Here is a 59,412-nt window from a genome sequence, read left to right as displayed (position 1 = left end):
TCAGTAACTTCAGTCCATTTTCAAGAGAGGGAGATTACAAACCAGTGTAAAACTCAGCAGGCAGGGATTACTGTGGGGCAATTCAGAGGCTGCCTACCAACCAGCCGTACAAACACAAAATACTGTCTTGCTTTCTTCAGATTCACAGAAGTCCTTTTTCTTCAAAACTGAATTTTCATTTTGGGGCAATTATTATGTATATGATTTGATATTATTTAGTTGTAACTGGGGAAAAGGTCCTAATACTATGTATTTTTTAAAAAAAAAAACATTAAAATGGCTGTTTTGAATTTCAGGAAGAGGTAGAGATGCTAAAAATATTACAGAGATAAAGACAGAGTACGTATGTAGCTATCAAGATAGATATATAGATATTAAGATGGATAATATGTATGTTATCAGGAAACAGATTGCATACTTAAACGTGTCTGACTAAAAAATAAATTTTAAAAGGATCTATTTACAAAGATGTTGACAGAGTTACACAGTCTAACAAGGGACTAGTGACAGCAGAAAGCCATTTATGGGTCCAGGGCCAGGAGAGACAAGAGGAGGAAAAGACGGTACCTTTACTTGGAGAAAGCCGGAGCCTTGGAACACAGAGTGACCTTTAATACGTATATGAAGCACAACTGTGGATCCTATTTAAATGGAGAGTCTGGTTCAAGCAAGCCAGGTGTTCTGCATTTTAACAACTCCCAGGTGCTCCTGATGCTGCTGGTTCAAGGATCACACTTGAAATAGCAAAGGCCTAGTGACTCAACCAGACCTCTTTTAAAGAGGACTGGGGGAGAGTAAAGGATTGTCTTTTGAAATTTGAAAGACAAGATTATATTAGTATTTCAGCTTTATTTATTTAAAAACCAGTTGTGGAGAAATGCTGTAGAACTTTGCTCCTTAGAATAGCTAAAATCCAGGTTCTTGTCACATGACCAGAAAAATTTAGGCACACAGACACATTGAAGGGTGAATATAGCAGGACTTTATTGGAAAAGGAAAAAAAGAAAGAAAAAAACTCAGCAGAGTGAGATGGAGACCTGCTAATAGGTCCTCTACCTCATAGACTGATTCCCAGGTCACCACATAAACTGAAGAAAGCAGGTTTCTCCCCTGCATAAGGTTTGAATTCCCCGGGGCTCCACCCACTTCCGCTAGTGTGCTTGCTGGGCTCCAGTCCGCTGTGGGCATGCCCAGATAAGCCCTGGGAAGCTTCCCTCATTTGCACGAAAACATCTAATGTAAATACTTGTGGGGCAGGTCAGAGATTCTCCAGGGACCCCTTATTAACTGTCTCGGCATTTGGCTGTCTCATTCCCCGCTCTAAAGATGTACATCTATCTTCTGTTAGAATAAAGATGATAAGGACAAAAACCAATCTTAACTGCTCCCTAATGACAGGCGGTGGGAGGTGTTTGAGCCATAAGGCCGATTCTATTTTGAGAAAATGGCGGTCAGATCTTCTTTAGAGGCCTATCTAAGGGTCTCCAGCAAAAGGGACCATCATCCGAGGCTCCGGTTGCATGACCATTTGGAGTTTGACGGCCTGAAGGTGAGAAGAGACAAACAGAGTTATTAGAAAACGTATGAAAACACACAAGGGGGGGTTAAGGACAGTTCAAAAAATCCCAAGGCCGTTTACTGGTTTGCACAGGGAGAGGGAGGTCAAAAGCCTGACTGGTATAAAAAGGAAAAAAAAAAGACCTTTTACCCTTTTGCCACCATGTCAGCTTCTGGGTTCCCTTCCCCTGAGCCCAACCAGTCTAAGGTTTGGGAATTAACTCTTCCCAGTTTGGAGGATGCACCTGAGGGGAATGTATAAAAACAAATTTACCTAGCTGTGAAGAAAAGACGGAGGAGGAAAAAGGAAAAAAGAAAGCGTCATTTTCAGAGGAGTCCCAGAGGTTCAGTTTGCATTTGAAAGGGGTACAGACTGAAGATGAATGGCTACTCATCTAGAAAGGGGAGCAGGCATCCCTGATTTCTTTCTCTTCTTAGCAAATACCCAGGATACATGAGGGAGGAAAAGTGAGGTATTCTTCTTTCCTCTGTCCTTATATCCCTGAGTTCCGGTGACTATGATAGGGTGCCACCCATGGCTGTCAAAGCAGCTTTCAACCATGTTAACAGGGGTTGCCTAGGGGGTGGGAGTATCTGCTCTTAACTGCATATGCCCTATCTCCCCTGCTGTCAGTAGTCTTTGAATTCCTTAGAACTCATTTATGCCATGAATTCTCGCATGACCTTTATCCATGAAACGGGAAGCTTGGCTCAACTGGCAGGAATTAGTAATGCCCACCTGTGCTGTGCCTTTTAACTTTTGTTGTCATCTTCCTCTGGGTCCCTCAGATCCAGTTTCTTTCTTTCTTTCTTTCTTCTTTTTCTTTTTCTCTTTCTTGCTCTCTTTCTCTCTTTCTCTGTCTCCTTCTTTCTTTCTTTGATGGAGTCTCACTCTCTTGCCCAGGCTGGAGTGCAGTGATACAATCGTGGCTCACTGCAACCTCCACCTCCCAGGTTCTAGTGATTCTTCTGCCTCATCCTTCCCAGTAAATGGGACTACAGGCATGTGCCACCACGCCCAGCTAATTTTTGTATTTTTAGTATGATGGAGTTTCAGCATATCGGCCAGGCTGGTCTCGAACTCCTGACCTTGCGATCCACCCGCCTCAGCCTCCCAAAGTGCTGGAATTACAGGTGTAAGCCACCACACCTGGCCCAGATCCAGTTTTCTTCTTGGGGCTTTCACCCAAACTTAGAATTGAGCTTGGGACCAAAAATGTGTCTCAGTGGGGAGGGGTGTTGCATGAACTCCTTATCATAAGCCAAATGCTACGGTGAAGCTGTGAAATTGAGTCCTTCTCCAGCAAGGGAGAGAAAAGGATGTCTTGTGACACTCCCAGATAGCTGTCTAAGATTACTCCCAGATAACTCCCAGATACGCTTGCTAAGATTTGAGTGCATGGGGTTTGGCTTTGGTTAAATCCATTGGTCTTACTTTCCCAAAAAGGAGACTTCCGGGTGATGGGCACCCATTTCCATCACCTGGCAGGATTTGTAAGGCAATTGCTCAGAACTAGTACATTGATCCAGATTTTTACAATACCCATCCCTCCTGTTCCTTTTGAGCTGCAGCTGGTGATCACTGGTTGGTTTACAGGAATAAGCAGGGTTAGTTTAAAATGTAGGCAAAAACTAAAAAACAACTAATGAGTCAAGAATTTCACGGCAAATGTATGATAAATTTTGAAACCTAATTTCTCTCTAATCCTCATTTGTTAAAAACAAATCATAAGACTGCGTTGTTTGCAAAATAGACTTTAGTCTTGTACTTGATCTGTTTCTTTGCATAAAGTGCGGGAAGAATACTTATTTCTACATATGCCTTTATATTTTTCTTTATTTATTTATTTTGAGACAGAGTCTCACTCTGTTGCCTAGGCTGGGGTGCAGTGGCATGTTCGCAACCTCTGCCTCCTGGGTTCAAATGATTCTTCTGCCTCAGTCTCCCAAGTAGCTGGGCTTACAGGCATGTGCCACCATACCCAGCTATTGTTTGTATTTTTAATAGAGATGGGTTTTCACTATGCTGGCCAGGCTGGTCTCAAACTCCTGACCTAAAGTGATCCACCTGCCTCAGTCTTCCAAAGTGCCAGGATTACAGGTGTGAGCCACCACACCTGGCTTTACGTACACCTTTTAGATTGGCTTTGATGGGACTGTGTTCCACAAGGAATCCCAGATAAGACCTTTTCAAGGTGGGCCCAGCCATGGGTTTGTATCCTCAAATACCTATTGGTTAGGTAAACTCCTCTCTTCTTGAAGTCCCAAGACTATGTGGTTGCTGTTGGAAAGTTACATTCTTTACTCTCGACAGGTTTGGAACCCTGTACAGGGACTGTGTAGCCCAGAATATGAGCCCACTTTTCCCAAAGGGCTTTTATTAGCTCTGCAAGATGAGCTTGACTCCTTAAAAGGAAGCATACCCTTCCAGTCCAAGCCCTGGTAAAACAAACAGTTTCTCCAATTGTATCCTGTTGCAAAAGGATTCTTATTGCTCTGATGCAAATAACTATATTGCCGTAAGTTAAGAATACTCAGATAGTTTCCAAATTCTAGATGTATATGAGGGAGGGAAAATGAGGCATTCTTCTTGCTTTCTTCCGTTCTTGTATCCATGAGTCTTGGTGACCACCACAGGGTGCTACTCATGATGTCAAAGCGGCTTTCACTCGTGTCAATAGGGGGGTTTAGGCAGTAGGAGTATCCATTCTTATCCATGTATGCCCTATCTCCCCTGTCCAATCTTACTATGTATGCCCAATCTCTCCCCAGTCCGAGAGAAACAAACATATTCCAAATTTTTTTCACACCTTTCTCAATTATTAAAGTCTGTAAATAGCTCAAAATACGTTTCCTTGACTCTGAAAAATGAAACAAAGATTAGCAATATTTCAAGCAAAAGTCAAAAAGATTACTTCAGTTTTCTATTAGTCCATTTAGTTAGCTCTTGTTTTGCTTGAGATTCGTGAACATTTCAGATCTTCATGAGTCCTGTATGGTTTTCCTTTATTCCAATGTTATAGTCTCTAAAGTTATCAGAAAACTGTATTTGAGAGCACTTGTCAGGGTCCCATAGTTTATTATAAGCTCTTTCGAAAAAGATCAAAACAAGACAAACATTGTTTGTGAATAACAAAATGTACAGGGTGGTTACAGTCAGAGACAAGATTGACAAAGAAATGTGATTATCTCCAAGGTTTACAAAACTTAACATAACGACCTTACTTGTGATTAATAGCATATACTCAGACATTAGAATTTTAGAAATCTCACATAATTTTGGAAGCTATGTTAATATTATTCCCTAAAATATAACCTGAAAATTAAACATCATTTTGGCAATCCCATGTACCTAAACACTTTAACTCATCTGTTTGCCTCTCTTGTGGATGCTTCAGGGGTCCTCTGTAGCATCGAAAAGCCAGGCATCAGGAAACATAATTTTGAAACTGAAGTTTGATTTTGAGAAGCCTATTAAATGTTAGAAATTTAAAACATTTAATGTTATGAAATAGAATTCCAGATGACCACAAGCTATTTATTTTGTCAAAATGATGACTCAGAAATTTTTTTAAAAAGCAAAAACCTTTTTTAACGCTTTACAAATTTTGCTAAAGAGCAGTTTAGTGCCTTAAGAGTACCTTGTGCTTTTATTTCAACGCTCAATTAACAGAAAAACCAGAAAATACCCTTTTGAATTTAGTTAATATGTTCACACACAAAATTTCATTTGCAAGATGAATTTTTACAATCCTTCCACAACTTTTTGAACTTTTAGCTTTATCTTCTTTAATTCAAAACAATACTTTTACCTTAGGCAAAAATTTACTTTTTGATGACATCTGCATTTTACCAATAATCTTTTAGGCTGTTTTTCTCTCTCAAACATTGAAGTCATGTGAACTAAAAGATACCACAGCTTTTCTCTTCCCCTTAGAAAAATATTTGTTCCAAGAGCCTATTCTTCTTTAAGTCAATTAATTAATGCTCTCTTTTTTTATAGACATCACACCCACAACACATACATAACTACACGGACAGGCAGAAGAAAACTCAGCAGCCCTAAGATTTTTCATTCGCCAATCTCCTAATTGGATTATTGGTCTCTGAGTGGAGCCCTTTAAGAGACAGGGCTAGGAAAACATGCCATATGTGGGGAAATAAACAGATTTTTAGAGGAATCTATCCACTTTTAATTCCTGGGGTTCTCTTTCAAAAACAGATTTCTTCCCAAAACAGGGTCAGTGGCACCTTCTCTGTCTTTCCCAAGGAGTCCCATGCCCGCAGGAGTTTTCTTAGAGCCTCTCATGTGAGCACTGAGTGGCAAGGCAAAATTGAGAAAAATAATTCAGTTGACAGAAAAAAACCTTTTTCCAGCAAAACAAAATTCAAATAAAGAAAAGCATAAAGGCCTTCTAAATATACCTAAAACTTGAATATCCACTTTTAATTAAGCTGTGCACTCGTTAAGAAAATCCTTTTGACTCCCCCATTCCCCGACTTAAGCCACACCAAGCAGCCAGTATTTCTGGCTTTCAAACTTTAGTAAAGGCTTAGAGAAAGAAAAATCCAAGGCAGTTCGTGGAGCGGAAGACAATCAACAAGTAGCAAAGGTCACACAGAAATCAAACCAGAAAGGACTCATTCCCAAAGCCAAGAGTGAACCTGGCCACCATTGTAAAATTACAGAGGCTAAACAAAACATTGCCATGTGGTTACAGGTTATGCTCCCAAGGACACAAAACAAAATGGAAGCCTGCAACAAAGTTTGCTACTGATCATACCAGATTGGCTACAACTTAAGACCAAAGTCACAAATCCTTTCTCATAATTAAAACTTTACAGGGAATATAAACAGTGATCCTGATCATTCCTGGCCTAGTAAAACATCTAAAAGGAAAAAAAAATCTCCACTTAAAAGTTAACTACTAACAGGGTAGAGAAAAGGGCAAAAAGTTAAATGGGCAGGGCTGGAAAGATGCCTGGGGAAAGAATCTCTTATTCTTATGCAAATATGTTTCTCCAACTGGGAGAGAAACTTAAGATGGGCTTGGGGGAGCCACCAGTTTACCTGTCCACCCCCAAAAAAGAAGGAAAAGGCTGACATTCCTGACCCTGGGGAGCAATGTGGGAATGGGGAGGGAGGCATAATTTTCTCTACTCTCAGAAGTCCAAAGACAAAAGGGTTTAAAATCAAAAGGAAAACCGGGGGCGGTGGCTCACGCCTGTAATCCCAGCACTTTGGGAGGCCGAGGCGGGTGGATCACGAGGTCAAGAGATCGAGACCATCCTGGTCAACATGGTGAAACCCCGTCTCTACTAAAAATACAAAAAAAAAAAAAAAATTAGCTGGGCATGGTGGCGCGTGCCTGTAATCTCAGCTACTCAGGAGGCTGAGGCAGGAGAATTGCCTGAACCCAGGAGGCGAAGGTTGTGGTGAGCCGAGATCGCGCCATTGCACTCCAGCCTGTGTAACAAGAGCGAAACTCCGTCTCAAAAAAAGAAAAATAATAAATAATGAAAAATAAAATCAAAAAGAAAAAAAAATGTGGTTCTGTCTTACTCAACCTCCCTCAACCTCCACATTGGGCACCAAAAATGTTGCAGAAATTTGCTCCTTAGTTCAGCTAAAACCCAGGTTTTTGTCAAACGACCAGAAAAATATAGGCGCACAGACACATTGAAAGGATGTGTAGAGCAGGACTTTATTGGAAAAAGAGCAAAAAGAAAAAAAACCCAGCAAAGTGAGATGGAGTCCTGCTAACAGGCCATCACCTCACAGATTGATTCCCAGGTCATCACACAAGCTAAAGAGCGCACCTGCATAAGGCACAAATTCCCCATGGCTCTACCCACTTCTCCAGTGCGCATGTCAGGCTCCAATCTGCTGTGAACGTGCCCAGACAAGTCCTGGACAGATTCCCTCATCTGCACAAAAGCATTTTATGTAAACAATTGTCGGGTGGGTTGGAGATTCTCCAGGGACCCCTTTTTATCTGCTTAAGCATTCTGATGTCTCAGAAGTATATGGTAATTGTTCTCCACAGTGCCTACATTCCCATTATAATTTTACACACTTACCAGTTTTGTGAATTAACGCCTAAGAATATTTTTCACTTTATTTTATTTAGACAGCGTCTAACTCTGTCGCCCAAGCTGGAGTGCAGTGGTACGATCTTGGCTCACTGCAGCCTCCATCTCCCAGGTTCAAGAGATTATCCTGCTTCAGCCTCCCGAGTAGCTAGGATTACAGCCACACACCGCCAGACCTGGTCAATTTTTTTTTTTTTTTTTGGTATTTTTAGTAGAAATGGGGCTTCACCATGTTGGCCAGGCTGATCTCAAACTCCTGACCTTAAATGGCTTAGTTTAAGCCACCTCATCCTCCCAAAGTGTGGAATTACAGGAGTGAGCCACCCTGCTTGGCGTAAGAATATTTTATGAATTACCTTGTCCCGAGTTAAGAATTCAAGATGTCTTATACTTCAAGACAAATCAAAAAACATAATTTAGAAGTAGGTAATGAAAAATAAGTCAAAATAAAAATAAGAATGATTAATGTAGTATGAAGTGTCATAACATTTCAAATTATATAGCGGTCAGAATAGTGGTTACCTTTTGTGGGATTTTGATAGGAAAAGGACATGGAGGCAGCTTTCTAGCGTGCTGGGAATATTCTCTATTTTGATTTAGGTAGTAAATTCATGAACTTAAAAATCACATAGTATAACAAAAGTTCATCAATCTGTACACTTAAGATTTGTGTGCTTTACTGTATGGATGTAATATCTCAATTTAAAAGTAATTTTTAATAATCATTTGGCTCCAGCATATTCATCAAAAGAGGAAGAGAGATTTACCTCTGAGGTTTCTGATAGTCAATAAACAAAAAATGGACATCTATTTAGTTTCATAAATCACAATATAAAAAGGATAACAAAAAACATACTCTACCATAATTAACCATAACCTGTTTCTTCAAAATATTCTAGGTCTCGAAATATTCTAGGTCAATTGTACAGAAATATCTGCTTTTTATAGCTGCGTTCTGGTGAGTAGGGAGAGGGAAAGAGATGTTGGGTATAGATTTAGTTATATAAATAATACATAACATTAATTAACCAAACAATCTTATTTCTTATATATTTTATAAGCACATTCTAAAACCACATCCTAATTCTATTGCAGGAAATAAAGCATTATAGCCATCCTGGGAGCAAACAGGAAACACGCTCAACATTCCACAAAAATGTCTTTCCCCTTTTGAGAGCAATACCTTGAATCATGAGGTTTATGAATAGCTGTATAAGGCTCCCTGCAATTTTCTCTGGTATTACATACTGTGTTACACATTCATGAAACCTCACTTATTATTTGTAATCTAAGTAGGAAAGTAAAGTGTTGTTGAATAATAAGAAATGTCTTGGCTTCTGTAGAATCACCTATCCACACAGGCAGAATAAATGGCTCGAAAATTGAAAGGTATAATTGAAATAGGCTGGCCTGGAGAATTTGTAGAGCTATAAAAAATATTATGATCCTTGGGATAAATGTGAAGATTTGTGTGTGTTTGTCAGCATTAAAAACACAATCCTCAAAGCAACACTAATCTGACATCAAGAAAAACTGATACCAAAACTGTTTCTTGATCATTCATTTTCTCCTCAGAATTAAAATGATAAATTTGTTTTAAACTAAGCCATTTAACTAGTTTTAGTCAAGGTTTAGATCAGTGAGGGGCTGGTTTCCCACTGGGAAATATAGTGGAATAGAATAGGAAGAAGCAGATGAAAACCAGAAGTAAATTAGATTTCTTCTGACATTTCCCCCTTCCTTAAAATAATTTTGCTATTTTATGATATTTTGGACTGTTTTATTAATTTATAATACATTCATAAAGCAGGAGATCTTTCTCCTAAGTCTCTAAAATAATGTATAAAGTAACAGTGATAGTGTCGATGAAAAGAGTCAAACTCTAAAATATTAGATTTATTCTGAGCCAAATATGAGAGACCATGATCCATGACACAGCCCTCAGGAGGTGCTGAGAACATGTGCCCAAGGTGGTTGGGGCACAGCTTGGTTTTATATATTTTAGGGAGACATGAGACATCAATCAAATACATTTAAGAAATACATTGGTTTGGTTTAGAAAGACAGGACAACTCAAAGCAGGGAGCTTTCAGTCTATAGGTAAATTTAATATTTTCTGGTTGACAATTAGTTTGAGTTTATCTGAAGACCTGGGATCAATGGAAAGGAATGTTCAGGTTAAGATAAAAAATTGTCAGACCAAGTTTTATTGTGCAGAGGAATCTCTCAGCAGGCTTCAGAGAGAGAGCAGGTTGTAAAATGTTTCTTATAGGACTTGAAAGGGTGCCTGTCTCTTAGCTGATTACCTCCTGGATCTGGAAAGAAAGGAAGGAAAACAAAGGGGAATGGGGATTCTCTATAAGATGTGGATTTTTTCCCACAAGAGATTTTGCAGGGCAATTTCAAGGTATGGCAATGAAGCATATTTTGGCATTAAACATTTTTTCCTTGTCTCATAATGTTATGCCACAGTAAGACTGAAAAGTAAGTCATGATATACAGGGTCAAATAAAACCCATCTGATGGAAATTTATGGTTTGTAGGGCATGACTCCCTAGACCCCTTAGGTAGAAATTTGGGTAAGATAAAAAAAATCAGAGCTTAGTCCTCAATAATATTAATTACAATTTTAAAAAATAAAATAATTCACTATTTACAATTATTGCATTATAATTTTAATGATCGTTGAAAGCAAGTGGATCAGTTGCAGTTTCAAGTTAGTAAAAAGCCACTGCTTTTAATATAATAACAATTATTATCAATGCGAAAATTTTCCTTCTCCTTCCAAAAGACTGTTTTTATAAAGTCACTCAGAATAACTGCAATCACTGGGATGTGTTACCTCTGAGTACAATTTATGCCATAAAAGTGTAACTATGTAATAAGAAAAGGCATTGTAATACATTACTTCAGGCTAAATTTCAATGTCCTTCCTGTGGAATTACAAACTCCGCCTCCAGCTGTGACTGATCTTTGCCGAGACCAGCTGGGTCTTGGAGACCCCAACCCAGGCAGCATTGAAGGAATTAAGAAACAGACACAAACATAGAGTGCAAAAGTGGGATCAAAGTGGGATGTCAAGGGGCTGACAGTATTTCCCAGCTGAAAGCCCAGAGCAGACTCTGACCCACGTATTTATTCTTTGTGACCAAGTGATTATTTTTAATAAATAGGTGCTCAGTGTTTCCTTGTAGAATAAAGATAGACTAAGGCAGATAGTGCCTGTTCACTACTAAAACAGAAATACGCTAGAAAGCACTCTTTGCAAGTTAGCAATGGGGACAAGGTCATGTATCCTGTGTTTTGGTAACTAGTTTAACTAGTACATGACTGGTACATATTGCTTACTATTCTAGCAGTTTTCTGCCTTGGGATGGCTCAGTGTTCCTTGCCATCACTTCTCAGCAAACAACATATACTCCATCACACACACGTCAAGACCTTCTCCCAGCACATCTTTTTCTTCCATTGGCATTTAGTGTTATACACTAACCAAGATGAATTAGTCTGTGGTTGGTCATGTAACATAAATAATCTCAAGATTTTCTGTGAAAATTACAACTTAAGTAATATCTTCAGATTCATGGGTCCAATTTTAATAGAAATTATAGGAGCACTTGGGTTAATTTTTATTTTTTTTTCTTCTTTAATGAAATACATCATTTTGTGCCATCAATTATTGGTAAAATATATCTTTTTAAGAACTTAATGGATCTCAACAAGACTTTTCCTTTGACCTGCTATTACAGCTCTTTTTTTATCCTCTGAGAGAGCTTACGTGTTTCTTTTCTTTTGAAGATAATCCAAGATGTTTCTAAGTTATATTATCTGTAATGGAGTTTTTTTTTTCTTTAAAAGAGGATAATAAGTTGTCTTAAATGTATATAGGCTTATTTATTTATATGGAAATATTTTTTTCTTAATTCCTCATGTATAATCCCAAATAACTTTATTTGGAGTTTTGTACATGAATCAGATGGGGAATTCACTCTTCTAAAGTTAGGAACAAAAATTTTTAAACCTTAAGCAGAGGTCAATACTCACCATGTTTTTTAAAAATAAGTGTTGTGACCATAAGCACATAAACAAAATCTTTATTTCCAATAAATAATGTGACTGCCCTAATAGTCTCCTATGAGAGACATTCAGATAATCCTAGGCAATTTATAGAATATAATAGCTGGAAAATATCTAGACATATTATCTGCTTAGAAGAAGTAAATGACAGATTCCTGTTCTGAGTACAGCAGATTATCTATTGCCTTTGAGAAATAAGTGTCAGAAAATATTGTAGGAACTCAATATTGATTGGAAAAAAGTGTGTTTTACCCTATTACTTACTTTAAGTTTCCACTGGAAGTGTTTGCTACTTTATCACTACTGGTCTATCTGATTTTCCTTCCTCTAGTTTGTTACTATATTTACATTACCATGCCTCCATAATTATCACTAAAATGTCAATTTAATTTTTATTTTTTTGAGATGGAGTTTCACTCTTGTTGCCCAGGCTGGAGTGCAATGGTGCAATCTCCGCTCACCGCAACCTCCACCTCCTGGGTTCAAGCAATTCTCTGCCTCAGCCTCCTGAGTAGCTGGGACTACAGGCGTGCACCACCATGCCCAGCTAATTTTTGTATTTTTAGTAGAGACAGGGTTTCACCATGTTGACCAGGATGGTCTCGATCTCTTGACCGTGATCCACCCACCTCGGCCTCCCAAAGTGCTGGGATTATAGGTGTGAGCCACCGCACCTGGCCTGTCAATTTTATTTTTGTACAAAGATGATTAAAAGTCTTTCTTGCTTTCCCAACAGTCATTGACAGATGTTGAAGTCCAAAGTTCTAAAACTAAATTTCTAATCATCTGGTACTCTAACTTCCAGTCTTTTTTCTCACTACTTGCCTGTAGTGGTGATCTACAGCTGCATCTATGCTAATGTTCTTCTAATACTTTTACTATTTTTTATAAGAGTCGTTATCTTTAAAATACTTGAACTGTGCCTCTTATGTAAGTGATCTTTTTTTTTACTTTTCCATTCTATCTCATTCTTGTAATACTTGTAAGAACATATGCCAGATACTTATTTACCATCTAATCTCATATTACTAGAAATAGCTTAGCATTAACAAATATGAGTGTCTAACATATTGTCAGATTCCTAACTTTTATGTTGTCTTGATATTTCATTTAAATTCTTAAATTGTTATTTATTTTCATTATGCTGATTTTCCATAGAAAACTGCATCGCTAGATTTCATGAGGCTAAGCAATAAAACTTTTTTGGTGTTTATTCCACTTAATCCAAATGCAATGAAAAAGAAAGGCACAATTTTATATTCCAGTGGGAGAGTGGATAAAGGTATATACAACTAATGACATGACTCATTTTAATACAATTGTGATGAATTCTATAGTAAACAAAAGCACAATATGAGTATACTTTCAATAAGTATGTTTTTACTGAATTGCTACTATGTACCAGGTATTGTTCTAAGAGAGACATTCAGATAATCCTGGGCAATTTCTAAGGATTCTAACTGCTGGAGACATAGCATAAAATAAGACAAAATCTTCATCCTCATGGAGCTATCATTCTAATAAAAGAGACTTATAATAATTAATTAGAAAAATAAATATATAATATCCTTTTAGCAAGTGACAGATGGTATAAAGAAAACTAATCATGGTGAAAAGAGAGAAGGACTGGCTGAGGGAACATGGAGAGAGTTAACTATTTTTGATAAGGAATTCAGCAAAGGCCTCTCTCATTAGATAACATTGGGGTAGAGACCCAATTGATGAGGAGAGAGAACACACTTAGATTGGGGAAGAACATTCCAGGTGGAGGAAGCAGCAATATTTTACATAACAACATTTCCTTATGCATATTATGCATATTTTATTATGCATATTATGTGGGCAGTAAGCATCAACTGCTATGCAGATGTGCATTTCTTTAAGAGGATGACTCTACAAAATATTGTCAGGCAATAAGTGAAAACACTTATAAGCTCTTAAGAAATAGATTTCTGCAAATGAATAAAGGACCCTTGAAGAAAGCCCTTAAAATATTTTATTCACAGGTGAATCTGAAATATTAGATCTACTTCTCCTGCATGGTTGCATACCAAAAATTTCATTTCATTCAACAACCCAGCTTTGAAAACAGCACATGAAGGAGCTATGGTCAAGAAAAATAACTATTAATAACTGTTCTTAACTTGATTCAGCATCTTACAAATGGTGGGATTTATTTTTTATTTTTATTCTTAGTTTCGATTCAGGGGATGTGTGCATTTGCCTCCTTTCATAATTTAAAACAACTCAACAAATTAGGTGTAGAAAGAATGTACCCAAACATAAAATGGCCATGTATGACAAGACTGCAGATAACATCACATGTAATGGATAAAAGCCGAAAGCATTTCTCTAAGATCAGAACAAGACAAGAATGCCCATTATTGCCACTTTAATTGGATTTACAGTTTCATATGGCTGGGGAGACCTCACAATGCTGGTGGAAGGCAAGGAGAAGCAAGTCAGATCATTTTTATATGGATGGTGGCCAATGTTGAGAAGAGTATTTTCTAGGTTGTCTTCCAGGAATTTTATAGTTTGAAGTCACACATTTAAATATTCTATCCATTCTGACTTATTTTTTTAATATGGTGAAAGGTAGGGGTCCAGCTTCAGTCTTCTGCATATGGCTAGCCAGTTATCCCAGCACCATTTATTGAAGAGGGAGTCCTTTACCATTGCTTGTTTTGTCAGCCTTGTCAGATCAGATGGTTGTAGTTGTATGGCTTTATTTCTGAGTTTCCTATTCTGTTCCATTGGTCTATGTGTTTTTGTACACCAGGACCTAGCTGTTTTGGTTCCTGTGGCTTTATAGTATAGTTTGAAGTCAAGTAGTGTGATGCCTCCAGGTTTGTTCTTTTTGCTTAGGATTGCTTTGGCTATTCAAGCTCTTTTCTGCTTCCATTTGAACTTTAGAATCTTTTTTTTTTCTACTTCTGTGAAAAATCACATTGGTCATTTGATAGAAGTAGCATTGAATCTGTAAATGGCTTTGGGTGGTATGGCCATTTTAACAATACTGATTTTTCCTATTCATGAGCATGAAGTGTTTCTCCATGTCTTGCGCCATTTCTGATTTCTTTCAGCAGTGTTTTTTTTATTTCTCCTTGCAGAGATCTTTGCAGCAACATGTATGGACTTGGAGTCCATAATTCTAAACAAATTAACACAGGAATAGAAAGCCAAATGCCAAATGTTTTCACTTATAAATTGTAGTTAAGCATTGAGCACACATGGACATAAATATGGGAACAATAGATATTGTGGACTACGAGAGGATGGAAAGTGCGTGGGGGGGAATTAAAAAACTATGCCTAATACCAGGGTGATGGGATTTATACTCCAAACCTCAGTATTATGCAATATTTTCATGTAACAAATCTGTGCATGTACCACTATGTCTAAAATAAAAGTTGAAATTTAAAATAAAGGACTCTGCAAAATGCTTTGTACTTGTATGTGATCCAATTGTATTGCAGAAACTTTAAAGCTATCTTACTCAGTTTAGTTTGTCTTTTAAAATATACCTGTTTTCAATCCATGAGTAATGATTTAGATGTATTTTAAGCATATAACTTTTTTTTTAGTTTAGATCTACTTTCATTGATATAAAAATATTGGTAGTTTATAAGTAAATTATTTAAATCTTTCAGGCACACTGAAATTTTATATTAGAGATGTTTGCTACCTTTGCTGCAATTATTTTTAGGAGATTTTTAGAAAGACAGAGTATAAGTATTAAACATAAATTAAGTCTGAAAAAAAAAACTATTTAATTCCCCTAGGCCCAGAGACTATTGCAGAAGAGGTAGGCTCATGAGATTGTAAGGGCCAACTTTGAGGGATTAAAAAAAATTCTTTGAGTTAAAGGAATCATTCAATGTATATATTATTATTTTATTTTATATATTATTTTTGCCATTCCAAATCCTTTGTGAAATAAAGCAGAATACATAAAAATAAGACATGATAGTTAATGATAATAATTAACATATGTTGAATATTTATTATGGTTCTATGGACAGGGTACATGCCTAAGTTTTTCTAAGAATTTACTCAGAAACCAATGAAATTATGTCCATTTATTATCCCTGTTTTATAGATAAGGAAACTGATACTTATTTGCCTTAAATCAGGTATTTGTTAAATTGCAAAAACAGAATTTGCATCAAGATCTGTCTGACTCCACAACTGAATATTTGCCTACTAAAATATAGTCTGAAGATATAAAAAAGACACAATTTATAAATTGTCTATCTGTATTTTTTCTTTTCTTTTTTTTTTTTTTTTAGACAGAGGACATCGCTCTGCCACCCAGGCTGGAGTGAAGTGGTGTGATCTCGGCTCACTGCAACCTCCGCCTCCCAGGTTTAAGCGATTCTCTGCCTCAGACTCCCGAATAGCTGGGTAGCTGAGATTACAGGCGCCTGCCACCACACCTGGGTAATTTTTGTATTTTCAGTAGAGACGGGGTTTCGTCATCTTGGCCAAGCTAGTCTTGAATTCCTGACCTCGTGATCCACCAGCCTTGGCCTCCCAAAGTGCTGGGATTACAGGCGTGAGCCACCAAGCTCGGCCACGTCTATCTGTATTTTTAATAATATTTATTTAAAGTCTACACCAACAACAAATTTTATGATATTTTTATTAATATTTGTCTTAGTCATTAAAAATTAATATCATATTTTCTCTAAAAGTGAAAAAAGATATTTTCTTTTAGATGCAAATCTAAGCAGTTCAGTGATAGTCTGTTCCTTTGTGCTTAAATCCTAGACATTCTTCAAATCCAAGTGTGAGCGACAATTCCCCCTGGAAAGTTTTCCATAAATGTCAGCCTTTAATGATTTTCCTCTTTTATAAACATAAACTTAGAGTGATGCCACAAAGATTTATATTTAACTGTTCTCTGATAAAATTATTTTTATTCAGCATATATCCCCAAATAAGAACTAACCTTCTTAAAAGTAAAATCAATGTCTTCTTTTTATTTTGCACTATGTACAATGCTTAGAAAAATTTTGAATCCAATTAAGTAGCTGTTGATCAGTTTGCTTCATATCATAAGTTATTCAGATGAGTGATAAAAATTGATGGTCTTGAAGACGAAATTGAATGAACTACCTAAACATAGCATTATATTTTCACGTAACATTTTCCCAGATAGTCCTAGAGTAATTTTTGTGATATTTTAATTTTCTTATATATATTATTTTGAATAAATAAGTTTTCTCAATGCACAAAGAATATTTTAGAGCCTTTCAACATAAATTGGAAATTCATGAACTTCTGATATTCATGACCCAGATTTAGCCATTCTACTTGCCAAAGAAAGTAATTTTCACAAAAGCAGGTAAAGACTATTTTGGCTGGAACCAAATGAAAAAAAAATATTGATTTGAAGATTTTTAAAGAAAATTTTCAAAGCAGTGTGTGAACAGTATTAGAAACAGATACGAGACATTTTCCAAGTTTATATTAAAGAACAAGTACCATTTCCTAGATCACAGTGAGATGCTAAATAAAAGTTACATGCATTGTATATCATTTTCGTTTTGAAATAAATTAAATGAATAAAATTAGTGTAAAATAGCAAACCTGATTTTTAATTATAATATTTCAACTGTAAATAAGTACAAAGGAGTTGAGACAAAATTAAAGCCTCACGTTTAATAACCATTTTTGATGCTTTTATTATGTCGGAAGTATAGGTGTCAAGAAGCATATGATATTTCATAGTCAAGTCTTTAAGCAGGTTTCACTAAACCAAGCAATGAGAAATGACAGGCCTCACTGAATTTGATAGGCAGATTATCTTTTAAAAATTCCCAGTGTCCTCCTCAAATTATGATGTGCAGAAAATCATACTGAAGTTATTGGCAAGTGACTGAAGTATCAGTTATCCCAAATAAAATAAAATAAATATTATTCATGTATTAAATACTAAAGTCTTGGATAAATAATTATCATGAGGCTCTACTTCCCATTTATTATCAAATTAGGGATTTTAATATAAAAATATTTGAAACATATTAAGTGGAACATTATAATTCTTTAAAAATCACCAATGGGAAAATCAAAACTAATATCTCATTTCAAATAAAATAAGCTGAGCAACATTTTTTTAGAATTACAGAACAGAATCAAATGTGCAAAATTCATATGTTCTAACTTCAAATGTGAAAACACCTAATCTTTCTTCAGTATTTACACTGGCTGATGTAACATCTGAGTATGTATTAAGTGTTTGATTGTACACCTTTAACGTTGTTTTTTCGTATCTCAAAGGCATTTTGTTTTTCCTTGTTTGCTAGGAGAGAAATTGCAGGCAACAGTTCCTTTGGTCACACTGAAAATCTACACAGTCATTCACTAAACGGAAGCCAACTGATTACATATGAATTTGTCTTGCCAAGATGTAGAGTTAATCATTTTTTTTTGGAGACAAATGAAGAAACTTAGCATTCAGTAGCTGAGGGGGATGTCAGGTTTTTTGTAACTAGTATGCTATACTCATTTATCTTTCTTAATGTTTCAAAAGAATGGAACACAATAAAAGTCTGACTCCACAGCAAAGAAAGTCACAGAACCTATATAAATCTGGTGCAGGAGAGAATAACAGAAAATAATAGTCACAATCATAACACTAACATAAATAGCAACTAACACTTATTGAGCACTTACTATATGCCACACACTATGATTTCAATTTTTCATGCATTTCTTCATATACTTTTCACAGAACCCTATAAGATAGGCACTGTTTTTATTTTCACAGCGATAGATTACTTGCTTCAAGTCACACAATTGGCTGCTGAATGTGTACTAATGCCCAAATCATAAATCTTAAGTTCCTAATGACTAGCATTCATAATCAGAAAACAGCAGAGTGCCTGCAACACAGTAGGAAGTTAAAGATATTAAGCGAGTTGATTAAATGCTACCTTTTTTTTAAATGAATTAGCACATTGAAAAAAAATCTTAGTCTATTGACTGTTTTATTATTATATGCAGATTCTCTATAGAACTTAAATTTGCTAAATTTGGGGAACATAACAGAAAACAGAAAAGCCAGAATGTGTTTGTTTCTGGGTTCAGTTGTCCAAAAATATTTTAAAGACCATCCGTGTTAAGCCCTGTATTACACACTAGTGATATAACCAGTATAACTGAGAAAGAGTCCCTCCCTTCTCAGAGTTCATAGTGGAGCTCTTCTTCCACAGGTCTGTGTTAAACACTAGCTCCAGAATAAAGTGAAGTCTACAAAAACCCTTTCCAGGGAAACTATTATCAAAGCAGAATCTGTTTCTTTTGCCCCAAATCCCCTTCATTTCTTTTCATCCTGGTAATACCTACCCATCCATTCACCCTTAAAGAATTTGCTTAAATGTTAATTTGTGTAAATAGAATTGCGAATGATAATCACTTCCTTCTCAGTAACATCATTTCATAATTTATATCAGCTGTGTAATTGCACACACTATTGTGATTACTCAATTATCTCTTTGAAGGCAACAGTTGTATATACTGCTTCGCATAGTGCCTTAGGTTTAGTACGTACTTTTCTTAGGTTAGAAACAGATAATGTTTCTGAGATGAGGATTCCTGTGCAAGTGATTTTTTATTTATTTATTTTGCTGGTGATTTTTTAAAATTATACTTTAAGCTCTGGGGTACATATGCATATCATGCAGGATTGTTATATAGGTATATACATGCCATGGTGATTTGCTGCATCCATCCCCCCATCACCTACATTAGGTATTTCTCCTAATGTTATCCCTCCCCAATGTCTCCACCCCTTGCTAGCCCTCCCCTAGCCCTCCACCCCCCAACAGACCCCAGTGTATGATGTTCCCCTCCCTGTGTCCATGTGTTCTCATTGTTCAATGCTCATTCATGAGTGAAAACGTGCTGTTTGGTTTTCTGTTCTTGTGTCAGTTTGCTGAGAACAATGATTTCCAGCTTCATCCATGTCCCTGCAAAGGACATGAACTCATTCTTTTTTATGGCTGCATACTATTCCATGGTGTATATGTGCCACATTTTCTTTATCCAGTCTATCCTTGATGGGCATTTGGGTTGGTTCCAACTCTTTGCTATTGTAAACAGTGCCGCAATGAACATACGTGTGCATGTGTCTTTATAATAAAACGATTTATAATCCTTTGGGTATATACTCAGTAATGGGATTGCTGGGTCAAATGGTATTTCTATTTCTAGATCCTTGAGGGATCACCACACTGTCTTCCACAATGGTTGAACTAATTTACACTCCCACCAACAGTGTAAAAGTGTTTCCATTTCTCCACATCCTCTCCAGCATCTGTTGTCTCCAGATATTTTAATGACCGCCATTCTAACTGGCGTGAGATGATATCTCAATGCGGTTTTGATTTGCATTTCTCTAATGACCAGTGATGATGAGCATTTTTTCATGTTTGTTGTCCGCATAAATGTCTTCTTTTGAAAAGTGTCTGTTCATATCCTTTGCCCACTTTTTGATGGGGCTGTTTGTTTTTTCTTGTAAATTTGTTTAGTTCTTTGTAGATTCTGGATATTAGACCTTTGTCAGATAAAAGTGCTCCTGACCTAAGGGAAACTGGTAAGGGAGTCAAGAGGGCAACAGGATAGGCAAGGGGTGGAAGTCTAACAAAGATGTAATCTCAGGGAAATTCCTACAGATGGTGAGACTTAAGTCTCATTCTATAGGGGAATCCCGGAGTGAAAGCTAAGTCTGAGTTATCTTGTCCCAAGAAAAGAAAGCTGGGTTTTTATGCCCTGCCCATCAAACAGAAGATTTAAATCCCTAGGCTTTTCTAGCTATGTGTATGTGTAGTGTGTGTGTGTATATATGTATGTGTAGTGTGTGTGTGTGTACATGCATGAAAGAGTCATAGCCCAAGGGCAGTGTTGTCAAAAAGGTGCAAAGTTGTTGTTAGAAGCAAAAGAACATCAAAAAGGAGCTTAGGTACACATGTGCATAGTAAAAAGGAATCTGAGAGATCTGGGCACAGTCATGACAATATCTGCTACAGTTCGCAATATTCATTTTATGAGATAAAGAATCAATAATCCATTCATGACTCAGGCTAAGGCAGTATACCTGGGATAAGTCACATGAAGAATCAATGGGTTCAGAGTCAGGGTTCAGAGAAAAACAAAAACTAAACAATACCATTTAGACTATTGACATTATCTCTTAACTTGCTGCTTCATTATTTAATTTCCAATACACAATACATCACCAACTTTCTCCAGTGTTCACTGCTGGTTAGAACAGGTACTACGAAACAAGAGGTACATAAGTAGGAATGGAATTTGGTGCAAGCAGTTCCTGAAGTAGTCTAGAGAGCTGAGAGTCACAATCTGGGTCCATGACCAAACTTTCTCAGATTCTTATTTTTTCAGAAGAGGTAAAATTAATATTCTGAATATAAGTTGACTTTAGAACCATTTTTTTTTCTGTTTTCTATTGCATTGTCCAGTTCTCAGATTTCTGTTAGCCATAGAACTCCAAAGAGATATACACACAAATTGAAACCATCCATTTGAGCCTAACAGGTTTTACTCCCCAGGGGCTTGGCATAACCATGGGAAAAGTGTGTATAAAATGTTATATTCACAATTTAACACAAAGTCTCTTATGCCCCTCAACTTCTTCCTACAACAAATCAAACTCCAAATATTACGTCTCTTTCCCAACACACAGCAAACCTGCATAACAGTAGTTTACTAGCCAGGAGCTTGACTCTGAGTAAATAGTGACAGTTTAGAATATGACAGATCTGGCCCTGAATTTCGCCCTGCTATTTATTGGAAGGATTATCTTACACAAGTCATTTTACTTCAGCTTTAGTTTTCTTATGTATAAAATAAAAATAATCATATAATCTAACTTGCAATATTGTATGAGCATTAACTAAGACAATCTGTGAATCCCTACCTTCAGTACTTAACAAAAGGGAAATAGCCCACAGATGGCAGCACTTTACCAGAACTCAAAACCCTAACCATTTTTATTTTTTTAAGCAGAAGAAACATTATTTCTTCAAGCCATAATAATATTGGCATGAAGGTGTACACATTTTGCCACTGACAATGGTATTGATCAAACTTTCCAGTGCACCTAAGTGTGTCAGTTCAAGGGCTTAGAAAGTAGATGCCAAGATGGAATAAGGAATATAAGAGATTTACTGGGGTGTGACTAAGACTGCTTCCTTGGCCAAACTTTAGACAGCCTTCTCTGAGCCCTCTTTTCAGCTAGGCCCTGTCTTTGGCCTGCCTAGCCAGGTTTTAGCAAGAATCCTGCTAAGGCAGTGTAGTAATTATGCTGTGATATCCAATCATCCTGGCCTGACTTCAGCAAGAATCCTATTAAGTTGGTTTAGCAAAAATGCTTCTACCCTTGACGTTTCCTTTTTGTAACTTTTCATCCTCTGATGCCCCTCATTCTGCTCATTGACTATAGATCCCCAGTTGTCTTCTGTATTAGGAGTTGAGCCTGATCTCTCTCCCCTATTACAACAGTGTTGACATCTGTTGCAATAATCCTCAAAATAAAGTCTTCCTTACCTTTTTACAAATGTCAGAATATCTTTTTTTAACAGGTGACATCTACGTAAGATAAGGGGGAAGAGGGCAAGAGTGGGCCAAGAAAATCTTCCAACAGTGATGTTCTGACACCTCCTGTGAATGGAGAGGAGAAAAGTTAGGAGGAGGGGATAAGAAGAGCCTCAGAGAACAGTGCAGCTCAGAGAAAGTCTTGGCAATAGAATGGAGAGCATAGCATAAAGATTGTCCATAGGAGACACTGCATTGGGCAGAAATGGCCAGACCCAAATCCCCCTTCCATGTTCAGTCATTGGCTGGGGACTTCCTGGGTAGAATGTATCCTTGGCTCGAATGCCTATACTGAATCCCAAATCCTAAAGGCACTGCAGCTGGAGGCTGCTAGTTAACTGCACTCCCCAGAGTAGGTTCTCTCTCCAAGGGAGCTCTGAGCAGCTGCCACACTTAGTCACGTGCTCACGTTCTGTGTTTAGATGATAGTGTAATAGAATTGAAAGCAATGTGTTTTGAGTCTGTCCCTTACCAGTTGTGAGGCCATAAGAAAGTAGCTGAAACTCTTTGAGCTCAGAGGAAATGCATAGCAGTGAATGTTCCAGGATAATCTTGAGAGCTGTGATGGTTCATCATAGTCTCAAGATATGGATTCCGACAGTGGAGTTATTGCCAAAGTTTTATTTTCTTTTTTCTCCATTTTCTACAGCCTGACTCTTTCACCTGCCCCAAAAAACCTTGATATGCCTATTTAGAAAACAATTGCTTCTTTTCCTTCTTCCTCAATTTCCCCAAATTTAGTTTATACTAATATTAATGCCCAATAACTTGCATCAGTCAGGATGGGTTAGGCAATGCTGCAGTGACAAACATTCTAAATATCTCAGGGGCTCAGTCATTCCACATACCCAGCAGTTTGTGCTCTGCTATACACTGGAGGCAGGAAGAAAAAAAAAGATATGGTGAACCACACATTCACTCTTAAAATTTGTGTTACAAAATGGCACACATTCTTTGGCCAAGGAAAATCCTGTTATTAAACCTAATGTCAACAGAGCAAAATGCATAATCCTATTATAAGATTTTTCAATAATCAAATCTACTGCATAGTCCCCTAGTTTTTACAACTTCAAACTGCAATCTGAATGTCATTTTTTTCTTACAAAATATATTCTGATATCAGTACTTCAATTTGTACAGTCAACAGAAACTAAGAAATTAATTGCATGTGTCTCTCTTAAGAACTGCTTCTGAAACTCCTTACTTGAGCTCTAACATTTGTTTGCCTTCTTATGACTGCAGCACCTTAGCAAATATATTCTAAGAATACCACTGAACTTTGTATGAAATGCATTAATCATTCATGCAGTTTTGATTGGCTTCTCTTCTTTATACAGTATGTAGCAGGCAAACAAGGTCACTATTGTAAAATTTATTACTAAGTATCTTACCGACAATCGATTTTTCTCCTTCTAATATCTTGTTGTGATACATTAGCCTATGGGCTTTTTTGGTCATTATTTAGAAGAGAAAAAGTAGTACTTATCTGCCCTAATTCTTTAATAATCAGCCATTGTAAAAGGAAATTCAGAAGGGAAAAATTACAATAATGTATTATTTCCCTAATCATAAATTTGAAATAAGTCAATAAGGCCAATGAGTTAGCTCAGAACATTTGGTGGTCCCATGAATTATTGCCATTTGGTATTGGTACCTTTTTTAGGTAGAAATAGAGTAAAATTTGCAATCTATAAAAATGCAAGGTTATATCTCTTCCTGGACTGTCCTCTTCCCATTTTTCATTAGAATAATTTTGTAATTCCACAGTAATCTTGAGTAGGAAATATTTGCAGAAGTAATAGTTGGTTTTAAAAACTCCAAACATCAGTTTATAGACTATGATACACTTTTAAAATTAATGTGTTTTAGAAAAATTCTGTAAAAGTAAAAATGTTGTTATACAAATCATGTATGTAACTTTGTAAGAAGATACTTGAAAAATGTATATGATGATTCCCTTTTTTTCAATACTAGTTGTCATCTCTTGATACTTTTTAATTGGAAGCCTGGCTTTCCAGTTCTGACTCTTACTTTGTATCTTCTTACAACTATAACTACAGTTTCTACACTGTGTATCAAGGCACTGTATGATACTAACAACTACTGTGAAATTTCAAAACAGATTGACTTCTTGATTGGGTTCTCTGTTTGATCATTACTCATGTATGGAAATGCTACTAATTTTTGTATGCTGATTTTGTATGCTGAGATATTACTGAATTCATTTATCAAATCTAGAAGTCTTTTGGAGGAGTATTTAGGGATTTCTAGGTATAAGACTGTATTGTCAGCAAAGAGATAATTTCACTTCCTTTTTTCTAATTTGGATGTCTTTTATTTCTTTCTCTTGCCTGATTACTCTAACAGGTCCAGTACCTATGTTGACTGGGAGTGGTAAGAGTCTGCGTCCTTGACCTGTTCCAGATCTTGGGGGAATGCTTTCAGATTTCCCCATTCTGTATGATGTTGGCCATGAGCACAATGAAAGAAATAATCAATAGTATGAACAATCTGCATAATTGGAGAAAACGTTTGTAAATTATACATCCAACAAAAAACTAATATACAGACTCTAAATGGAACTCAACTCAACACAATACCCGTAAATAACATCATTAAAAAGCAAACAAAGGACATGAACAGGCATTTTGCAAAAGAAGACATATGAATGAGTAAGGTGCATATAAAAAAATGCTCAGTATCACTCATCATCAGAGAAATGCAAATCAAAGCCACAATGAGACACCATCTTACACCAGTCAGAATGGCTATTATTAAAAGGCAAAAAATAACAGATGTTGGTGAGGATGTGCAGAAATCAGAGCACTTATATACTGTTAGTGGGAATGTAATTAGTATAACCTCTATGGAAAACAGTATGGAGATTTCCCAAAAAAATAAAAATATATCTACCATTCAATTCAACAGTCTCACTACTGAGTATGTACCCAAAGGAAAAGAAATCATTATATCAAGAAGATTCCTGCAACCATATGTTTATTACAGCACTATTCACAATATCAGAAATGCAAAATCCACATAAGTATACACTGATGGATAAATGGATAATGAAAATGTGATGTGTATACACAAATAAATACTACGGAGCCATAAAAAAAGAATGAAATCATGTCTTTTGCAGCAACATGCATGGAACTGGAGGACATTATCTGATGTAACGTAACTCAAAAAGTCAAACACTGCATGTTCTCACTCATAAGTAGAAGCCAAAAAATGTGTATACATGGACATAGAGGCTGGAATAATAGACAATAGAGATTTGGGAGGGTGAGAAGTTGGGGGTGGTGGTGTATGGGATGAAAAATTACTTAATGGGTACTATGTTTACTATCTAGGTGATGACTATAGTAAAAGCCCAGACTTCACTAGTATACAATTTTTCCATGTAGCAAAATGTCACTTGTACTCCCTACATCTGTGGAAACTAAAAAAAAAAAAAAAATCAAAAGTAATGTACTAATATCCATCAGGTACAGTAAAAACTACTAGGAAAGGTAGTTTCCAGTTTCATCATTAGACCACATGAAATTCCTCTTTGATTACATTGTATATTTGTGAAACAGGGTTTTAGCAATTGCCAGGATACAAAGAAAGTACTACACAAAAATCAGTATAGTATAAGAAATGAGGGTGATCGTCTACAAACTGATTCCAAGGTTTGGGAGTGTGTACAGTGCTCAACAGGTACATACATCCTGTGGTTAGTTAAGAATAAAATAAAAGTTCTATTTTTCTTTTAATTTATATGTATTACACTTTTTCCCAAATGGCTACTAAATTATCAGTGTGAAAAATGCCTATTGTCAGGGCATAACTCAATAAACAGAACTATCATATATAAATTTTTGTCTGGGGTCCCCACATAAAATTTTACTGAAACACTAAGGTCAGTTTGCTGTGAGAACACTTAAGACCCTCTGAACTATATGTATTATCTCCAGTGAAATATTTGAACATAACAAGGAATGTTAGAGTGGCAAAATTGTTTTTAAATTACTCAAAATAATAGATGATATGAACTTATAAATGTATATAAAATAGTTTTGTGCAGGATACATTATGCTCTCCATGAATCCAAAATGGAAAATGTTTGTTGCATTTGAACCCCAACCAATAATTTAACTATACATACTTTTCTATGGTGGCTAATAAAAATATTCATACATGTTTATTAATTCTAATTTATTAATTCTTCCTTGATCTAGTTGTTTTAAATATGTTATTTTGATCAGTACAGTAGACATTGATGATTGCTTTCCCTGGATTCTACCCACTTACCATCATACACACAAACACACAAACACACACACTTGCACATCAGACATACACACACACACACACACACACACACACATATATATATACACACACACACAAGGCAACCAGGTTATCCCACCTCTCAGCTCCCGATTTGGGTCTACCCAAACCAGTCAACATAATTTCATTCCCTTTAGGCCAATGTGTGGTTAAGAATGAGCATGTGATGTGAATTAGTTGGCCTAATAAAAATGTTACTTAGCACTGTTTTATGGTTGGAAGAAGAGATGCTCTCACCTGCTCACTGAAGAAGAACTAGGAAGCCTGTGTCACAGGTTGTGTTGGCAGCCATCTTAAAAGAGCTTGGGGAGCCAGCCTCAGGAATAAGTCAACTCTATGAAAGGCAAAAAAGACTTACTCTATCAAAATAAAAAGTTAAGTTTTGGTGACACTTTTACTTTGCTGAACCAATTCTAACTTGAAGGCATCTACATCTACACCAACGTACAACACAAACATGTTTGGAATTTTTAGAAAATTGAATCAATAAGTGTTATCCTTGTTAAAATTTTCTGTTACTTGCAACCAGAACATTTTACTGGTACAGACGTGTTACTCCTTTTATAGCCACAAGTAGTGACACCTAATACATTTTTTTGTTGTTGTGGGAAAACAATTGGTTGCCATTCAAATAATAATAAGTGAGGTTAATTCTGTGTGAGGTTAATTTCTGTGAAAAAAATAATCACACTTATTTAATGTCATGTTACTATATATGTATGTGTGTTTGTGCCTACGTGAATATATAAATATATAGATGTACTAAAAAAAGAAAGACAGAGACTAACTTTTGTGGAGTTCCTATCATGTATGAGCCAAGATTGTTTTATTTAAAATATGTTTTAACATATGGTTTATGAAATAAATACCCTCAAACTGTACAATTCCTCCTTGGTAAAGAACGAAAAATATTTTTAAACTGGTTAAATATTTTCAATCTAAAATTTTCCCATTATAGCTATATGGTAGAAAAATAGTAATGGTCATTTAAATCAGTGGTTCTCAATCGTGGCTGCACATGCCCATGAACATCCTTGGATATATGAATTTTGTTTGTCTGTGTTGAGGTCTGGGCATTATTAACAATGCTCCAGGTTATTCTAAATGTGCAGTTAGGATAGAGTAACTACATTTTATGTGATCTTCTTCAGAGAGTCTTTGTTCCCACTACCTACTTTTCTTTCTTTAACCTCTCTGCCAAGTTTTTGACCTACGAATAATCAGCCAGCTGCTTTTATCCTGATTTAATTCAAAATATAGACAGTCAAGCTGCAGCTACATGTTGGACTCTGTCAAGAACCAAAGCTAAAATATCAACTCTATTTTTTTCTTTCTACTTTCCTTCAAAAAATCACCAACTGTCAGCATCTCCTTTGGATTTTCTGGCTTTTAAGAGTCAATACTTAAAAAACATCATTTTGCTTCCTTAGGTGAATTAAAGGGCCTCAGTAAGAAATCTATTAGGAGGCCTGAGAATGAACTTGGGCATAGACTTTAGGTAATTTTCCTTGCTGTCTGTGAAGGAACAGTGATCGGATGATCGCTTCTTCCCATGTTTTCTTCCAAGCTCTCAAAATGCTAAGCATTACTAATCAATAGCACATAAATTGGATTCAATGAAAACTGTTGGTGTTTATTTTCAAACACATTACCACAGAAGTCCTGTTCCAAATGTGAAATCTGTATTTCACTAAAAGGTAAGAAAACCATGACTATTTATAGCTTAAATCATTGCTATGTTGTTTTGTTTTTGTCTCGATAGTGCTTTCTCACTAATTTTCCCAAATTGCAGGACTCTTCAGAAGTGAAATAAATTTCAGAGTCCCAAGTATTATATCTCATTACAATAAGGGAAAAACAAAAGGCTTCAAAATAATTTGATTCCTAATTTTTTGAGGTTTAAGAGAGATTTTCTGGACACAGTGGAAACAGGATATATTCTTATTTTCTTGTGATCTGAAGCATGTACAATAATACCAGCTGCTTCCGTTTTCTTACACTGAACAATATCTTTACACACTGCCATTAGAGAACAGCACTCTCAGGCATATTAAAGTCATTTGTAAATTGTTGAAGGCAAAGATCACAGTTGGGTGTACATTTCCCAAAATGTATTGTTAGTAGAAGTCAGGCTTATTAAGTCACTTCCTGTTATTTAAATGAGATTCCAGAGTCTATGAGTATTGTCAATATATAACATAATAAACTACAGAACGATATCCTTCCTGGTTCCTTAAATAATTGAGTTGTATGTGTGTGAGTTGTGTGTGTGTGTGTGTGTGTGTGTTTAAAAGTCTATATTTTATTTGCAGTTCAAAATTCTGGCTAAAAGGTTTATTTTGTATATATATAGAAAAGCTTTTATACAACCAATATCTAGAACCCTCTAAACTTAGTTAGTTCTCTATGAAATCACCAAAGGTCCAACTAAAATCCTGCTTAATATAACATAGAATTCTGCTAGATTCAATTTAGAACTTACCCCTATTATTCTGTGGCATCAGTGTAGCCACCTGATGTGAGTGATGAAGAGAAGAAAAAAATAAGCATCCCCCATCATTTTCTGCCTCCTGAAAGATGGTATTTGATTTGAGGAAGAAAAACACATTTTGTGGAAAGAACTATAGACAAATAGAAAAATCTACACTTGAAAGATTCAAAGTTAAAATGGTACCTGCAGTGAGAAAACTTATTCTTCTCCATCTGACATAATTCTGCTTTTTTCATCATCATTCAGTTTTAATGCATTTTTCAGCAATGCAAACAACAATAAACAAATGAAAAAGCAAAGAAAATATATCACTTAGAACCAGATGTCCAATTTAATTATCATGTAATCAAAGGAGTCAAAAGCCAATTTCACTCAATAAAGAAAAGTAGATATGTAATTTTTATAGCCAATAATGTTTCACCAGGACAAAAAAATAGGTTGTTAATGTGATTGTGCATGTGAAAGTTACTATTGTCTTTAACACAAACTTGCAATATTTTCAACATTCAGATAAAATACTTAAAAAAGACTTTTTTCCTTCAATAAGCAAATTCAGGAGAACCTTTAATATAGCAAAGTCTAAATGTGATTACAAGTTATACTTCCTGTCAAGGATTTGGAAGACCGTCTATTAGGCATCAGGTATTAGTATTACAGGCTATAGGAAAACACATATTACGTGGAACATGCAGAGGGTTTTAAATTTGAAAACGCAAAACCAATATTATTAAGATATCGAATTAAGAGTCACATATAATGTTTAATTTGGTATCAAAGGGATCATGGAAATTTTGAATTAAGGTAGATCAACACCCCTCATTTTACAGATAAAGAAGCTCATATCAAATAGGTCAAATGACTCACAAAATACAGGCAATTAGCAGAATAATCAGGAAAAGAAAGCAAATCTTTTAGTTGAGTTAATTTTTTTTGTATTACAGCACACCACACTGAGAAAAATCTAAAATGTCACACATTATTACCATCTACAGAATGAAATATGTATCAAACACAAACATAAATTTATTTTAAATACAAACATATATTTATTTTAAAAATTTAGTTTGTATCATTAAACTGTATTAAATACAGGAAAGTATTAAAGTGCAAAAAACATAACGTTTAAAATAAAGGAAATGCTGTCATGTCATTGGTGACAACATGGATGAACCTGGGGGACATTATGTTAAGTAAAATAATTATGCACAGAAAGATAAACACTGCCTGTCACAGGTGGAATCTAAAAATTCAAACTCGTGGAAGCAAAGAGTAGAACGGTGGTTACCAGGAATTGGCAGCAATTAGGGAAGAGGGGCATTGGGATGATGTTAGTCAAAGGATACAAAATTTCACTTAGATATGAAAGATAACTTCAAGAGATCCATTATACAACATGGTGACTGTGGTTAATAACAATGTATTGTATACTAGAAAATAGCTATGAGAGTAGATTTTAAGTGTTTTCACCATAAAAAATGATAAGTATGTGAATAGATACATTAATTAGTTTGATTTAGCTATTTCACAACATACACATAAATATTTGATCAATTTCCTCTAAATTGTCTATTGTGTGTGCAAAGTCTATGAAAATCTTTTGTATTTCTATGGGATCAGATGTAACATTACCTTTTTCTTTTCTGATTGTGCTCATTTGGATCTTTCTTTTTTTCTTTGTTGATCTAGCTAGCAGTCTGTGGATCTCATTTATCCTTTCAAAGGACCAACTTGGTTTTGTCAATTCTTTATATGAATTTTTGGGTCTCAATTTCATTCAGTTCTGCTCTTAGTTATTTCTTTGCTTCTACTAGCTTTAGGATCAGTTTGTTCTTGTTGTATTGTTTTTCTAGTTCCTCTAGGTGTGATGTTAGTTAATTTCAGATATTTTTAGCTTTTTGAGATCAGCAATTAGCAAAATAAAATTTTCTCTTAACACTGATTTTGCTATATCTGAAAGATTTTGTCATATCTCTGTTTTCATTTATTTCAGAAAATTTGTGTTGTATCTCTGTTTTCATTTATTTCAGAAAATTTTTTGGTTTCTGCCTTAATTTTATTGTTTATCTAAAAGTCATTCGGGAGCAAGTTGTTTAATTTCCATGTAATTGTGTAGAATTGAGAGATCTGGGAGTTGATTTATTTTTATCCATTGTGTTCTGAAAGTATGGTTAGTACAATTTCAATTTTTTTTTAATTTATTGATACCTGGTTTATAGCTGAACATGTGGTACATCTTAAAGTATGTTCCATGTACAGATGAGAACAGTGTATATTTTGTGGTTAGTCCAATTGTTCAAAAGCCAAATCTAAATCTCCAATTTCTTTATTAGTTTTCTGCCTTCATGATCCATCTAATGCTTTCAGTGGGATGTTGAAATCCCCCACTGTTACTGTGTGGCTAAGTCTTTTGTAGGTCTTAAAGTTGTTTCAAGAATCTAAATGCTCTAGTGTTGGGTGTGTATATATTTAGAATAGTTATGTCTTTTTATTGAACATTTACCACTGTGTAATATCACCCTTCTTTGTCCTTTTTTACTATTGTTTGTTTAATGTCTGCTTTATCTAAAATAAGAATAAAAACACTTGCTCTTTTTTGTTTTCCATTCACATATTTTTCTCCATTTATCTACTTTGATCCTATGGTTGTTTTGTGCGAGATGAGTTTTTTGAAGACAGTAGATAAATGGGTCTTGTTTTTTAATCCAACTTGCAACTCTGTGCCATTTATGTGGGGGCATTTAGGTCATTTACATGATATGTGAGGTTGTGATGCTATTGAAAAGTTGTAAGCTGGTCTCTTTGTAGTTTCCATTTTGTGTTTGCTTTATAGGGTCTTTGGGCTGCTGTACTTTAGTAATCTTTTGTGGTAGCAGGTATCATTCTGTTGTTTTGATGTTTAGAATTCCCTTAAGAATCTCTTGTAAGTCTGGTCTAGTAGTAACAAATTCCCTCAGTGCTTGCTTTTCTGGAAAATATTTTATTTCTCCTGCAATTATGAGGCTTAGTTTGGCAGGATATGAAATTATCCGTTGGAATTTACTTGCTTTAAGAATGATAAAAATAGCCCCTAATCTCTCTTGGCTGATAAGGTTTCTGATGAAAAGTCAGACACTCATCTGATGAGTGTCTTTCAGATGTTCTCTGAAGTTCATGCATCTGAAGTTCATGCATCTGGATGTTTACCTCTCTAGCAAGATTAGGAAAATTTTCTTGAACTAGTCTCTTAAATATGTTTCCTGGTTGTTTCCTTTTCCTGTTCCTCTTTCAGGAATGCCAATAATTCGTAGGTTTGGTCACTTTACACAATCTCATATTTCTCAAAGGCTTTATCGTTTAGAATTCTTTTTTATTTTTGTATTACTGGGTTAATTTAAAAGACCAATCTTGAAGCTCTGAAGTTCTTTCTTCTACTTAGTTCAGTCTACTGATAAAGCTTTCAATGCATTTTAAAGTTTTTCTACTCCAGAAGCTGTGATTAATTTCAAGATATTTACCTTCATTTCCTGAATTGATTTAGAAGTTTATTTGTGTTGATTTCCAACCTTGTCTTGGATCTTACTGAGTTTTCTTGTAATCTTGATTTGAAGCATCTATCTGTCATTTCTGAGTTTCTATTTTGGTTTGGGACCACGGCTGAAGAGCTAGTATAATCATTTGGTGTCACTACATTCAGATCATTTATGGTGACTGAATTCCTGCACTGGTTTCTTCTTATCTGGAGATCCTAGCAATTCTAATTTCTGTAAATATTTTCATGCTGATAGGATTTCTTTTCTTTCTTTCCTTATAATATTATTGCTTTGTTTCTTTCCCTTTTCTTTTACTTCCCTCCCTAGGGGATGTGACTTTAGAAGGTACTGACTAGGGACTTTTGGCTTTGCTTCTATAGCCCTATGCACTTCTTTCAGTAGGTTTTATATTTGACTGTGTAGTTCAACCCACAAGTCAGTAGATGACACTTATGGGTAAGATACTACTGCAGCCAATATGAGTGGGTACATACGTAATCCTTCTTTACTGGAAGAAGCTCTCTGTTACCTCAGGCAATGGGCTTATCTGTGGAGTGCACAATGGGCTGAGCTCCCTGCTTAGCCCAGAGTGACAGGGTCAAGATGGGCAGATGAAGAATAGTCAGGCCCATCTGCAGGTCCCCAGTGGCAGGCACAAGCACTAGTGCTTTGGAGAAATCTGGTGGGCACCCACCAAGCACCTAGAGGTGTGCCTAGGCATGGAGGTGGGAAACTTCCTCAGCTACAAGTTTTCTGCATAGGTGGAAGAGGTAGCCTAAATTTCTAATCCAGTAGTGTCAGTGCTCCATGTTCCTGGAAATTTGCCTGGCCATGAAGTGGAGAGAGACCCCTGCACTAGGATCTTTGCACAGGAAGGATGGTGGACCTCAGCTTGCTAGTCCGTGAGTGGATGCTTTGAATGCCTGGAGATATGCCTGTGTGTGGAACAGAGAGGCCCCTACTGAACCATAATCTATGCACAGGAAGGGTAGGGCAAATCTGGCTGCTGGTTCAGAAAAATGTTGCAATTATTTTTCTTTTTAAATTAATATTATCTTCCTGGAATTCACTCCATATTAGTTCATAGAGATCTTTCTCATTCTGTTTTATGGTTACTTAGTACTCACTTGTGTATATGCAACATAGTTTATTCAACCTCTTTCTAAGCTTGGATATCTATGTAGTCTTCAATATTTTGTGATTACAAATAATGCTTCAATAAATAACCTTGGTCATTAGTATTTTCATATTATTGGAGTTGTGTCTTCAGGGTAAATTCTGAGAAGTTGGACTTCTAAGTTGAAGGATGAGTGTATATATGCTCTTGTTATAATTACGAAATTCTCCTTCATGTGAGATTGCAACATTTGGATTGCCACCAGCAATGTATGAGTGCCTGCTTACCCCAGGCTCAGCATGAACTTTATACAAAAGTTAAGATGATGCTGTTAAGGTCACATTATTAAAATATCTCATTTTATATAAAAGATCACAACCTTAAAATATCTCATTGTATTATGGCTACTTCCATATGTCATTAAAGCCCTCTGTGAATATGATTGTATATGGTTACATTATTATCCATTAAGACACAATATTATAATCAATGCATTCCATTTTGTACATTTAGATTATCTTAAAATATTATTTTTACACTAAGTTACAATGAATATTTTTATTTTATAATCATTTGTTCATGTGTAAAACTATGTCATTAGAATATATTTCTATTTTTTTAACTTAATATCTTCATATTTCACTTAGTATTCTCATATGAAAGACACTGAAGCTTAGAAAAGTTTATGCATAATTTTGAAAAAAGATCTTTTGCAGAAATATTTTGCTAAAATTAAACAATTAACACAAATATATGAGCAATGAAGTTTTTTTCAGTACAGTCATTAATGCAGTGGAGAGGAGAGGAAAGTACTGACTACAGCAATCCCCCTGACCTCCACAAATACTTCAAAATATCTTTTTGTATTGTTTTCATCTGATAATTCCTGATTTGGTGAGCTTTAGAGTTTTAATAAAGAGTTTCAGAATGATTGCCAAGTACTTCAAGTGTTCTTGAGTGCACTTTGTGTTTGCAAGAATTTCCATTTCACAAATTACTCTGTGTAGTAATTTAAGAAACTGAGTGCTTTTCTTTAAGCACTTAAATTTATGATACAATCTCTACTGAAAAATCTGTGAGCTTGTATTGTCTTGCTGTCTTAGCATTGGGTCACTCTTCTGAGAAGTAAGTTAAAGTTTTTTTATTGAATTTTCCTTTTCTCTAGAAATAGCAGGATCTTAGAGAGGAATGCCTGCTTTCGTTAAAGCTGTAACATAGCTATGGGGATTGGAGGTTTTCCCTGTGGACACAATCATCTTATAAGCTACAAAATACTGGTGTTTACACTGACAATAATGCATCAGTCCTGTTCAATGATATAACTGTCCTTCCCTTTGCTGCCAACACATCAGGCCTCAAGCCTCCCTTACTGTCATGATCAATAATGTACCCCTGTCATGATCAATAATGCACCAGCAGCAATTTAAAATCTGCTGGTGTTTCTACCTCAAATCTTGCCTGGCTGCCTGGCTAATGCCTTTGCCTCAGATTTTTCTGGTTTAATGAGCAAGTTTGTTTGACAAGGAACCTGCCAACTTTAGCTCAGTTTGCTTTACCAGTCTCACTTCATATTGCATATTCCTTGGTATATATCACCATCTGTATCATGTTGCTGGCCTGTTTGCATATGGCCAAGTCTGGCCCTAGGTCAGGCAATTTCTGTCAATCATTCACTGCCATGAGATAGAGGAGTTTGCATGTTAAACTTCACACTGCATCTAGCTGGAAAAGAGATTTATAGCCTTTAGCTCCAGAACCTCAGAGCAATTATCCCAAACAGTATTATAGCATATAATTTTGACCTAAAGTTATTGTCTCAAAGTTTTGTGCCCTGCCCTTAGCTTCTCCTTTATTGAGTTGGGCTCTCTTACACTTTTTTTTTAATCAGAGGACCAATTAATGGGTCTTTACCACCAATCTATAGAACTAGTTCCTAACTCTCCAAAATTTCAACTTTCTCTCTCATACAAACATGCATAGACACACACAGTTGCATTACATTCGCAAAATGTATTAATATGCCTTTCTCCCAAGTTAAACTGTATACTCCTAATAGATGAAAAATGAGTTTTATGCATGTTTGTGTCCTGCCTTCCTGAGTCTAGCACAAGACCTGGAACAAACTAGTTCCTTGATGACTTCTTTGAATTATTAAATCCATAAATGCATGTGTTAATTCCTTTCAAATCTGTGTTACTAAGGTCAAAGAGATGTTCAATTATTATTTCCAAGCTCAAATATTTGTTTGAAGACTAAACTGGGAGGAAGACAAGCATCAGCAAATACGGGAGCTCCTTTAAGCAGGACTTCAATGGCAAATAAGCATATTATTTCTGTTGACAGTTATAAAGTCAAGAACGGTAGATCTGAATATACACATCTGGGTTAAATTTTCCCAAGTGAATATGGCCATGAAGGTGTTAAATCATGTTTATTACTGAATTCGTATAAAGGAGACTCATGCTCTTAATTATCCTGATATTAGGAAGATATAAAAATTTGGAATTATTATGGGAAATGGATGAAAGTTTCAACTGGGTGTAATGGAAATGCAGAGCAGCAATGAGGTCTGAAATCATGCATTTACAGCCTATCACTTGACATCTTGGTATGTTTGAGATGCAACAGCAGCTAGTAAAAACTCTTGAATAATTTCTGTACTTCTCTAAGCCTATAAAACTGTAAAATTGTTAAGTTTGGGAATATGGATCTTTTTTTTTTTGAGACGGAGTTTCGCTCTTGTTACCCAGGCTGGAGTGCAATGGCGCGATCTCGGCTCACCGCAACCTCCGCCTCCTGGGTTCAGGCAATTCTCCTGCCTCAGCCTCCTGGGTAGCTGGGATTACAGGCACGCGCCACCATGCCCAGCTAATTTTTTTTTGTATTAGTAGAGATGGGGTTTCACCATGTTGACCAGGATGGTCTCGATCTCTTGACCTCGTGATCCACCCGCCTTGGCCTCCCAAAGTGCTGGGATTACAAGCTTGAGCCACCGTGCCCGGCCGGGAATATGGATCTTTTAATAATGAACACACACTCATAGAGGGTATCCAAAAATATATTATTGATTGCTTCATATGTAGATTGGAGAAATAAAAGTAAAAAGAGTAGACATGCTGGAATATTTCATATATCCATGATGTAGTAACCGGGTAAGACTTATCCTCTTATCATGAATTACTGTAACACTGGACACCTTCTTTGTGTCAGCTGTTTTCAGGCATTGAGCAAAGCTTAAAAAGAAAAAAGAAAAGAAAAGAAAGAAACTTTGATACTTAAGAGAGGGAAACACATGGGGTGAGTCATTTTTCAACCTGGCTTTTTGTCTTGAGGGAGTTTTCAGGATGTGATACAGGGAGGTGAAGCCTAAGTAGAGAAACAAGGGAGAAATGATACAAATAGTGATTGACTTATTACTGGAAACAATGGCTGCCAAAATTAGGAATGTCTGCTCTTCAAAAGAACACTATTAAGACAATAAAAAGATCAACCAAAGACTAGAAAAAGTATCTGCGAATCAAAAATTTGAGAAAGTCTTATATCCTGAATATATGCTTCAAAGTCAGTAATATTGAAAATAATTTTAAACAGGCACTTGTTAAAGTAAAAGTTATTCATGATGCTTACTAAATAATGGTAAGAAAGACTTTATTTAGGACTACTCCAAAAGGTATATGGATTACTGCAATGGTGTTTTGCAGTAGAGGGAGAGAGACTGGGCTCAACTCTGAATACAAGGAAAAGTGGGAATTTATACACAAGGAGTAGAGAGGGGGAGAATTATTAAGGGGAAGCCTAACTGGTAAGGGGGCGATTCTGGCTAAACAGGCCTAGCTATATTTTTGCTGGAGACAGGCCAGGGTGATCGGACCTGAGGGGCTAATGAGAGATAAGGATTTGGTTTTATATCGAGGATGTAGGATTCTGGCTAAATTAATTTAGCAGGATTATTGTCAAAATTGGGCAATGAAAAGATAGACATGAAAGTCCAAAAGTTGAGGCTTAATTAGGAAGATAATTCAGAAAAGCCTGACTAAAGTTTGGTCAAGGAGAAACTCCTCGTCATACTTCAACAAGGAAGTTGTACAGATGGCAAATTAGTACATGAAAATATGCTGAACATTATTAGTCATTAGGGAAATCAAAACTAAAACGATGAGATACCACTGCTCACCTATTAGAAGGGCAAAAAAAAATTCTGATAAGTACTGGTAAGGCTATGAAGCAACTGGAAATACATTGCTGTTGTGAATGCTAAATAGTATAGCCACTTTGGAACAAAGTTTATCGGTTTCTTACAAAGTTAAGTGTTCAAATCAACCAGAAACTTCACATAAGTGAAATAAAAAAGTTAAGTTTGCAAAAAAAATCTCCTCATGAATGTTCATAGTGACTTTATTCATAATCACCAAAATTTGAAACACAAATGTTTTTCCAATGTGGAATGAACAAAAAAAGTGGTATATTTACACAATGAAATACTACTCAGCAATAATTATTGATACATCCAATGACTTAATAGATCTCAACTTTGTTATGCTAAATGAAAGAAGTCAAATTTAAAGGATACATAGAGCATGATTTAATTTATATGCTCATCTGAAAAAGGCAAAATTATAGGGCAGAAAATAGATCCATGGCTACTAGTGGCTGGGAGTGGGAGGACAGATTGAATTAAAAGGGCTACATGGAAATATGTTTTGGGTGATGGCCATGTTCTATATAGCGATTAAAAAAAAATGACTTTATGTGTTTCTGAAAACTAGTAGAACTGTATACCTAAAGGGTAAACTTTGCTGTTTGTAATTTGTACCTTAAAAAAATAAATAACATAGCTTGTATAATAGCCATTTTCAGATAAAAACTGAAGAAATTTGCTGCTAGCAGATCTGACCTCCGAATGAAGATAAAGAAAATAATTCACTACAAAGAAAAATGATACTAGAGAGAAACAGACATCAATAGCAAAATGAAATGAGACAGAAACGGCAAGTATGTGGATATATGATTTTGATTTTCGTTTTGTTTTGCCATTTTTTAAAAAACTAATATTTAAAGCATAAATAAAAATATAGTCATGTGTTACTTAGCAATGAGATACATCCTAATAAATGTTTTTGGTTTTTGTTATTTTTAACTTTTATCTTAGGTTCACAGGTACATCTGTATGTTTGCTATATAGGTAAACTTATGTCATCGGGTTTGTTGTACAAATTATTTTGTCACCCAGGCACTAAGCCTAGTATATTTATTTTTATTATAGTTATTATAAATATTACATATTATTTCATATATATCATATATAATAAATATCATTATAATTAAAAATATTTGTTTTTCCTGATCCTCTCCCTTCTCCTACTCCCAACCCTCAAGTAGGCCCCAGTGTCTGCTCTTCCCCTCTTTGTGTACATGTGTTCTCATAATTTAGTTCCCACTTTTAAGTGAGGACGTGGTATTTGCTTTTTGTTCCTGCATGAGTTTGTAAAGATAATGGCCTCCAGCTTCATCCATGTTGCTGAAAAGGACATAGTCCCATTCTTTTTATGAATGCAAAGTATTCCATGGTGTATATATACCACATTTTTTATGTCCAATAATCCATTGGTGGACATTTAGGTTGATTCCCTGTCTTTGCTATTGTGGATAGAGGTGCAAAGAACATATGCATGCATGTGTCTTTGAGATAGAATGATCTGTGTTCCTTTGGATATATACACAGTAATGGGATTGCTAAGTTGAACGGTAGTCTTTTTTTTAGGTTGCTGAGGGACCTTGAAGAATCTGATGATTATGTGTCTTGGGGATGAGCTTCTTGTGGTATTATAAATGGATATACAAATACCTCAATAAAAAAGATTATATCATTCAGAAAAAGACTCACACTTACACAATTAATTTTTAAGAAAGAGCTTAATGCCATTCAAAGTAATTCAAAGAAATTACTTTGAACAAATCCAGCTGGAGCAACTTAATAAACATACAGAAAAACTAACCTTCTCCCCTTTTTACCCAATGCACAAAAATTACTTTGAGATGGATTAAGACCTTAACATCAAAGTTAAAACTGCAAAAATCTTTAAATGAAAACATTACAGAATATTTTGGGGAACAGAGAGTCTGCACAGTTTTCTTAGAGTGGCCATTACAAAAATACACTAAACATTAAAAAAAATGATAAATTGGACTTCATCAAAGTAAATGTCTGCTTTTCAGTAATCATCTTTATGAAAATAAAAATGCTAACCACAGAGTGAAAACTTTAGCAACAAGCATATCTGACAAATAACTTGTGTCTAGAATATATAAATATCTCTCAAAAATGACTAATAAAAAATGGACAAAATACTTGAATAAATACTATATAAAAGAAGATTTGTGAATAGCTAATCAGTGTATGTAAATATTCTCAGGTTATTAGTCATTAGAGAAATGGAAACTAAAACCACAGTGATACAAACACTTCGGAAAACTGATTGACAATATTTTAAGCAGTTAAACACATACCACTCATTACTCTATGATTCCAAGTCTTGGTATTTATTTAAACAAAAAACTTTGATCACACAGACCTGTATGTTACTGATTATAGTTTTATTCAAGATAGTCAAAAATGGGAAATAATTTCAAAGTCTTTCAGGAAGATGGCACATAAACTGTGATATATTCATGTAATGAAGTAATGTTTAGCAATAAAAATGAACTACCGATACACAAACCAACACGTATGAATCTCACAGAAATAATGTTGACATCACTTAGAGTAGAATAATTCCACTCCTCTGTATTTGTCATCCCCTAAAGGAGATGTGATAATTTGCAAATGTGGTTGTTTCTAGAGGTAATATACAAAATACTAAATTTTTAGGATTCCGTTTAGATGTTCTAGAACATGCAATTCTAACCCATGGCAATAGAATTCAGAGCAGTGATTTCTTATCTGAGAGAATATGGTTAGAAAAAGGAAGCACCAGTGTCTCCTGACCTTATCTTGAGTGGATATAAATTACATGTGTGTATATCATACATGAATGTTTCTATTACATGTGTGTATATAAAATCTCATGGAATTGTGATACAAACTGGAGACAGGAAAATACTGCATAGAAATTGGCAATTCCCTGGCAAAGGCCCCGCCCTGGAAACCCACAGCCCTAAGTGGGAACAGGCATTCCTGTTTTCACACACAAGAGTTGCCTTTGGCCCACCACATCTCCCTATCCTATACCTATATAAACCCCAATCCACAGGCTCCACAAGCAGATGAGCAGACGAGCAAACGAACAGAAGAGCAGAAGAGTGGCAAAGGAGAGAAGAGAAGGAACATATGACCATTGAGAGGAGTTCAACTGGGGATGATCAGAGAGGAGATTTGCTGCTAAGTTGACAAACTCCAGAGGAAGATCATCTTTTCACTCCATCCCCCTTCCAGCTCCCCATCCTTCCCACTGAAAGCCACCTCCACCACTCAGTAAAACCTCCACATTCACCACCCTTCAAGTCCATTTGTGACCTGAATTTTTTCTGAACGCTAGACAAGAACTTGGGATACAGAAAGCTGTCACATTGGCCCTCTGCCCTTGCAAAAAGGCAGAGGGTCCACTGAGTTCTTTACTGCTTAAGCCATCTGCAGATGGCAAAGCTAAGAGAGTCCACTGTAACACACACCCACTTGGGCTTTGAAAGTCTCAGACATCCACCTCTAGATGCTACCATCGGGCCAGAGCCTAAAAAACATGCTCACCCCAGATCCTGCACCTGCCCCTCTGCATGCTCCCCCTCCTGTAAGGGGTTTGAGCGCAGGACAGACACAGACATAGACGAGCCACACCCATCACACATCCTGCGAGGAAAGTCAGGGAACTCTCCCATTTCAGTTATACACTTACAACCTGTTCATTTCACTGTATGTAAATTTAACCTTAACAATATTTTTAAATTTCAAGATAATTTGTTGAGAAAATATATTTAGACTGATTAATACAGGAGGAAAATTGCCCAACATACAAGAATTTCTTTTCTTTTTTGATCTAGTTTGGTTTACCTGCAAAAATTTTATAATATGTAGTTTTGAATCCTCAATAAAAATAGCCCTCTATTCTGTAGCTCTGTTCTCAAAAGTTATTCAACATCACCGAAGCACATATATTCATTTGACAGTCAATATTAGCTTTTAAGTACAACGTATATATACTATGTAACTACTATTATTCCTGTATATCTAAGTTATCATTTATGCAGGAGAAAGTTATTTATTTTACTCAGAGACTTAAAAAATAGACCAGGAAGATTATTGAATAAATGCTCAAGATGCCTTGTAATCAGCAGTGTTGGATAAAAATCAGAAAAAATTTCTTTAACTACATTATTGGTCTGGGTAAAATGAATTCAAACCTACTTTTATATGACTTAGAGTAGAATTATTTCACTCCCCTGCATTTGACATCCCCTAAAGGAGATGTGATTATTTGCAAATGTGACTGTTTCTAGAGGAAATACCAACTATCTACAACTATTTGTAGCACTTAAGCTCAGCAGACCTAAAGACTCTTGACACAAAACATTACCAGGCATGACATCAGAAATTTACCATAACAGGTTGCTAAAAATTTAAAGGGGTATAGACTTTTTTTTGTCCTGATTAGAATGCCAGCATTCATCTGTACTAGCTAATCTCAACAGGGAAAGGTATGGGGAAACTTAGATGTCTGCAGCTTTCAGAAATTGTTTCATCTATCTGTTTCCAGGATAAGTGAATTATTTATCAGTGACAGTACAGATTAAAATGGTGGTTTATTTCTAGAGCCAAGAAATAAATCCAATTAAAATAAGCGATTTGAGAAGATTTTTATTTCTGTTATGAAAAATATCTTTAATATAAAAATTGAGTATCTGCATTTTATGAACCACCTTGTACTTAGACTCCAATGTATTTTCAGTACTTGCCTTTTCACATATTAAATGGCTATTAAATGCCCATGTGTTGTAAATAAAATTTAGAAGATATTAGAATACAAAATAAAAATGAAAAAGAGCTGAAGCTACACTTTCTCTTTCCTAACAGAACCTCAGTTTTGTTTAGGTATCTACTCCATCCTCGGCTCCACATGGAATACCTGTTTGCTGATGGAATCAGAGCACAGCATTTCTCTTGGCCATTCTTCTTGTCCAGATAAGTCATGTAATCTAAGTTACACTAATCAGAGTTAATTATATTCATCTTTTGGAGAGAAGTTATTCTGTTTGTTTCAGTGAATAAATAAAAAAGTAAGCACTCCCAGTTGCCATAGGCATCCTCCTGAAAAGAAGCTGATATTTAGGAAAGCAAAGTAAAGAGATGCATATTTTACTGAATCATTGAAACACTGGTGTTTCTGTATTTGAATCCTGCCCTACCTCTAATTTTCCTGATATGTAAAGAAATGCATTTCCTTATGGTTTATGGAATTTGATTCAGTCTTTCTTATCTTTTTAAAATTTTTTTGTAATTTTATATATTTTAAGTTTATTTATTTATTTATTTTAAAGACAGTCATGCTACATCACCTAGGCTGGGGTACAGTGGCTCCATCATGGCTCACTATAAGCTCAAACTCTTGGACTCAGGCAATCTTCCTGCCTCAGCCTTCTGAGTAGCTAGGACTACAAGCACAAAGCCACTACACTCAAGTAATTTTTTGTAGAGACAGAGTCCTGCTTTGTTACCCAGGCTTGTCTTGAACTCCTGGCAACAAGCTACCCTCTTGCCTCAGCCTCCCAAAGTGCTGGAATTACAGGCATGAGCAACTGTGCCTGGATAGTTTTTCTTATCAAAAATATTATTCTAAACATTATGAAAGTACCTCATTATATATACTTGGGCTTTGCTTCACAGTAAAGTATTTTGTTGTTGGCCCGAGCTTTAGGCTGACATACTCATAGTTTGTAGGTCTTGTCTACATTGCAAGCAACAGAGAAAACTTAAATATATTTTCGTTTATACAGTGTAATCCAATTCTGAAGGGGTTACCAAACTATCTTCAAGAATACAGATAGTAGCATACGTTGGTAGGTCAGTGTCACCCAAATTCTCAAAATGATAAAAAAGCCTCAGGTCTGAAATAAAGCCTCAAGTAACAAAGTCTCTCAAACGCAGAGTCTAACAATCATGAATTGAACTCAAGAGAATTGGACTAAGTATAGCAATTTTGGAAGAATAGGGATTCAAAAAGAAGTAATTTCTATTTTATCTGCTCTCTGACTATTGAATGATAATAGATACCAATGGCCTTGTTGAAGATATCTGTCTGTTAGAGAGCTGTGGTTCAATTTCATTCCAAAGCATGAGATAGCAGTGAAAAATAGAGAGGAGACTATCTTAAGTGTGAGAAGCAGAAAAAAAGATGACCTGTGCTTAAGTTCCATCAATACAGGAATAATTTTACAATGGAAGCTTAACTTTCACAAGTTAGGAAAATGAAAATCAATCATTGTTAAGTGGTAAAGGACTTACCTACCACCAGACGATCAGAAGAAAAGTGGATGGGAGAGAAAAAATATCCTGAAAAAAAAAAAAACCCCACAATCAGTGACCATTGTGGCAGAATTTCAGTATCATTATAAAAGTCCTAAGAGATAAACCCTGAAAAAGTTGAAACTACAACAAAACCTTGCTTAATCTACAAAGCCTGAAAGATGTGTATGTGAGTTAATTGCAGGTCAGAATTATAGAATTTTTAAAAATAAAACCGTATCACTGCTTTCTTTTTTAAAACTTTGATTTTAAGTTCTGGGGTACATGTGCAGTTTGGTTATATAGGTAAACTCACGTCATGGGGTTTCTTGTGCTGATTATTTCATCACCCAGGTATTAAGCCAAGTACCCATTAGTTATTTTTTTCTGATCCTTCCCCTCCTCCCATTCCACTCCTCCAGTACACCCCAGTGTCTGTTGTTCCCCTCTGTGTGTTATCATTTAGCTCCCACTTAAAAGTAATTTACAAAAATAAGTTCACTAGTAGATTCCCTTAAAAATAGTTGTGATAAATTTAAAATCGGTGTATCTGTTACTCACATGGAGTCATCTAAAATGCTCATATATCCAGGAGAACAATCCTAATAGAGGTGTTAAGTATTGCCATGTAAATATGGCTGTATTTAGGATTATCTTCTATGAAGATAAGACATGATATGCAAAGAGGTATGTATTTTGCTTGCCCAGTAACTGTTTGGGAAATATTTCCCCTTAATCTCAGTTCCTCTAGAACTTTCATCCCTCACTTTCATGCTCTATTCAACCAAATAATCTTATATCCCTGTCTGTATTGATTGGTTCAGGTTTGCCATCTGATCTAAGCCCAACAAACACGATTAGTCTTTGGGTCTATAACCACAACTGTACAGTAAGTAGTCTCTCTTGCCTTGGTAGATTACACGCCTTCAGGCCCATGCAAACCTGGAACGTTAAGGCTAACTTTGCCATCACATGGAGAAAAATTCCCTGATACGTATTTGTAACAGAAGCCAATTCTATATCCAGAAGTGCCTGTTATATTGTATATCACCACACTTCTTAAGAAATCTAGTTGAATTGTGTTTCCATCATTTGCCATCCAAAATGTCCTGACTAATATACTTGAGTAGTAGCCTCCTTGTCTAAATATTTACATAAACTAAACTAGGAGCATTCACTTGAACACAAGCAGATGTAAAACCACATCACTCTAAAGAAAAAAAAAAATTTAATATCAAACTATACATATTAACAGGAAAACACATATAATTTCATAAAAGTCAGGAAAAAAGTACAAGTATGAATATAAAAGAAAGAAAAAAAGCAGTTTGACTTTTTAATAAAATTATTTTTAAGTAAAAGAATCCATATGATCATTGATTAAAGGGTTTTTAATAGAACTAAAGCTTTCTATATTCCGAGGTTTATAATATGAGAGCATTCGACCTCCACCTAGCTTAACCCTTGATACAGATGCTGAAAAGACTGATAAATAAATTATTGTATGAATGAATGTTGGTACACACATGTATGAATGAGGACAATTGCAGGTTTCATGTGATCACCAGATCTATCCATGGCTTTTCTGAGCATATTACCAGATTGTGCCTGAATCAAATAACATGCTAAAACCTGGTGTTATATATATATCATTCTTTGTTATGCATAACAAAGCACAATGTGTTGTCACCTGTCCTCTAATCCCCATTAGCTTGTCTTTTCTAGCAGAATAAAATAGCCCAATTCCAGTGCCTTTGTTGACATATTGAGCCTGATAAAGACTGTAAGGTTTTCCAAATAATTTATGTAGCTGCACTCTCAAGAAAGTGAAACATAACTCTTCACTCTTTAACGTGGAAAAGAGTACAATGGAGAAATCTGACAAACACTACATCAGCTAGGTGATAAATCAGCAAGGATATATATAAATATACATATACATATATGTATATTTATATGTATATATATTTAACATACATATAAATATATACACATATACATATATATATACACATGTATGTATACATATTTCCTTTCCCCCTTCCCTTCCCTTACATACATACATATACCTATATATATATATGGGAGCTTATTAAGTATTAACTTACCTGATTACCAGGTCCCACAATAGGCTGTTTGAAAGCTTGAGGAGCAAGGAGAGCCAGTCCGAGTCTCAAAACTGAGGAACTTGGAGTCTGATGTTCAAGGGCAGGAAGCATCCAGCACGGGAGAAAGATGTAGGCTGGGAGGCTAGGACAGTCTCGTCTCTTCACCTTTTTCTGCCTGCTTTATATTCACTGGAAGCTGATTAGATGGTGCCCACCAAATTAAGGGTAGGTCTGCCCTTCCCAGCCCACTGACACAGGTTAATCTCCTTTGGCAACATCCTCACAGGCACACCCAGGATCAATATTTTGCATCCTTCAATCCAATCAAGTCGACACTCAGTATTAACCATTACAACAGTGATAAGGCATGTGATTACATGTACCATGGATATGATGCAAAGACAATGACACTTGACTTCTGTGACCTTTCTCCTAAAAGCCATAACACCTGTCTAATCATGAGAAAAACATCAAACTCTATTTGAGTGAAATTCCACGAAATATCTGATCAGTAGTCTTGAAAACAAGTTATGTATGAGAAATTGTCATAGCCAAGAGGAGCCTAAGGAGACATAACAAGTACATATAATGTGGTATCCTGAATAAGAAAGGTCCTGGAACAGAAAAAGGTCATTAGCAACAAATAAACACACAAACAAAAACAAAACAATAAATAAAAACTAAGGAAATCTGAATAAAGTCTGGACATTAGTTAATAGTAATAGGTCAATATTCATTCATTAATGGTGACAAATGTTCTACACTAATGTAAGATATTAACAATAGGGGAAATTGAGTGTGGGGTGTACTGGAACTCTCTACTATCTTTGAAATTTATTTTCTAATCTAAACCTATTCTACAATGAAATTTTTATTTTACAAAAGATGAACATAGTTTAAAAAAGAGACAGGGAGAGTCAGGCGCGGTGTGCCACACCTATAATCCCAGCAATTTAGGAGGCCAAGGCAGGTGGATCACCTGAGGTCAGGAGTTCCAGACCAGTGTAGCCAGCATGGTGAAATCCTGTCTCTACTAAAAATACAAAAATTAGCTGGATGTGGTGATGCACGTCTGTAATCCCAGCTACTTGGGAGGCTGAGGCAGGAGAATCAATTGAACCTAGGAGACAGAGGTTGCAATGAGCAAAGATCAGGCCACTGCTCTCCAGCCTGGGCAACAGAGTGAGACTCCATATTAAAAAAAGAAAAAGAGAGAGAAACAGGGAAGTGTAGGTGTAATAAATGAAAAGAAATAGAACATGTGCATTGACACACCACAAGAACGTTGTTTAAGTACAACAAAATGTGTGCTAAGTCATGCTTTTATTTAAAAAAAATTCCTAAGGTTTGCATCTACTGAGTTTAGGTAATAAAAATCATATACCAGGCCAGGCGCAGTGGCTTATGCCTGTAATCCCAGCACTTTGGGAGGCCGAGGCGGGCGGATCACAAGGTCAAGAGATCGAGACCATCCTGGCCAACATGGTGAAACCCTGTCTCTACTAAAAATACAAAAATCAGCTGGGTGTGGTGGCGCGCGCCTGTAGTCCCAGCTACTCAGGAGGCTGAGGTAGGAGAATTGCTTGAACCCGAGAGGAGGAGGTTGCAGTGAGCCGAGATCGTACCACTGCACTCCAGCCTGGCGCCTGGCACCTGGCAACGAAGCAAGACTCTGTCTCCAAAAAAAAAAAAATCACATTCCTTTTTTCTTACTTAACTTCTAAATCATGCCTTTGTTTATCATCAGCTATTTTCTTAACTTCTTTGGTCACATCCATGTCCCTCTCATACCTGAATTCTTAAAAACCTTGACAGGCCTACCTGAGGATTCCTCTGTTCTCTTCTGCCTTCCAGTCCTTTTATTTCCACTATTTTATATTGTTTTATTTTAACACTTTCATAGCACAATGATCTGTCCTCATCCTTTCTGCATTTAATTTTATTTGTCTTCACTACTGTCTTGTCTCCAATCCAGGAATAACCATGGTCCTGCAGCTCAATTTTATCATAAGATTTGGTCCACATCGTGCTTTATAATGAATAAAATATAATAGTCTATTTTAAGTAACAGACTACTAATACATGTAGCAATACGGATGAATCTCCAAAACATTATATTGAGCAAAAGAAACCAAAACCAAATTGAATGTGTAATTGCAATTTATATGAAGTTCTAGAACAGGCCAATCTAAGCTGTGGTTCTAGAAATCACAAGTGGTTACTTCTGGAGGTGGGGAATTGACTGTAATGGGGCAAAAGGAACATTTTGGGGTACTGAAAATATTTCATAATTCATTTAGGGTAAATGTTACATGGATATATACATTTAATAAAATCTATTCAACTGTATATTTAATATCTGTCTGATTTACTTTATATAAATTATACCTACAACGTGTAGGAATGATGACTCAAAGATCATATTGAAGGTTATTTTACATTAATGTTAAATAATTTTTTAAAATGATTATCAGCATCTTCAAATCAAAAATATGTTTCATTTTTATAGAAAATAAGAAGACATGAAAAACCGGACGCATATTCTTACATAAGCCTAGCAGTTGGGCTATGGCCAAATAAATTCTCACCATCTCAGTTGCACATATACCTCACCACTCTGCTATGTGTCTTGCACCCAACCAGTTTCATTAATGTATGTCATCTCTGTAAGCACATAGGCCTTTGAGTTCATGACTCTGGTCATTCCCTTTCATCCATTTAGGGCTTTTTATTTGTTTGATCATTTGGTCCAAATTCTAGTTGTTACTCCCAGTGTTACTAGTTTCCTTATATTTGAGAAAGTGGGCTAATCCTGAGATTACACATGCATATTGACAAGATATCTACAGTCTCATTGAAATGACAGATCCAAAAGTTTAGCTTATACAATAGGCAGTGGACCTAAGAAGAAAAGCAATTACCACTGACCCAGAAAGCCTAAAATTAGATACCTTTTTAAAGGCACAAAGATGGAATACAAATAATTTAAAATGCGGAATGCATACGCATAGTGGAAATACTACTCTATGAACAATTAACCTTTCCTGTTTTTTGAGTTTCAATTTATAAAGATATCAAATCCCAAAACCTTTATCATTAGAATCTCTGAGTCAATTTCATTCCACAGTAATTATTATTTTTTTTTTCCAAAGGTCTTGCAATTAAGCACAGAGGATGTGAGTAATTTTATTAATGGGATTTCCTCCTTATTTAAAGCTATTTCAATCTTAAGGCTGCCTGAACACTATATAGGTACCAAAAAGATTTCTTCATGGAAAAGTGATTAAAATAGTTTAGATCAAAATAAACTTCATCTTTGATCAGAGACTAGGTATTAGATATATCCATTCAGAAGTAGAATTGTTTGGCTTACAGTCACCTGATGAGTGATATATGAAAATCATGTATTTGGCTTAGCAAGGGAATTTCATTTGGGAGACTATATTTCTCTCATTTCATTAAGTAGCATATCCAGTGTAAACTGAAACATTGTAATAACGTGATCATCCAGTTTCCTTATAAACACACAGTTTCAGATAATATCAAGAGGACACGATAACCAATCTAGAGGACATAGAAGCATAGCCTACTAGTAGAGTGTTTTTCAAACCCATTGTCAACAAAATTTACTAGGCATGGCAAAAGAGGGTAAAGCAATGGCCCAAGTTGTACATTGGCCCCTTTTAGCCACAGCTGGAGCTGTAGTGGCTGGGATACAGGGCACCAAGTCCCTAGGCTACACACAGCAGTGTGGCCCTAGACCAAGCCCAGGAAACCATTTTTCCCTCCTAGACCTTCAGGCATGTGATGGGAAGGGCTCCTGTGAAAGTCTCTGACATGCCTGGAGACATTTTCCCCATTGTCTTGGTTATTAACATTCATCTCCTTGTTACTTATGCAAATTTCTGCAGCAGGCTTGAATTCCTCCCCAGAAAATGGGGTTTTCTTTTCTATCACATGTTCTGGCTGCAAATTTTCCAAATTTATGCTCTGCTTCCCTTTTAAACATAAGTTTTAATTTCAGACCAACTCTCTAAAAGTTGCACAGATCTCTAGGGCAGGGGCAAAATGCCACTAGTCGCTTTGCTAATGTATGGCAAGAGTGACCTTTGCTACAATTCCCAAAGAGTTCCTCATTTCCATCTGAGACTACCTCAGCCTGCACTTTATTGTCCATATCACTATCAGCATTTTGGCCAAAACCATTCAACAAGTTTCTAGGAAGTTCTAAACTTTCCCTCATCTTCCTGTCTTCTTCTGAGCCTTCCAAACTGTTCCAACCTCTGCCCATTACCCAGCTCCAAAGTCGCTTCCATATTTTCAGTTTATCTTTATGGCAGTATCCCACTCTATTGGTACCAATTCTCTGTATTAGTCCATTTTCACAATGTTATAAAGAACTTCCCTGAGACTGGGTAATTTATAAAGGAAAGAGGTTCAATTCACTTACAGTTCCATGTGGCTGGGGAGGCCTCAGGAAACTTACAATCATGTTGAAAGGGGAAGCATGCACATCTTATATGATGGGAGGTGAGAGAGGGAGAGGGGGAGGGGGAGGGGAGGAGGGGAAGGGGGAGAAAATGAAGGTGGAAATACCCCTTATTAAACTATCAGATCTTGTGAGAACTGACTCACTATCATGAGAACAGCATGGAGGAAACTGCCCCCATGATCCAATCATCTCCCACCTGGTCCCTCCCTCAACACCTGCAGATGTTATTTGGGTGGGGACACAAAGTCAAACCATGTCAGATGGCTTCATTTTTTTTAACCCCTCCCTGTATTTGTGTTTTTTGCAATTTGCATTTTTAGTTTCCTCCCATCATGAGTGGGCTGACTTACCCTGTCCCTTCAGTCTGGGCTCAACAACTTGATTTCTTTTGGCCAATAGCATGTTAGCATGTTTGAACAAGCAGGGGCTTGTAATGAACTCATGCAATGGGATTATCTTTTTTGTTAAGAGAATATGTCTAGGATAGATTACTAGAGAATGAACACATGTAGGAGAGAGCCAAGGACACTATGCCATCTTAACCTAGGCTATCTTAAATTAATAAATATCTTGCCAGTCTACAGACTTGTTGATGAGGCCAAGCATGATTAGCATAGCCACCTACTAGCCAACCACAGGTATAGTTGTAGACCACTGAGGATTATTTTGTTATACATATTATTATGAAAGTAACAGATACAAATGAGTATCTCATTTCATCTACCCAATGCATCTGTAGGCATCAATGTCATCATCAATGGATAAAAGAAGACACTGACACCCAGAGAAAACCTTAATAAATGACCCTGGGTCACATTACCAGACAGTAAATGACAAAGGCAGGGGTGAAATTAGGGAGCCTAGCTCCAGAGGCCATATTCTAACCAGCATGCTGCATGGCTTTGTTCTTGTGAAGATGAAATTAGATTATTTTTCAAAAGTACTTTGTCAGTGTTAAAGCACACTGAAGATATAAGGCATCATTATGAGGCTGCAACTCCTTTTCAAAGCTGTGAAATTCCAGCTAAGTTTTTTCTTTATCTCGTAAAAAAAGAAACCCCAGGCAAGCACCAGATGATTTAAAATGCACTGTTCTTTGATAAGCTAGTTACATAGATAAAACTGATATATGGTGAAATTTAACATGCCACCTTCCTTCCAAATCAATGATAGACCACTGCTATTTGCTAGGCAAATACCAAGTAAACAGAAAAATAAAGCCACGGTTTTCTTGGCAAGTGTCATTAAAAATAGATTAAGTTTACAGTAAATGGAATCTGTGATATAGATCACATAGACAAAAAAAAACCTGAAGGGAAAATGAATGCATTAATAAGATATTTCTTAATTTTATGAAGCGTTACACACATCAGGCCACTGAACCAAAATAACCTCAGGGAATAGTAATGAAACAAGGCATTTATTCCTCAGCCTAGAGGAGGCATGCAAATACAAATGGTGCAAAACAAAAAGCTGATTATGCCTTGAAATTGGAATAAACATAGAAAAGTCTGGAGATGCTAATAGGGATTAAGTTTATGAGGTATGACTTTATTTACATGGAATATTCTCTATAAGCACGAATTTTAAAAATCCCATTCGATTTTTCATGTTTCCTGTATTGAAATCTCCTAGAGTTATTATTTTCTGGAAAAAATAAAAATAGAATTATGCACTGAATGAAATGAGTGATCAGGAGCATCACTGGTGAATCATGGGATCTAAGCTGAGCAGGGCGTGACTAGAAGAGGAACATTTTGATCTGGAAGGTTTTGTATGCACTATTCTTTTTATAAAGAAAAGAAAACACAGAAAATGCCATTTTTAAAAGGGGGAAATAAAAAAATTGACTTAAAAGAAGAAAGATAAAACAAAAGGAATCCAAAAGAAATATATTTGGCAGAATAGGAAAAGAAAATTCTGCTTTGGAAAGGGTAACTGAGACTTAAATGATTTATACACAACCTGTTGCTTCATAAATGTTTCCAAAAAACCCTGGGTTTGATTTAACTGGTTATTTTAATCATCAGTTTCTCTGGTAATTGTCACCTAATTTTTTCTGTCCTTCTTTGAATAAAAAGGAAATTTAAGGAGAAGAGAGAAAGAGAGCAGTAGAGCTTTGCCTTGGAGTGTCTTTCCATATTTTAATATTCAGCTTTGAGCACAAAGCATTCAGTCATTCACTCATTCACATATTAATCAACTTAACAAACATCTACTGAGTGAAATGTTCATTCCTCATTGGCAGTTGGCATATACAAGCTCTATTTAGGGAAAACTTACTCTTCTAGATTAGATTTAGATGACAGTTTTCTTTTCTGACTATGACACTTTAGTAATACTTCGTCACCTTTTGCAAGTGAAATTCAGTGACACTTAGTCTCCCCATACACTACTTGGTCAGCTGGTGTAACTTTATTTTGTTCCTACTGAATTTAACTAATCATCGTTGCTTTATTGTCTTATCCTGTCAAAAATTTTTAATTCTTAGAACATAATCCTATAATACTATTTTAAAATTCTTATGTATTCTTAAAAGTCATTGAACAAATTTTTAACAGCCAGATGATGAAAATATAAAAAACAAAAGAAAGTAGAAAAACTGGCACTCTGTTACATAGCTAGTGAGCAGGCAAAGTGGTACTACCAGTTTGGAAAACTGCTTGGAAACATGCTAAGCCGAACATGTAAATTTCCTATTACACATCAATTTTATTTCCAGTTTTAAATGTGCAAAAGAACTGTATCTACAGTTTTATTGAGGGACTTGCACACAATAATTATAGCATCAATATTTGTAATAGTCCAAAATGAGAGCAACCTGTATGTCTAAACGTAGCAGGATGGATAAATAGTGGCACCTTCATATAATGGAAAACCGTACATCAATGTGAATGACCAAACTAAAGCTATATGCAACAACATAGATGAAGCTCAAGAATATAATGTTGAGCAAAACCAGACAAGCACAAAACAAATACTCCATGAGTACAATTTCCTAAGTTCCAAAGACCAACTAAATAAAACTGATGTATAGAAATGAATAGTTACATGCTCCAGCTATTTAAAAAAGGTGGACAAAGAAATGATTATCTGCGGGTTGGGCAAAATGGAAATACAGCGATAATATGAGCATGAGAGATCTCTAAGGTGCTGGCAATTTCTATTTCTTGATCTTCATTATGGTTATATGAATGTCCACTTTGTGATAAATCACTGAGCTCTACATCCATTTTGTGTTTTATTTTACAATGACAAAATTAAAAAAGACACTAATCAGAATTTCATGTAGGGAAGGACCCCTTCTAGATTATCTTCCAACTCATCTCCAGTCTTGAACCTAAGCTGCGATTAAACATCATAATTTTTTTTAAATGGTTGCTTTTATAAAGAGCAAATGTTCCAAATACACTTCTTAAAGTCTGAGCTGTTTTTTACCATTATTGTTTTTTTAAAAAAATAAATGATATATTAGCTTGGAAATGCTAGTCTGGAAACATTTCCAGAAGATATATAGATAAGTCTCCTAAAATAAAAGGCATTAAAAAATAAGGACTAAGATATGTGAGACAATTGACTTTTCTTAAATCTCAGATATTTCAATCCTAAGAGGTAACTGTGAGGTAAAAATCCTTTACTCACTTAATAAGTAACAACTATATTTTATCAATTCTAAAACATATTTTAACATAATGAAATCAGAGTGCATCTTATAATCAATAGTATGCTTAATTTCTGTCAACTTGGATTGAAGTCCAAGTCTTTCAGAGAGAATTTTCACTTGTTTTGGCCAGCTAACTTCAGGTACTTACAACCAGAGACCACTTTACATTAAATTCTCTGTATGAGGTGTTTTGGGTCACACTGGTAATGTGAATTCAGACCTCAAATCTGCCTGAATACTCTCTAGTGGTTAAAATTTTCCACCCTATGCCAAGGTTGAGATATGAAGGTTCCCTTGCTATTTCTTTCTCTGTGGCCACACTATTGGGTCACATAGTCTTACAATGAAGGTATATATAGCCTTTGGTGTCCCAGTTTTATTTAGGGAGTTCCTATTTGATCGCCTTTCCACAAAATCTTGGTTGTGTTTTGTCTTTCTTATTGGTACATAAAATCTTACAATCAGTGGTGCCTTAGTTTATATAAAATACAGGTTACAGGTAATTAGAGATTCAGTTTTGTTTCCAAAAGAAAAGACTTAACCCAGAATTGGATAGAAAGACTCAGATTGATTTTTACATGTATCATTTTGGATAAGCACACTTTAAATTTGGTCAAAATCCTGCTACGTACTCTATATTGTTAATAAAAGTATGAGGTTGCAATAAGATTAGTGAACTTACTTTGAGAACTGTAAGTCATATCACAACATAAGGAAGAATTATTTCTATGTGCATGCTGTATTCCCAACTTGAATTCTAGTACCCTAGAAGTCTCAAATTGTATTTTTAGCAATGTCCTGCTGCCGTGTACAGTATTGAGCCCATATTAAAGATGCAATAAAACTTGTTGAGTGGTTGGAGAGCTGAAAAATAAACATGAAATACAGTTGTAGGAAACACAAAAACTTCTGTAAATTGGTGTGGTGGTGTGTGTGTGTGTGCACAACCGAATACAAAGAAAAGGTCAGTATCAGGCCACAGGAGTAAAGACAGCTTCTGAGTCAATCTTTATTATGAAAACGTTTTGGCCTCGCCAGGATTTGATATTATGGAAGAGTGCTTGGGAGGAGATTGGAAATCCTATCTACAATGCTTGCTCCAGCAGATTCAATTCACAGACTTAACAGGTAATAAAAGAAGGCTCTGGACCATGTAAGAGATTGCCCTGGCATAGCTAGGTGCATTGGCCATTTTATGTATTAATGCCAATCTCAGATAAATCACTTTTCTGGTCTGCTGTGGAAGGAAAGAGGATATTTCTTTCAGTAAGCGAATAGAGGATTACTGACTTGCTGACCTTTCCTGACTGTGATAAAAGATGACTTCTTTCCTTTCAGCAATACTTCAAAACTGGAAATTGCTCTTTTAAATGTACAATGTAAGAATGAAGTGGGGAGCCAGATATTATTCCATAAATAGATGGTGGCAGAGGGCATCCCTTGGGAAAGGGAGAGTTCTCATTAGGCCTATTTTTCTGAGAGCTGTCAGTATGCATGTATTTGCATTTAAAGATTGTGGAGAAAGGAAAAAGCAAGTCTTGACCGGATATATTTTTAAGACTCTATTCTTATTCCTGCAGCACTTAAATATAGTGTGTAAAATGCAGCAGTCTCAAATGCCTCATGCTATGTTTGTTATGTGGATTCTTCTGTCATTTTTCTGATGAAGGAGTCAGGAATGCAAAATTATTTTGTCCCACATTGTTAGATCCAAATAAGAATGGAAAATAACAAGCCACATATTTTCTTTTGACCCAGGAAATGTGACAGTTTTCTAGTATTTCAAAAACAAATAGCTTTTGCTACTCAGGCCACAGGAAAAGAGAATGGGCTAATGGGTTAGAATTTTCATTATATATGTCCAAGCGTCTTTTGAAGGCTTGAAAAATATAAACAAATGAGAAAATCATAATGTAGAGTATGTAGTAATATCTAATACTGACAGAACTAAAATGGCCTGCAGGAAGTCCCACTATATTGCTCAAATCTTTTTCTATCATCACTCAAGTCTTATAGGGCTCTTCTTTCCCTGGCAAAAGTTGTCAGAATCATTCCTTCGTCTTGTGTTCTGAGTGTATGTGGCTTTGCTACCAAAGTTGAAGATATTGTTCACAACAAAGGAGGGATGGTGTATTATACCAGTGGACACTTTTATGATGAATCAATTTGTCTTAAGGGGCTGAGGACATCTTCTGTCATACAGAATCCATCAAAGTTTGATTGTCCATCAGTCAATAGAACTTTGTTTTTTTGGAATTAAAACTTCTCAAAGCAGAGGAAGAAAAAAAGAAAACTTCTCAAAGTGGATGCTTTTCTTTGGCCCTGGAAAAAAGCTGTGGAAATGACAGATAATTTGATTGCCTGTAATACACTGTGATTAGAGCTAAGAAAATCAGTCTACCACATCATTTAAACACCTAATTTTTTTTGTTTCTTTGCAAAAAGACATTTCCTTTCTTTGTAGGTGTTTGCCTATGTCATAGGAAACTGTCCTTTATTTGAAAGTTTTTTAATCTATGTCATAGGTGTACCTGAGATAGAAATATATCCAAGTCATAATTTTTTCACACACAAAAAGATTTGCCTTTAGGAAACCTGATAGCAAGAAAGGGGGATTTTACTTCCCTTCTTTTATTTAACCCCAGGCTGACTTGGGAACACAAATGTGGAGACTAGGTCCTGACTTTGGGTTCAGTTGTCTGTACTTGTATATAATCATTTTTTCATATGTACAGTCACTATGTTAGCCAAGGGATGATCTAACAATAGTTGTAACTGTTAGCCTGACTTGCTTAAGCAGTTATGTAGGTCAAGTCACCAGAGATCTGGATGAGTAGAATCTTTGTCCATACTCAATTAACATGTCTGCTTCCACATGCTTAGTTCTACCAGGGCTTGATTCACCTTAGCCCAAAGTAGCACTAGAACAAAGGTGGTAAAAACCCCAGTTGGTAGTTATTTGTGTGAGATATTATTGTAAAATCCTCAAGAGCAGCCATAAGCACAAAGAAACAGTCAACAAAACTAGCATTACTGGAGAACACACATGATTGATGCTCTCTTATAGGCCAATGCAGAATGCTAATGTATCCTACAGAGAAGATGGAGAAGAAACTACCATGAGTGATTTCAGAGACTCCAGGACAGTTTTCATGTCATCTGATAATGATTGATTTTCTCCCCTTAGCACATGACTTTGATCCGGAGAAAAATAAACACAAAAATGGGGAGTTAATACTAAAATGTTTTTACTTAGTTATACTTCACTGTAAGACAACTGGAACCAATTTTTTTTTATGGGGGAGTAGAAAGTGTTTGGCACTCCTGGGTGGGCTAGAAAGTTTGTAAACAAATCTTTGTGTACTTTTCAATTCTTTTTTGGAGTGTTAGCACATGAATATTGAACCATTTAACAAAAGCGTCTTTGTCAAGATTCTCTTGCATCCAACTAAAACTGGCTTAATCAAAACAGGAAATTATTGAAAGAACACAGGAGTCTTTTATGGAACATAAGGCAACTTGACCTTACCAGGAACTGAGACCACTGACTCTTGTTCTCCCTGAGTCCTACAGGGTTCTCCCTCGACAACTTCTCTGTGCATATCTATTTCATTTCTTTATTCTTCCCAGTTTGTTTTCTTTGCATCTCTGCACACCCCAAAGCCCCATATTTTATGCATTTTATTACTAGCTACATGCAGAGATATATTCCAAATTAATGGCCTTTGCTACCTAAAGGCAGGTAGAGTGGCTACCTAAAGGCAGGAACTATCTTTGACCAGGGGTGTAGGGTCAAGTGGTACAAATGTGGCTGCCTGCCAAATCTTGTTTTTTTTTTCCTAAGAAATCATTATTGGTAGAGCATAATCTCCAAAGTTAATCAATTCCATCAACCAGTCAGATTTCTACTTTTTTTTTTTTTTGAGATGGAGTTTCACTCTTGTTACCCAGGCTGAGTGCAATGGTGCAATCTTGGCTCACCGCAACCTGCGCCTCCCAGGTTCAAGCGATTCTCCTGCCTCAGCCTCCTGAGTAGCTGCGATTACAGGTGCCTGCCACCATGCCCAGCTAATTTTTTGTATTTTTAGTAAAGACAGGGTTTCATCATGTTGGCCACACTGGTCTTGAACTCCTGACCTCAGGTAATCCAACTGCCTCAGCCAGATTTCTACTCTTTCCCACACCTCCACACTCTTATAACATGCAGTCATGACTAAATGGCAGCACTTGGAAGATCCAACTCTTTGACTTCCTTTTCCTATTAAATAACTTCCCCCAATCCTTACTTTTTGTATTTCCATAAGTTATAAATAATTCTAAAAGAGCTCTCATTTCAAAATAGATACTACACAAACCATTCAAACTATATAAATGCATGTAACTTATAGATATTTATACTTTCCAATAAAAACCAGCCCAACTTCAAGAAAATAGCATATTACAAGTGTTTTCTCCATCCAAACAGCACAATAGTCAAACAAGCCTAACTGAAGCCAAACAGTACTTTTTGTTTGAATGAGCATACGGCTTAAATGTTGTCTCATCTTTTAGAGCATTTCTGATTCAAAGATGTCATGCAATGACAGTAGCAGTAGTCTGCTGTCTGTACTTTGGCTCATACTTGCAACATCCTCAAAGCTCAAACGCCTGGCTAAATATGCACTAATGCTTATTGACTGAGACAGACAGGGAAAACTTTTTTTACTCAAGCCTGAACAATGGGGGAAAAGTATTTCAAAATATTCCATGTCTTGCAAGTTGGTTGGAAAGATAAGTGCTAAATACTGAGATTTGCACAGAGAAACAGACTGAGCAATAAATTTTCCACAATTCGTCTTCATTAAGAAGCACTGA

At 35.9% G+C, this 59,412-nt stretch overlaps 1 long non-coding RNA gene across 1 annotated transcript; it reads right to left on the bottom strand.

Moving 5' to 3' along the window:
* Nucleotides 1-959: 959 nt before the first annotated feature.
* On the bottom strand, nt 960-36,639 carry LOC105707394 (uncharacterized). Its single transcript, XR_001105061.2, has 4 exons — nt 29,168-36,639; nt 26,923-27,019; nt 22,300-22,413; nt 960-1,543 (listed from the first exon to the last, which is right to left on the bottom strand). It is a non-coding gene; the product is annotated as an uncharacterized LOC105707394 (long non-coding RNA).
* Nucleotides 36,640-59,412: the final 22,773 nt, after the last annotated feature.

Source organism: Aotus nancymaae, unplaced genomic scaffold, assembly GCF_030222135.1.
Source record: "Aotus nancymaae isolate 86718 unplaced genomic scaffold, 86718_ANA_hifiasm-v0.15.2.pri h1tg000058l, whole genome shotgun sequence".
Classification (NCBI taxonomy): domain Eukaryota; kingdom Metazoa; phylum Chordata; class Mammalia; order Primates; family Aotidae; genus Aotus; species Aotus nancymaae.
The sequence above is the reverse complement of the archived record's forward strand: the minus strand, read 5'-3'. Positions and strand labels throughout refer to the sequence as shown.